Source organism: Chiloscyllium punctatum, chromosome 3, assembly GCF_047496795.1.
Source record: "Chiloscyllium punctatum isolate Juve2018m chromosome 3, sChiPun1.3, whole genome shotgun sequence".
NCBI classification, from domain to species: Eukaryota; Metazoa; Chordata; class Chondrichthyes; order Orectolobiformes; family Hemiscylliidae; genus Chiloscyllium; species Chiloscyllium punctatum.
In genome coordinates, this window is record NC_092741.1 from 152773205 (window position 1) to 152845293 (window position 72089).

The 72089-nt window shown below is 40.3% G+C and overlaps 1 protein-coding gene across 1 annotated transcript; it reads left to right on the plus strand.

Annotated features, from left to right (window-relative positions):
* Positions 1-1580: 1580 nt before the first annotated feature.
* LOC140466829 (uncharacterized) lies at positions 1581-56801 on the plus strand. The gene is made up of 6 exons (XM_072562525.1): positions 1581-1638; positions 6907-7186; positions 45424-45529; positions 48698-49155; positions 51756-51966; positions 53765-56801. Exons 2-6 carry the CDS (start codon positions 7124-7126, stop codon positions 53932-53934), a joined length of 1008 nt encoding a protein of 335 aa, XP_072418626.1. The 5' UTR covers positions 1581-1638; positions 6907-7123; the 3' UTR covers positions 53935-56801.
* Positions 56802-72089: the final 15288 nt, after the last annotated feature.

The window sequence follows — 72089 nt, forward strand, 5'->3', positions numbered from 1 at the left end:
CAATCCTATTTGTGGGCGGCACGGTGGCACAGTGGTTAGCACTGCTGCCTCACAGCGCCAGAGACACGGGTTCAATTCCCACCTCAGGCGACTGACTGTGTGGAGTTTGCACGTTCTCCCTGTGTCTGCGTGGGTTTCCTCCGGGTGCTCCGGTTTCCTCCCACAGTCCAAAGATTGGTCAGGTGAATTGGCCAGGCTAAATTGCCCGTAGTGTTAGGTGCATTAGTTAGAGGGAAATGGGTCTGGGTAGGTTACTCTTCGGAGGGTTGGTGTGGACTGGTTGGGCCAAAGGGCCTTTTTCCACACTGTAGGGAATCTAATCTTAATATTTTACCGTATAGATGATATTATAAATTCTCAGAACTATGCACTCAATCTGAGCTATGCTAAATTGCCCGTAGTGTTAGGTAAGGAGTAGATGTAGGTGTAGGGGTATGGGTGGGTTGCGCTTCGGCGGGGCGGTGTGGACTTGTTGGGCCAAAGGGCCTGTTTCCACACTGTAAGTAATCTAAAAAAAAAGAACCCAGTCTACTCACTACTGCAGACTTTCAGCACAGTCACACTTAAAACTAGTCACTTATCTGTTTCTGTGCTGTGACCACTCCTAAAAATGTTCCACCAAGATCACTTCTGAATTTCACTGTTTGTTAATTAACAACAAACTTGAGGTTATATTTTATATACAGCCTCAGCAGTATTGTTGTGTTGATGTGTTTCATTCATGGTCATTAATTTCTTCTCAAGCAATCTTTTCCTATTTTTGCAATACAAATTCAATCTACTTCGGTTTCATTAGCTCTTGTTTAAAATTTAAGCATAAACATTTAAACATATTTTCCCCTTTGGCATCAAATAAATTGTTCTTTGCCTGCTTGAACCAGAAGTTGTATTGGGTAATTTTATCAATCCCAATTACAGAAACAATTATGTCCAGTCTTGGTGGGTTTGAAGGTTGATTCATCTATCACTGTGCTGTGACGTTGAAAATCTGCAAACACATCCAAAACGTCATGAAGCTGCTGGGAAACACGTTGTATTTGCAGTAAGCTGCAAAGGAAAGACAAGATTCATTCATTCCACTTCAGGCAGAATGGATTAATTCATCCAAATATCTCTGGTGATTCAGAGACTTAATCATGGTGGCTCACAGCACCAGGGACCTGGGTTTGATTCCAGCCTCAGGGGACTGTCTGTGTGGAGTTTGCATTTTCTCCCCGTGTCTGCGTGGGTTTCCTCCGGGTGCTCCAGTTTCCTCCCACACTCCAAAGATGTGCAGGTTAGGTGAATTGGCCATGCTAAATTGCCCATAGTGTTAGGTGCATTAGTTAGAGGGAAATGGGTCTGGGTAGGTTACTCTTCGGAGGGTCGGTGTGGACTGGTTGGGCCAAAGGGCCTGTTTCCACACTGTAGGGAATCTAAACTTAATATTTTACCGTATAGATGATATTATAAATTCTCAGAACTATGCACTCAATCTGAGCTATGCAGTTTAATCTGCTGATTAAAAAGGGGCATAGCAATGATCTTGGACATAATTATTTCATCGACCCCTCTTTCTTTCAGACATAGCCATTTCAGAGGGCAGTTATGAGTCAACAGCTTTGCTATGGATCTAGACTCACATGTTCGCCAGATCAGGTACGTTGCCCACCATAAAGGAGATTTGTGAACCAGATGGTTTTTAGTCATAACTGATGATAGTTTCATGGCCAACCTTACTGAAAATGGCATTCAATTCCAGGTCTTTGTGATTCTATTGCCGGTTATTTTGATCATCGGAAGTCAGATGCTCGACTAATGTATGACATTTCATCCAGACCACAAGCACTACATTGCTCTTAGCTTAACCCTGGAAATAACTGCACAGAGGCAAGTATCTTGTCACCAAATCACCCTTTATTTACATATGTACAGTTCATGGGCTCTGACCAGCCAGCTCAAAGCCAGTACCTCATCTGAAGAGACTCTCTGAACCTCCTATTTATATCTGTCAGTCTGGGTTTCCTGATTGGAAGGAGGAAGTGAGGACAGCAGGTGCCGGAAGTCAGAGTCAAAAAGTGTGTTGCTGGAAAAGCACAGCAGTTCAGGCAGCATCCGAGGAGCAGGAGAATTGACGTTTCGAGCATAAACTCTTCATCAGGAATGAGGAGCTTATGCTCGAAACGTTGACTCTCCTGCTCCTCAGATGCTGCCTGACTAGCTGTGGTTTTTTTTCCGCACCACTTAAGGCTTCCTGATTGGCCAAGGTTAACAACCCCAATCAAGTATTGCATCGTCAATGAGATCCATCTGGCCACAATTCCAACCACAACAAAACCAAAGTCAACTCGTGGGTTTTTTTGCACAAGAAAGCAATCAAGAATATGGTGAACTTGATGAAACCTAGTGATCAAATAATATTTATTCATAACCTTTCCATCAGAGATTATAAAAATAGGTTAAATATACAAGTGGTTTCTGGAAGGAACAGGCTCGATGGATTGAATGACCTTCACCAATTGCTGTTTCCTTTTTATTTAAAAATATTATTAATTGCACCTCCCTATTTCTATGGATTAAACCTGAATTAGGGGTTCAAGGTTCTGGGCATTTGTTTACCTGAACCTTGGAATAAAAGAGCATTGCTGTCTGCAAAGTGCTTACAACTTCTGCAGTTAACTGTTTGGAGACACCATCAAAACATAGTTTTATAATGAATTTTGCCTGCACTGGTCAAATTAATTATCTTTAATATTTAAATAGGACAAACAAAAAGTTCAGTGGGTGGCAGATTTGTAGGAGAGTTTATGATGCATGTTATTCCAGAATGTTTAATCTGTCTGCAAGGCAATACAATTCACATGTAATATTGTATGGCCTGTGGAATTATGAAGTAGAATGCATGTGTGGTATTATAATTAATAAGTTATCTCCACGGTTACAGATTTAAGTCGCATAATTACTTACCTTGATATGTCTTTCTGTCTCAAACATCAACATGAATCATAATATAGTTAATACCAAATGCCATAATGGATATAACATATTCTACTCCCTTTGTCTTTCAGTGGATGGGCATGGTGTGATGGAGGACAGTGTCATTGAAAGTGAAATTAGTAAAAGAATTAATGCATGGTTGATTATTTTTCTGCAGCAATTATTTGCTGTGACTAAATTGTTGTGGAAAGAAAGCTGCCACATGTGATACTCTCAAGAAATTCACTAAAGATCCTCAGGCAGCACCTTCCAAACCCACAACCACTTCCAGGGCACCGCCACCTCCAATTGCCATTCCAAACCACTCACTGTTCTGACTTGGAAATATATCACCGTTCCTTCACTGTTGCTGGATCAAAATCCTGGAATTCCCTCCCTAATGGCATTGTGGGTCAACCCACAGCAGGTGGACTGCAGCAGTTCAAGAAGGCAGCTCACCACCACCTTCTCAAGGGGCAACTAGGGACGGGCAATTAATGCTGGCCGGCCAGCAATGCCCACATCCCACAAAATGATGTTTTTTTTGGAAGTCCTTAGATTCCCAGAAAATTGGAAAATGCCAATGTAATGTCCTTATTCAAAAAGAAAGAAGTACAGAACAGGTAACTACAGACCAATTAGCTTAATATCTGTCATTAGGAAAAAGTTAGAGCTTACTCTAAAGGATGTAACAGAAGAACATTTAGGAATGCAAAATATAATCAAAGCAGAGTAAGCATGGCTTTACAAGGGGGAGATCATGCATGACAAATTTATTAGAATTCTTTGAGGAATTAGCAAATAGAATGGATAAAGGGGAGCAAGTAGGTATAATATATTTGGATTTCCAAAAGGCATTTGTTAAGGTGTTGTGGAGAGGGAAAGGGACATGGTGTCAGTGGAATATATTAGTATGCACGGATGATTGGTTATAGAAGACAAAGAGTAAATGGAGGCATTTTCAGGATAGCAAGTAATCAATAGAGTGTCATAGGGAACTACAACTATTCATAATATATTAATGACTTGAATGATGAAAGTGAATGTATTTTAGCCAAGTTTGCAGATGACATAAAAATATGAGGGTGACACAGTCTACAGAGAGATGTAATGTAGAGGTGCTGGTGTTGGACAAAATCAGAAGTCACACGACAGCAGTTACAGTCCAACAGGTTTATTTGAAATCACAAGCTTGCAGAGTGCAGTCCCTTCATCAGGTCATTGCTCCTGATAAAGGAACAGCGCTCCAAAAGCTTGTGATTTCAAATAAACCTGTTGGACTGTAACACACCCCCACCAAACTGGTATACTGTGAATTCTGACTTTACAGAGAGATATAGTCGGATTAAGTACATGAACAAAAACTTGACAGAATACAATATGAGAAAATCTGAAATTATACAGTTTGGAAGAAAAAATAGAGGAGGTGATTGTTTTTTTAAATGGAGAAATATTGCAGAAAGCTGAAGCACAGAGAGATTTGGGAATCCCTGTGCATAAATCACAAAGGACTAGTAAACAAGTTCCACAGCTAATCAGGAAGGCAAATGGAGTATTGAACTTTATTTCAAAGGAAATGAAATATAAAAGTAGGGAAGTGCTGCCAAAACTTTACAAGGCACCAATAGAATACTATAAACAGTTTTGGACTCTTTCTCGAAGGGAAAATGTATTGTCATTGGAGGCAGTTCAGGGAACGTTGATTAGGGTGATCCTGGGATTGGTGGATTGCTTTATGAGGAGAAAGTTAAAAACCACATAGCACCAGGTTATAGTCCAACAGGTTTATTTGGAAGTACAAGCTTTCAGAGCGCTGCTCCTTTGTCAGGTAACGAATGGGACTGGATCATCGGACACAGAATTTATACTAAAAGATCAATGGGCCATACAACTGATGTATTGAACAAACCTAGATTGCTGGATTAGTGGTGCTGGAAGAGCATAGCAGTTCAGGCAGCATCCGAGGAGCAGTAAAATCGACGTTTCAGGCAAAAGCCCTTCATCAGGAATACAGGCAGAGAGCCTGAAGGGTGGAGAGATAAGTGAGAGGAGGATGGGGGTGGGGAGAAAGTAGCATAGAGTACAATAGGTGAGTGGGGGAGGGGATGAAGGTGATAGGTCAGAGAAGAGTGGATAGGTGGAAAAGAAGATAGGCAGGTAGGACAAGTCATGGGGATAGTGCTGAGCTGGAAGCTTGGAACTAGGGTGAGGTGGGGGAAGGGGAAGTGAGGAAACTGTTGAAGTCCACATTGATGCCCTGGAGTTGAAGTGTTCCGAGGCAGAAGATGAGGCGTTCTTCCTCCAGGCGTCGGGTGGTGAGGGAGCGGCGGTGAAGGAGGCCCAGGACCTCCATGTCCTCGGCAGAGTAGGAGGGGGAGTTGAAATGTTGGGCCACAGGGTGGTGTGGTTGATTGGTGTGGGTGTCCCGGAGATGTTCCCTTCCCCACCTCACCCCAGTTCCAACCTTCCAGCTCAGCACTGTCCCCATGACTTGTCCGGACTTGTCCTACCTGCCTATCTTCTTTTCCACCTAACCACTCCACCCCCCCCCGACCTATCACCTTCATCCCCTCCCCCACTCACCAATTGTACTCTATGCTACTTTCTCCCCACCCCCACCCTCCTCTCACTTATCTCTCCACCCTTCAGGCTCTCTGCCTGTATTCCTGATGAAGGGCTTTTGCCCAAAACGTCGATTTTACTGCTCCTTGGATGCTGCCTGAACTGCTGTGCTCTTCCAGCACCACTAATCCAGAATTTGGTTTCCAGCATCTGCAGTCATTGTTTTTACCTCGTTGATTTAAATCTAGATTGCTGTTATGTCTTTGATCACTTAGAGTGGGTTGCAAGTTTCGATTGATTAATATGTAAATCCCAGAATTTCTTTCATCATAGTTCCAAGAAAACTTAAGGTTTTATATAAAAAAAGATGACATCTCAGCTCAGACAATGTATTAAAGGTGTGAGGTTAGAGTCTGTCTGTATCCAACCTTGAGTCAGACTGGTTCTATTTTCAAAGTATAAATTTATAACATGTCATATTGACTGACTGCCTACAGATTGTGTGCTTTTTGAACAAAATAGAACGTATTTGCAAATACAAATGTAAATTCACCCCATAGACTTAACTGTGTGTGTGAGGAAGAGGGAAAGCGTATGTGTGTGAGGAAGAGGGAAAGCATATATGTGTGAGTCTGTGTGTCAGGGAGGGAGAGTGTGTGTGTGTATGAGAGAGGGTCTGTGTGAGTGTGACCATGTGCGTGTGTGAGAGAGTGTATACTATAGTGGGGATACCTGTAGTGTGACATGAACCCAAGGTCCTGATTGAGGCCATCCTCATGGGTACCTTGGCTTTCAGCCTCTGCTTGGCCACTCTGCGTTGTTATGTATCCCGAAGTCTGCCTTGGTGGATGGTCACCCGAAGATCCAAGGCTGAATTTCCTTGTCCGCTGAAGTGTTCCCCCACTTTATGAGGAGAGTAGGTTGGGCTTAATGTGTAGAAGAATGAGAGGTGATTTTATAGAAACATACAAGGTTCCTAGGGTGATTCAGTGTAGATATTTGAGAGAGTCTAGAACCAGTGATAATACCACTAGGCCATTGCTTCCCTTTTATTCCGTGATATGATTTCTGAGTCTACAGCTAAATATAGCAATAAAAAAGGCACCACACTGCTTACCTCTGATCAACAATCAAATGTTGTCTTTGAACTTCATTTCCACAAAGTTACAGTGACTTTACCAGAGTTAACTGCACAATTTTTCTGAAAGATACAACCAAAATTAAGGCGCTCCTAATAAAACAAAATTCAAAAAAAAGCTAAAGCAGATTTGAATGATAACACTAGCAGTATACATGCAAAAGATGACTTTGTTATTTGTTTAAAGCAATGCAAATTGCTAGGTAGAATTTAACACAAAAGGAATGAACAATTTTAACTTCCTCCTCCAGGTGACGAATATACACTCTGCCAGGTTTGCTGGAGGCTAGAGCAGTACAGAACTTGTCTCCTTCTGTGTGGTGTGGGCGGTAAAGTGTTGGCTCGGCAGTGACGCTAGAAGCTGGGAACTACATTAGTCGGGAGTTCTGTGAGATTCACTCAGTTAGAGGCGGCTTCACAAATTGTCAAAGAGGCTTTCATTTGCGGGGAGTAAAAGATAAAGGCAAAATGAAGACGCCAAGTTTCAGTCTGAAGTTTCTTTTGGCGATGGGATTGCCTTTTGCCCTCTTGGTAAGTGAAATTCTGTATTCAGACACTTGTAGAAAAAATGTCATTAAAGTCGAATGTGATTAGTAGATACTTGAATACTTTTCCCTCTAGATCGATTATAAAAATGGTGGATGATAGTATTTAACTCGCCAAAAGGAATGTTTATTTGAGTAGGCTTTCACGAGATAAAAGAGGATTAGGTTCCGTGCTCAGTTCACTTCGAGTCTGTACAGGATTGTGCCTGAGCCTGTTCTCTCAGCTCTGTCTGAGGATCGCGGAGCTGCAGTTGGCTATAGTTACCTGGATATCACAGGTTCGAAAGAGTGCGCTGGACAGCTTAGTTCATACAGCAACAGAAACATACAGTCAGCCAGAGCAGACCCCTAAACAGAGGCACACAGCCCAAGGAATACTGTACATAGAACACAACTCGAAACAACCACGACCTATAACCGCAGACACACGCAGTAAAGACAGACTTGTGAATTCAGTGATTTGGTGTTAAAGATGGACAGAACATGCTCAATTATCAGAATGATAAATCCCAGATTCCATCTCATAAGTGATTCCATTTTACAAGAGTTCCGTCTGCAATGAGAACACACTTTGCTTTCCAATTGGGTTCCTGCTGCCATATCAATATTCACTTGGTGGGCTACACTGATCTACATCACTTTGGGCGACTCTAAACTCCACATTCGGTGAAAGCATACGCCGTATAGCCTATGTGAGACATGAGTGGAGATTTTACCTGGGATATGATTCAAATCTTAATCTGAGTGGGACTCAGAGTGGGAGGTGTCAGGTAGACAATTAATATTGAAAGCTGTGCTGTCTAAATAGGAACAAATAAAAGAATTTCAACTTGTTTCTATTTGCTAACAGTTTAAGAATTCACAATGTTACTGTCGTGTCAGACAGTTCTGTCAGAAATGCGGGAATGCGATTACAAGAACATAAATGATATTAAAGTGTTTAACTATATACTGTACTCTGACGAGATCACCATTCTCAAAGGCGAATTCAACAAGACGTCACATTAATAAGCTTCAAGAGTTAAGCTGAAGGAAATTGGCACTATCTGCATTCTTTCAAAAGACCTCTGAATCCAAGCAGCATTTATTGAAGTGTTTTCTGATTTCAAAATGCTAACAATGTATTATCTCTTTTCAGCTGCTCTAAGTTGCCAGATCAATGTGGGTGTGGAGTGTGCAGGTATCAATTAGCCACCCACTATATGTCTAGTTTACTCCACCAATGTGAACACCACTGTACATATATGTTCATATATACCACTGTACATATAGGGGCTATACATGGGCTAGGGTTGCATATAGAAAGCAGAATTTGGTTTGCCAGACTGAGCAGAGAACGTGTGAGGGGGAGGAGGAGCGATCGGCCACAAGTTTTAGCCACTTGGTGGGAAGGAGAAAGAGCTGGGAAATAGGAAATGCTGGAATACCTGGTCTGAAGGCTGCACCTGGATGGGGCCAGAGAAGCAAGAGATTCTAATGGTTAAAACAGAGCTGAATCCTCCAATGCCACATTGACTGGCTTTGGAATGTGGTGCTGGTGGTGTGCACAGAGGCAGAGTGTTTGGTTTTGAATGTCATTGACCTCTCAGGCTCTGACACTTTGTACAGCTATGTTTGGATAGCACACACTGCCCAGCCCTGCCTGCACATGCAGGAGCATTGCAAGTTCTGGAAAAAGCCAGAGTATTATTTTATGAGATCATATACCTGTAATGAGAGTATACGTGTCCTAACCTTTCAAAGTATAGAACGTTCAGACGTGTCTTACTGTACAGAATGTTTTAATTTGTTTTGAGGACGTGCCAAATATTTTATCCTCAGATTACTGTTTCTAAGTGTTATATTAAATTAGCTAAACCATCCAAATTGATATTATTGGATATGATATGGGAGGTTACTAAAAATATGTACTTATGTTATAGGATTGGGTTCTGTAGTTTGAAACATTTCTCGCTATCTCTGACTATTCATTAATATTTTCGTATCTTATGTTCTGTGCAAGGACTATCATTGAAAATGAACAACCTAAAATCAGTTAATTGGCTTAATTATTAACTTGAGCTGGCCATAGATTATAGTGGATCAATACAGAGTGGATATATTTCAGAAATCCCGAAGGAAAAGTATGAGGGAAAGGACGTGAAATGCTGTTCAATGTCAAAGGTGGCTGATAGAACGGTTAGGTGGTGTTTTCTCCTTTGTCACAGTGTGGAGTATTCTTAAACCAAATAATCGGCTATGGACTGTCCAGAATCTAATGCTCCTGTTTGTGTGGTATCTTGGTGTCCTTTTTGAATGTTGAGTGTTTAAATGAATCTGCACGAGAGTTTGTTGGACAGTACCTGTTGTGGCAACAATGTTTTAACCTTGAAATCTGGAAATGGAAGGAAGTAGAACTACCTGTTCCGAAGGATTGAAGTTGTCCCCAGTCAGTTCCACATGGGACAACTAAACTACTGACATGAATAAGACATTACAAGTCATCTGTCTAGTCCCAAATATTGAGCTATTGAAAATACATTAAAATTACTTTTTGTAGATAAATTTTTCATTTTTCTAATTAAAATGTGCGATATCATTTAGTTTATAAAATATATCAAGCATGTTCCACATTTTTATAGCAACAACTTTGAAGTAAAATGATTCTGAATACACTTGGAGCTGTCACAGCAATGTGAAGCAAATTACCACTAATTTTACAGTGTGAATTCCATCTAAGACTGCACTCAGCTCCATAAATTGTGCTGCACCAGCTATAGATCTGTAGTATAATCACACACTTGGCATCTGGTGCTCACTAAACTTGGGAATATGAACTAGAAAGTTGTCATTGAGTCATAGAGCTGCATAGTATGGAAACAGATCATTCGGTCCACTAAATTAATTATGGAGCATTTCTGTCTTTCTTATAAAAGTCCAAATACTGTAACAAACTCAGAGCCTAACAACAGTTCACTTCAGTTGCTAGGTCTCTGCTTACTTTACTTTTCAGATTATCACTCTTGTAATATTTTACTGCAGTGGTGTTATATTTCCATGCTAATGTTATTGATCAATTTGCAATTGTTATTTTCAAACACATCATTTAATCCAATTCTAAAAAGTTTAAGATTGCTGACTTGGGGGGAAGAAATTGAAACATATAGGTGGTTTGAATCAATTTTACAGTATGCATGTTTAAAGAGAGGAGAAGCAATAACCTCATTAGAGTCACTTATGTGATTCTGACTGAGTATCTGTGGGAAAATAACAAATGCTTTTGTAAATCTACCACTAGGTGGCAAGCCTTATGATAATGATCAACATGTTGTCATAATTTTGAAGCCAGGTGTGGGTGGGTGGTTGGGTGTCTGTGTGTTTTTTGATGGGAAAGAAACATATTTTTTCACTTACTTTGAACCCCAGTACTTCCTGGTGCTAATTATTTTCAGTGAGATTTGGTATCTATTACATCACAATACTAAACTAATTCCAAATTGCTCCTAATGCTCTTTCATCTGCTAATGTAGATTATTGTAGGCTGAGAGTATTAATCGGCTTTTCTAGTAAATCTTTCTCACAAGTGAAAAACAAATTCATGCACATTCAACTCGATCTTAAACAGTTGAATCTGCTCATTTATTCAGCAGCATTGATAAGTGAAACAATTTAGGTGAATGCTGATCTTTCAAACTGTTTCTTGTTAGTGATGGCTGACAGCAACTTTTATTCTTTCATACGTCAGTCTTTTCTAAGGGTGTGGTGCTTAATCCACATAAAAACTATTCTCCAATCAAGAAAGTATTTGGTTTATTGCTATAAGTAAAATGAAAATCCTGATTGGTTGATTTAAGAATGGTGAAAAGAAAAAGTAAATTTGAATAAAAGAAAACCAAATTAGATTAATCTAAACTTGTCTCAGAATCACTAATCTTCACTGGCATACTCTATTTGAATATGTCAATAATATGTGGCCATTTATGCTTTGTATACCCAGTTGACAGTTTAAATACAAGTTTAGGGAAGGGACATATTAGCTATGATCTGAAAGGACAATTTACTATGGTTCTGAATTATTTTCTTTTCTCTTGTCTTTCATATAAAAGTTCCATGTTTTATCAAACTTTCTATTCAAGCTGGCAAAACTTATTCAAGGGGATGAAGTGTCCTCAGAATGGGGTTTTCCAAATTAACAGGCCTTGCAGAGCACCTTGCTTGAAAGGAAATCAAATCAAACGACTTAGATTAACAGCCAGTTCAACTTAATTTCAGATTCTGGGCTTTTAACAATATTAACAGTACTATGAGTTGTTTGCTACTTGTTGTTAGGGTCACAAATAGGGGAGGTGATGGCCTAATGGTGTTGTTGTTGGACATTAGGCCAGAGCTCCAGGTAATCTTCTGTGAACCCAGGATTAAATCCTGCCACAGCAGATGGTGGCATTTGAATTTAATAAAAATCTGGAATTAAGAGTCTAATGATGCGGGGAAAACCCATCTGGTTCATTTATGCCCTTAAGGGAAGGAAACTGCCGTCATGTGACTCCAGACCCACAACAATATGATTCAATGCCCTTGGGAAATTAGGAATGGGCATTACCTGAATGCTGACCTAACCAGTAATGTCCTCATTCTGTGAATGAATAGAGGGGAAAAAAAGCAACTTAATAACTCAAGTTTTAGAGTCAAACAGCACAGAAACAGACATGGGTCCGACTTCAAGCCAGCTAAGTTTCCCAAACTAAACCTGGGCCATTTCCCTCTAAATCTTTCCTGTTCATGTACTGTCTAAATATCTTTTACATGTTGTAATGGTACCTGTATCTACCACTTTTCCTGGCAGCTCATTCCATATATGAACCACCCTCCTTTGTGAATAAGTGGCCCCTCAGGTCCTTTTTAAATCTTTCGCCTCTCACTTAAAAATGTGCCCCTTAGTTTTAAACTCACCAACTGTATCCACCTTTTCTATGCCCCTCATGATTTTATAAACCTCTATAAAGTCATCTCTCAACCTCCTATGTTCCAGTGAAAAATGTTCCAGCCGATTCAATCTATTTTTATAATTCCAACCCTCCATTCCCAAAAACATCAAGGTAAGCCTTTTATGAACCTTCTCCAGTTTAATAATATCCTTCCTATAACAGGGCAATCAGAACTGCACACAAACCTCCATAAGAGGCCTCATCAACATCCTGTACAACTTCAACATGACATCCCAACTCCTATACTCAATGGTGTGAGCAATGAAGGCAAGTGTGCTAAACACCTTCTTAAGCACCCTGTCTACCTGTGATGGAACTTTCAAAGAATTATGAATCTGAACTCCTAGGTCTCTCTGTTCAACAACATTACCCAGGGTCCTACCATTAACTGTAAGAGTCCTGCCCTTACTTTTTTTTTAACCAAAGTGCAATATCTCACGTGTATCCAACTTAAACTCCATCTGCCACTCCTCAGCCTATTGACCCAATTAATCAAGATGACCAACAAGGTTTTTGGCACAAACCATTCTTTAAGGGGCCTCCAAGTCAAGTTGCCGAGAAATTCACACAAGACATTTTCTGTTTGGCCTAACGTTGAGTATTTAGCCATTCCTAAATTACTTGAGGTCAATAATTTCAAAAGCTAAGGGTTGGGGCCACCCAATAATGAGTGAGAGTAAAGCTAGAATTCACCCAGTTAAAAAAAAAACTTACAAATTATTCATTACTGAACTATTCATTACTGAATTCATTGCCATTACTTGTTCAGGATTAGTGGTGCTGGAAGAGCACAGCAGTTCAGGCAGCATCCAACGAGCAGCGAAATCGACGTTTCGGGCAAAGTGCTCTTCCAGCACCACTAATCCAGTATTTGGTTTTCAGCATCTGCAGTCATTGTTTTTACCTCATTACTTGTTCAGAACTAGTTCACTCATTGTGATATTGATTTGCAAAAGCTATCCAATGCTTTGTGATTAGCTCTGAGCTGTGTTGACCAGGTCATTCCAAGTATTATCAATGAACAGGTTAGCTGGTCAACAATCCAATGTCTGAAGTTCCTTAGACTTGGTTGTGTCAGGCAATGGCACGCTGAATGGATCACGCAGGATTCATTTCAACTTAAATTTTCCATTGAGAATTTTATCATACTTGAGTCAACTCAACACTCTCAAGAACCTTACTTTTCTATTGTTACTCATATCTGCAAGTTTGCCTTTGCATGCAGAACTCCATACAACGGATGGATGTTCTTCACATGAGAAAACCTGAGAGTGTTAATCAATATAATTCCAGATAGAACAATTTAAACATTTTAATATTTTCTTCAGCAGTTTGCATTAAGCCTTCTACATTTGAGCAGCTGTGTTATCAGTCACACTCATATTAAAGAATGAAACTGTAGAAATATTTACGTAATCTTGTTGTTTGCTCAACCTGGGTAGAATTCATATTTTTATGGAGTCCATCCAATTTATTTCAAGAGAGTGAATAATTGTAGGTGAAACCATTTCCTTTCCATACCCCATTTCTAAAAATACTCAAGCAAAATCTCAGCATATTATTGATGTGAAATCCAAATCTTCAGTACAGTCTTCAAAATTGATCAGAAAAGATTCCCTATTGACTGAGAACCACTAATTACCACAGACTGTGTAGCATCTTTAAACTTAACGATTGATTTGGATCTTTGTCACTTTAATTTGAAAGGGCTGTTTATGTTTAAAAGCTACAGGGCAGCATCTAAAATTTGGGCAGGATTCAGCGTAACTTCAACCGACTGTTAAATTGTTTATTCATATTTTCTAGGAACTGAGCACATTTTGAGCAATTAGTTTTGGGCTAACGTGTACAAAAAGCTGCTGATCCAAAAAACAATCTTGAAATGCTGTTTTTTTATCTGTAGCAATATAGATTAGTGTCTTAAGTGTGTCCATAATTGAACCAGAACTCTGTGAACTGTCAAATGTTTTCGGCAACAGAAGAATATTATCCCTAAGTGCTGACAGTAGGCCCTGCAGCTCAGATTTTGCAAGTTTTCCACTTTAACAAAATACATGAGGTCCTATCCATTCCTTCTTTCTGCTCATTGTATTGGATTATGTTTGTTCTATGCAGTGTTTGCCAGGAAATTTCCCAGTATTAATGAACTCTCGTGATTTTCTGTTATATTCCCTCACAGGTACTTCTTATATCTTGAAGTTATGATAGTTTGTATTTTTTTGTCTGCTGTGATTTTATTTTAGAAATGTCATGCAGTCTCCAAGTCATGCAGCATGGAAAGTAGACCTTCAGTACAACTTGTCCATGCCAACCAGTTATCTCAATCTGACCTAGTTCCAGTTGACAGAATTTGGCCCATATCCCTCTAAATCCTTCATATACCCATCTAGATGCCTTGTAAATATTGTAAATGTACCCACCTCCACCACTTCCCCTGGAAGCTTATTCCATACAAGCACCGCGGTCTACCTGAAAATGTTACTCCTTCGGTCCTTTTTAAATCTTTCCCCTTTCACCTCTTGTTTTGGACTCCCCTCACTATGGGAAAAAGACATTGGCTATTCACCCAATCCCTGCCCCTCGTGATTTTAAACCAGCCTCTGACTCTCCAGAGAAAGAAGTCCCAGCCTATTCAGCCTCTCCTTGTAGCACAAACCCTCCAGTCCCAGCAACATCCTTGTAAATCTTTTCTGCACCCTTTCAATTTTCACAACATTCTTCCTGTGGTAGGGATACTAGAATTGTATGCAGTATTGTGAAAGTGGCTTCACCAATGTCTAGTACTGCTGCCTCACAGCACCAGAGACCCAGGTTCCCGCCTCAGGCAACTGTCTGTGTGGAGTTTGCACATTCTCCCCGTGTCTGCGTGGGTTTTCTCCGGGTGCTCAGGTTTCCTCCCACAGTCCAAAAATGTGCAGTTTAGGTGAATTGGCCATGCTACATTGTCCGTAGAGTTAGGTGGAGTGGTAAATGTCGGGGAATGGGTCTGGGTGGGTTGCTCTTTGGAGGGTCGGTGAGGACTTGTTGTGCCGAAGGGCCTGTTTCCACACTGTAAGAAATCTAATCCCAACTCCTATACTCAATGTCTTCGATATATAATGACTTTAGTTCTTTATGGATAGTGATTATTAAAAGCAACCAAACTAAAATTAGTATCATCTCACTTGTGTCTGTGAGATTATTTTCATTGGTCATTGTTATAAATCAGGAGTAATATAGTGACACTGTAATCCAGTTAGAAGCAAAGATGGTGGTAGTGTTCCACACTCTAATCTGGGAGGCCAGGGTTCAAGGCCCACCTGTTTCAGAAGTGTGTCACGACATCTATGAACTGGTTGATTAGAAATGCCTATTAATTCAGTTGCCTGTGTGAGGTGGCCAGAAAAAAAAATCATTGATGCCAGCTTGGAAAGGAATGATGATGGAATTTTATCAAAGTGGAATAGGAGGAAAGAAAAATAGTGATATTTTTCACTGTAAAATAGTGATATTTAAACAGTGTCCTGATTGCTTTAGGTATAAAATATAAGGGTTTTAGCACCTAGCAATTTTGAATTAGAGCAAGGGATGAGTTTTCTTAACCATCATTGAGAACGTGTGATTTAGATTGATCTATTAGTTGTGAACCATCACTATCTCCTTGTTGAAGGGTAAATCTTAACTTCATGTATATAATGGCATGGAAATTGCAGTGGTAATGATGGCAAATCTGTCAGTGTTAGCTGGTATGTTGACTGAAACTGAACATGTGTGAAATATAATGTAGAACTTCAGAAGCTGCTGTTAGTGATTCTACACTTCTCCAGAGAATATTTTATTGAAACACCCCAAGGCTGAAAAAAATTGGAAAATCTTATGATCTGACAAGAACTTTCAATTTTGCCCTAATAATCTCCCTGCAAAAAAAAACCCTTGAAAAGATTACATCTTGTTGATTGAAATGTGACTGAGCTCTTAAAAGCATATTAAGTTAATAATTACCGCTAACAACTCTCACTGATCATGAGAAGCTAATTATTTCTTTGTTGAATGTCAGGTTCAGTGTTGTGCTGGTGGAAATGATAAATGGGCAGGGTAAGCTGATTGAATACTCAATGTGATTCAATCTTTGCCAGTTTTTTTTCTGCTATCGCAGTTGCTGCTTATCAAAAATATTGCCTTTACTGACTGCAAGTTCAAACTGATATCAGAGAAAGGGAAAACCATGCTACAGTGGGCAGTTCTCCTCCAGGTCTGCAGAGATGCACTTAGAGTCATAGAGATGTACAGCATGGAAACAGACCCTATACTTGTTACACTTGTTTTTTTTTAATGCTAATGATTTGAAATAAAAACCAAAAGTGTTGTGGAAACGCAACAGGACTGGCAGCATCTATGGAGAGAGAAACAGTGTAAAAGAGAGTTAATGAGCCCAACAAAACTTCTTTGGAACCAGGTCAATGTTAACTCGGTTTTGTTTTCCACAGATGCTGCCACATCTGTTGATTTTATCCAACACTTTCTGTTTTAAGTCTTTCTCAACTTACTTGTCTGACTTTGAGGAAATTTTTCAGATCAATCTATATTGCCAGCATTTAGAAATGATCTTCTTTCACTAAATATATTTTTTTCAGTTTTGTTTTGTCCCCTTTTACTTTTTCAACATTTAGTTCTACCAACATTGCTCCCTAGAACTCATTTCTCATGTCTAAACCTTGGTAAGAGTTTGTAAGCAATTCAGTTATGGTAAGAATCACAACTCAGATGTTCCCTACAAATGGGGGCATTCACTTTCACTTTTCAGGCTTTGTTATGATTAGATGGCAAGCTCTGGCTCTTTTCTTTGTTCTTCAGATTCATGATACTCGAGGTCAATCATATCCCAAACGATGGTGCTGACTCAAAATCAATGAACTGTGTGCAAACCTTCAGTATCATGAATGATATTCTTTCATAGTAGAGTATTTGGTATTGTAAAAGTGAGGCATATTGTACTACATTGCCTAAGTTAATTTTTAAAAATGCTTTTAAGACTTCTTCTTTATATCAAGTTAAAAATCACACAAGGCCAGGTTATAATCAACAGGTTTATTTGGAAGCACTAGCTTTCAAATATGAGATTGTATGAGATTGTATGACACAGAATTTGTCTCCTGTTCTAAAGTGGCTGCATCAACCCTGAGTCAGTTTGCTTCTTGCATATATTGGCTACTGTAGAGGCAAGATCATTTTGTCAGCAATCATTTGGCAGGTTGTTTTTTTGCAGTTCTTTTTCTTGACCTTATCTTTATCCTCATTTTTGAAGATAGGAGCATTGGACCAATGTGAATGAACAGGTCATTCAGCTCTTTGAGCCTGCAAAACATTCAATGAGATCTTGATTTATCTGGCTGGGTCTCAATTCTACTTTTTTGTTAACCACCCTTCAGTACTGATGTCCTTATAGAAGATGTTGGGATTTCCTTTTATTTAACAAGACTGGACCAAGCAAGAGCAAGCAGATTTGGAGGTGCTGGTGTTGGACTGGGGTGGACAAAGTTAAAAATCACGCAACACCATGCTATAGTCCAACAGGTTTATTTGGAAGCACTAGCTTTCAGACCGCTGCTCCGCAACCGTGGGTGGCACGGTGGCACAGTGGTTAGCACTGCTGCCTCACAGCATCAGAGACCCGGGTTCAATTCCCGCCTCAGGCGACTCTCTGTGTGGAGTTTGCACATTCTCCCCGTGTCTGCGTGGGTTTCCTCTGGGTGCTCCGGTTTCCTCCCACACTCCAAAGATGTGCAGGTCAGGTGAATTGGCCATGCTAAATTGCCCGTAGTGTTAGGTAAGGGGTAGATGTAGGGGTATGGGTGGGTTACGCTTCGGCGGGTCAGTGTGGACTTGTTGGGCCGAAGGGCCTGTTTCCACACTGTAAGTAATCTAATCTAATCAACCACCTGATGGAGTGGCACTCCGAAAGCTAGCGTTTCCAATTAAACCTGTTGGACTATAACCTGATGTTGTGTGATTTTTAACTTTGTACTCAGACCAGCAGTTTCTGTAAAACAAGTGCAACTTTAACAATTAGAAATGATTGAATTAAAATTAAGCTTTATAGTGGGCGGTTTAAAAAAAATACAGTTGTGAATTCTAGGCGATGAAGTGATTTTTGAGGAGGAATAAAATGCAAGAAACCTCATCACTGTGGTGAATAATTGCTTATTAATTAATTGCTCTCTTGAGCCAACTTCCCTTCTCTACTTTGAGGTGTTTGTGTATGTGGACAGGAGAAGGAAGAAGTGATGTGTGAAGGTTGCTGGATAGGTGGGTGAAGAAGGAATAGTCCCAGGAGTTTTGATACACACTGCTTAATTGCATTATTTGCCAATAATACATATCAAATTGTTACTGGGATCACAGTACATTCAGCAGGTTGGTATCCATGGAACATGCAGAGACGAAGATGAAGTTGGGTGAATGCCTGGAGGAACAAGATGAGCTGTTGCCAATTAATTGCACTGACTATCATGATAGGAAAGGCTCCATCTAGTTTCTTGGGAAAGAACTGGAGAATTAGAAGTGAGATATGGAAGTTGTGAGTTGGGCTAATGATGGAAAGCAATGCATTAAAGTAAGCTAATAATGGGATTCTGAAGTCACTGTGTAAAACTCAAAACAAAAAAATTGGAAAACAGTTTCTCGGCATTGAGAATTCAATGTTTTCATTCTGTCATATTTTGCCAATTGTCTCGCTGCTGCCCCACTGATCAAGAACAGAAAATTCCACCCAATACTTTTCACTTCCATAAGGGAGCCAGCTGTGATTTGAAACAAAATGTTTGATCTTACATGATTTAAGCATGTCAGTCTAATGGAATCAGGTCAACCTAAATGAGCTGATAGATTATGTGGATGAATAAAGGCAGATACTCAAACTTAAAACGTAAAATCAGTCCTAGTAAGTGAAACACAATTATCCATTGTTCACATTTTATTATGAACAGTTGAAGAGCACTTAATTAAATGCTTTTTGTATTCAGAATTGATTGAAGGGTGACATAGAATCATGGAATCCCTACAGTGTGTAAACGGGCCATTCAACCCATCAAGTCCACATCAACCCTCCAAAGAGCGTCTCACCCAGTCCCACACCCCTACCCTATCCCTGTAACCCTGCACTTCCCATGGCTAATCCACCTAGCCTGCACATCCCTGGACACTACAGGAGATTTACCCTGGCCAATCCACCTAACCTGCACATCCCTGACCACTACATGTGATTTACCATGACCAATCCACTTAATATCTTTATACCGCAGATTCACAGAACAGCTGTGTTGCCTCAATTTTTTTTTATTTAACTTATTTTTCTAATTAACCTGTTTAGCGATATTATTAGACACCTCTGGAGTAGAGGGGACTTGAATCTGGGTCTCTCAATCTTGGGGTAGGGACACTACCACTACAGCACAAGAGGGGCCCTACATGTTGCCTCAAAGGCTCCTAATACAGATAATTTGAACTGTTGAATAATACAATTTATATTAAAATGCGACATCAATAATTCAACAGTGCTGAAGTGAAACCCTGATGTTGTGGTTCTCTTCCTAGAAGGAAATGTGCACATTTTTGTGATTTTGCAATTACCAATCTCTGGCTAGAGCACAAACTCTTAACAGCTAACTGATTGCTGAGCTTTTCCCCTTATCTCAACGAAAGACTATAATAAAGTATTTAAGATGTACAATGTTCAGATTTATTAAAAGCATGTGCTTATATACTTTTGACTTGTGAACCTTGGTCATAATTTTTGGACTTTTAGAAAATCAAGAATTTTGGCTATGGGAAAGCAATAGCAAATAGATAATTAATACATTTTGCACTGTTCCAATAGATGAAGGCAATCATTTATGAGACATAAGCTGACAATAGTGTTTTAATTTTATAGTTATAAAGTTCAAATCTGTTTGCAACACAGAGGAAGCCTTTGGTAATTGTATCTATCCTGGCTTTATTAAAGAATAGTTCAGCTTGTCTTTCTCTCCCTGCCAAACCTTTTCCCTGTAGCCTAGTAAATCTCTCCTCTTCGGGTAATTATCTAATTCCCTTTTGAAAATCACAGTTGAACTTGTTTTCACCACATTGTCTGTGGGAACAATTTATCCCTGTCTACTCCGACTGGAATACTTTTGATTTTGGATAGCTTTATCAAATCTCCTCTTTTCTCAGGTAAACAGCTCCAGTTTATTCACATAACTGAAGTTCTCACCCTGGAACAGTAAATCTTTTCTGCACCCTCTCACTAATTTTAGTTTTGTACTCCTTGACTCTATTTATGAAGCTTAGGAATCTGTATGTCTTAGTAGCTGCTTTCTCAACCTGTCCAACCACCTTCAATGATATTTCCACTCATCCCTCTGTTCGTGAACTCCCTTCAGAATCGTAATCTTAATTTTATATTCCCTTCTTTGTAATTTCTACCAAAACGTACCACTTCGTACTTTCCTGCATGAAGTTTCATGGTTGCTTATATTCCATCGGCCTATCTATATACTCATGAAGTTAATCACTACCCTTGTTACAATTCATAATCTTTCCAAGTTTTGTGTCACCTGCAATTTTCGAAATTCTGTCTGTCATGCCTAATTCTAAGTTCTTAATTATATATCAAGAAATGCAGGTGTCCTAATAATGAGCCCCAGTGTATCCCTTCCCATAATCTGAAAAACAATGCAACTAGTCCCTGTTTCCTGTTATTTAGGCAACTTCCTATCAGTGCTGCTTTTCTTCACTTTATTCCATGGAGCTGAACTTTTCTGAAAGATCTGTTAGATTGCTTTGTCTCAAATGTCTATTGGAAGTCCATGTCCACCACATCACCCCCACTTTCATTTGTTACCTCATCAAAAACAATCAAGTTAGTCAAACATGATTTGCTGTTAACATACCTATATTGTTTTTCCTTAATTCATTTATATTTGTACAGTGACTTTTAAATTTGTCCCAGATTATTGCTATCGAAGCTTTCCCAACACTAAGATTGTATTTGTTGGACCTATTCTTAAAACGTTTTTCGAACACATACGGAACATTGATCATACCTCAAGATTCTGGCTCCACAACAGTTTCTGAGGAATAGTTTAAGATCACAATCTGGGCTTCTGCAGTTTTCACCCTTAATTTCCTCAATATCCCTGAATGCATCTCATCGACTTTATATGCAACTCGCCTATCTGGCACTATTTAGCCCATCCTGTGTCACATATGTATCAAAGTAAAATCCTAAGAGTATCAATATATTTGATTGTATTATTGTATTCATAACTGCTAAAGTGATTTTTGAAATTAAAAATGTGATCTTGATTGGATCAGTTTTCTCAAATGTAAAAGCAGAAAAGGCTGGTATTTTGTTGGGCAGGTTTAATAATGTGTGGCCATTCTAGTTTTCTTTCATTCACTTGGAGTTGAAAATTAATCACTTTTTTTATTTAGGTGGCAGATCCTTAGATGTCAGTTTTTTTGTGTGGGTTCAGCAGATGTGATTATTCTAGGAGACACATTCTAAATTTTTTTGGAATTAGCAGGAATTGCATTTAGTCCATTTAATTCCCTTGCAGGGTGGATGGTCACAGTGTACTCCCATATCATGTAACTTTGTGCTGTTCACCTGCCTGCATGGGGGTTCAAATGTAAACTTCTCAGTTGAGCAAGCGATAAGCGATTATCTTTAAGGGCAATCATTTGGCATCTGCTGTGTTTACATGGTTCCAAGATAACCCACATGATAGAGGAAGCTAGGAACCATTTCAAGCAAATTTGCAGTATTCCTGAACAATGATAAATATTGATCCTCCAGTCAAGCAGAACCTAGAGAGTGAAGGCTGACACTGGGATTGAAACATAGAAACATAGTAGTTGGGAGCAGGAATAGGCAATTTGGTCTCTCGAGTCTGCTCTGTCATTCAATATGATTTTGGATGATCATCAAGCTTACTGCCCTAATCCCATCCTCCCCTCATATCCCTAGATCCCTTTAGCCATAAGGGCTATATCTACCTCCTTCTTGAAAACACAGAATATTTTGGCCTCGACTACTTTCTGTGGTAGTGAATTCCACAGGCTCACCACTCTCTGGGTGAAGAAATGCGTCCTCATCTCAGTCCTAAAAAATTTACCCTTTATCCTTAACACTTGGTTCTGGACTCCCCCACCATTGAGAACATCCTTCCTCTAGCTAACCTGTTTAATCCTGCCTGAATTTTGTAGGTTTCTTTGAGATCTCCCTCTGTCTTCTAAACTCCTGTGAATCCAATCCTAACAGACTCAATCTCGCCTGATATATCAGACCTGCTCTTCCAGGAATCAGTTAGGAACTGGGCTGTTTTCTCATAGCTTTAAGCCAAAGGGTGGATAGATGAGGTCTTTCCTTTGGGAAACCTCCCAATGCTCTGCTCAATCAAGCTGTATGACTCTAGCTGGCTCTCATCCAGCATAAGTTCATAAGATATATGAGCAGCATTAGGCCATTCAGTCCATCAAATCTGTTCCGCCATTCCATCATGGCTGATATGTGCCCCCATTGTCCTGCCTTCTCTCCATATCCCTTCAACCCATTACCAATTAAAAATCTGTCTAATTCTGCCTTAAATTTACTCACTGTCCCAGCATCCACCACACATTGGGGTAGCAAATTCCACTGATGAAAGGATATTTGTATCTCCTCTATCAACCAGGACTTCAGTTTGGCTTGAAGACATTAGATTCTGTCAGTGAAGAGGCAGACCTCATTCATCCAAAGGAAAGACCTCATCCATCCAACCTTTGGCTTAAAGCTATTGAGCCCAAAGAAACTATGCATTGGGTGGGGTCCAGACTCAACAACAGATGATATTAGACCTAAATTCTGTGAAAAGTTTGGGAAAATTCAGGTGAATATCACTTAGGTGTGTTCTTATACCATGCCTAGATTTACCTGATCATTATGCTTAATTCTGTGGACTCAGAATTTCCAGTGAAATCATCTGCCACTTAGCAAACTTAGGCAAGCTGACCTTCAATCCACATTGCATCTTCCAAAACATTCCTGAATTTGTGCCAGGTTTGAATGGGTAAAAGGAATCAAATTCATATTTCTGGTCTGTGGTGCCCATATTCAGAAACTTAAATATATTTCCTATAGATTTGTATCATGACAATGTCAGTGACTTGCATGCAAGATGAAAAAAAACATTACATTTTCTGTAACAAAAACAGAAATTGCTGGAAAAACTCTGCAATTCAGGCATCATCTGTGGAGAAAAAGCAGAGTTAACATTTTGGATCCAGTGACCATTCTTCAGAACTGATGCTAGCTCGGGGAAGGTTGTACTTATGCAGAAGATAGGGTGGAGAGGAAGTGAGAGAAGACACAACTGGTGGAGATAGAGCCCAAAGAGAGAGATAAACAGTTGGGCAGCCTGGGAGAATGAATAGCTGCTAATGAGGACCATTAGTGGCTGACCATGAGTTAATTCCTAGGATGATGATGTCTGCTTGTACAAAGGGGCATAACTGCAAATTGAGGGGTGATAGATTTAAGACAGATGTCAGAGGCAGGTTCTTCACTCAGAGAGTGGTAAAGGTTTAGATTAGATTAGATTAGATTACTTACAGTGTGGAAACAGGCCCTTCGGCCCAACAAGTCCAACAAGGTGTGGAATGTCCTGCCTGCCAACGTAGTTAACTCAGCCACATTAGGGGCATTTAAAGAGGCCTTGGATTAGCATATGGATGACTATGGGATAGTGCAGGGAGATGGTCTTAGATTAGTTCACAGATCGGCACAACATTGAGGGCCGAAGGGCCTGTTCTGCACTCTATTGTTCTATGTTCTATGCTGTGGTAGCAGCCCATATGATGACAAGACCTGGTGTGTGGGGCTTGGGGTAAAAGAACTGGGTGGGGTTGGAGGGGTAGGGAGGGCAGTGTTAAAGCTCTAAAATTGTTGAACTTACATTGAAAGTTGCAAACATTTCTGGACCTGTTGTGTATAATTGATAATTTGATTGATTTAGACTTCAGTTTTCATGCATAATGTGGGGCATGATGAAGGAATATGACATAGATTTGGCACTTTCTTTGGACATCGTATATTCACAATGATTTCCACTTGATTTGTGCCAGGTTTTTTTTTTCATGTACTGTCATGTACCCAGGTGGTTTTCATGACATTTTGACTTGCAGACACAAGTGGCTTGCTGAGTTAGGTATTATCACAAAATATGGGGCTGCAGTGTAGATTTCCAACAGTTTGAATTAGTTGTTCTGTTTAAACATGCTTTGAGTTATGTTTCCATGTAAGGCAGCTGACCAAAGAGAAATGTGAACAGCGCAAGAAAGTGTTTCTTTGTCAAGCAATCATTAAAGGTTACATTCTGAGTCATACCTTAAATCATCTTGTCTCTCTCATAATTTTAGGATTATTTCAACTGCACCCAGCAGTGAATTCCCAGTCTAAAAATATCTTAGTTAAGGCAACCTTTATTAAAACCAAAACACATTGTTTAGTTACTGAATAGATTTTACATTTTGTAATTTGATATTAGATTGTAAAGCATGCAAATGCCATCACAAGGAATTAATGTTCATCCAAAGCTATTGACCTTTTGAAATGGCGGCACCTGAAGCAGTTGTGTTGGCAAAACATCACTTTCATGTATCATTTTAGTTGCATGTTGCAATGGAAAAAGTTATTTTAATCCGTTTGTGAAAAGCTGATGAACTGAAAGGAGCCATTTAACTCAACAAACATTTAAGCGGTTACTTGCTGCATTTGGGCCACCTAATCTAATGCTGCGTGCAAATGATTTGCCTTTTCGAATAACAACCTTTTCCTTTCTTTGAAAAAATCCTTGGCTCTGCTTTGACGTTATTTTTATTCTTTCATTGGACATGGGTGCCACTGGAAGGTCTGTAGACCATCCCCAACTGCCCTTGAACTGAGGGGATTGCTGGGGCATTTCAGAGGGCAGTTGAAAGTCAACCCCTTCACTGTGGGTCTGGAGTCACGTGTGGGACAGAGCAGGTATGTAGGGCAGCTTATAATAAAGTAAAAAACTGCAGACGCTGGAAGTCTGAAACAAAAACAAAATTTGTTAGAGAACCTCAGCAGGTCTGACAGCATCTGCAGGATGAAAACAGAATTAACGTTTCAGATCCAGCTAACCCTTGGTCAGAATTGATAGTAGCCAGGATAAGGTGCCACGTAAGCTGAAGACAGGGGTTGGGGAGGGGCAGTGGGTGAAAAGGTAAGCAGATAGGTGGAGATTGAGCCCAGAGAGAGAGGGAATGATGGTTAGGCAGTCAAAAGGAAGGATGATTGTCAGCCTGTGGGAAAGAAAAGCTGATAACGGGGACCGTGAGTGGGTGAAAATGGGTTGGTTGTGCTGAAAGGACCAGGAGTGTGGATGTGAGTAACAGACATTGAAGAAAGTGTTCAGGCTCTCAAATTATTGAACTGGGGTGGCACAGTGGCTCAATGGTTAGAACTGCTGCTTTGCAACACCAGGGACCTGGGTTTGATTCCAGCCTCGGCGACCGTATGGAGTTTGTACATTCTCCCTGTGTCTGTGTGGGTTTCCTCCCACTGTCCAAAGATGTACAGGGTGTGGGGTCACAGGGATAGGGTAAGGGAGTACGTCTGGGTGGGATGCTCTTTGGAGGAGTGGTATGGGCTAATGGCCTGCTTCCACTCTGAAGCGATTTTATGATTATACTGAGGGCTGCAGGGTCCCCGAACGGAAAATAGGATGCTGTTCTTGAGATAGATTTCCATGTCTGTAGGGCATTAGAAATGTACAGATTTTTGCCATAAGCTATTTACCCAGCCTTTTTTGTGATGATTAACTTGAATCCCCGTTTTCCTTTGAATAGTAATTCAGAAAAAATGCAGTGTTTAGGTCTTATAAATGTTAAGCTTTCATAGAGTTAAGAACCCTGGTCTCAATGACTGAAGTACGGACAGGAAGTGATTCAAGTATATTCAAGCTTTAGCAAGTCGGAACATGGGTTTTTGAACCATTGGGTGGTGGCAGCTGGAGTGTTATTGTGAAACAGAAATGGATCATTGCAGGTTATTAAGTACTGTGACAACAATCCTTAGTTGTTTGACGATCAAAATGTTAGTCAGCAGTGAGATTTACATATTACTAATGTTGCTAGGCATCCTGAACAACAGAAGATATTGCGACAGGCCCTGGCTTGTGAATGTAGGTGTAGTTTTGTACTAAGGGCAGGTGCATTTAGGGTACAAATGCAATGCATTTACAGGAGGATCAGGTAACTGTTTGTAGAGCCTTATACACTTGTAGCTGCATGCCCTGAATTTCTGTGGTAGACTGTAATCATGTATACATGTAGCATAATTCTTTCTTGAATCTTTGCAATGGAAAATGTAACTAGGATTATATCCTGCAATGATATGGCTGAATGAAATCTTCAGATGACCACTGCTGTCACCATCATATGGTGCTGTGGTCATTGGTCAGAACTATTTGGGATACCTTTGATTGATTCACCAGTCCTTCTGGGTTTAGTCTGAGTTACCAAAACCAAATGAGGAAGAATGAGCTCACAAGGTCTTCAGCAGAAGATAGACTCCGGAGAAAGTGAGTACGGCAGATGCTGGAGATCAGAGTCGAGAGTGTGATGCTGGAAAAGCACAGCAGGTCAGGCAGCATCCAAGGAGCAGGAGAATCGATGGTTCTGGTGTAAGCCCTTCATCTGCCCAACAAACAGTCTCTTGATTCGTGATGAAGGGCTTATGCCAGAAACGGCGATTCTCCTGTTCCTTGGCTGCTGCCTGACCTGCTATGCTTTTCCAGTGCCACACTCTCAACAGAAGATAGACTCAGTCCTGATGAACAGAACTATTTTATTACATACTAATTAATAGCTAGTTGCATTACACCTGAGGTGGTCTCACAAGACATCAGGCTCAATTTAAGAGTAAGTACACATTCCTGCTATGGAACATTAAAACTTGGAGACATCTGAACAGCAACAATTCTGGTTAGCTATGCACATGGACAGTCCTTTATATCTGATAGGTTAAATGTAAAGTCACCATAATCCTACTGGACCATTAAAGAGAGATGCCGGATGGTCACCACATTTCTCTGTCAAGTAGAGTGTTTGAGCAGCAGACTTCTTCATATTATCCTCAGGCAAAGTGAGAATTGAACCCACACTGTTGGCCTTATTTTACATTGCAAACCAGACACTTAAGCTAACAGACCAATTCAGCTCACAATATCTGTTAACCCTTTCGGGTACTAACTGACATACACAACAGTATGACCATGAAGCTACTGGACTTGACAATTTCAAAAATCATCCTAAAACACTTTGGAGAGCACATGGTCTCCAATTATTTTAGCAAATAGTCATCAGTGAAGTTCTGGTTCATCTCTCTTACAAATGTACAGCTGTCATTGCAATGGGCTTCCCTATATAAGTGTAATTTAGTTCATGATAACATCTAATTACAACCCCACCTCATCAACTCAAAATGTAAGGCAACAAAAGCAGAGAACTATATTCGATTGAAAAGGATCAAGTATGGCAATAAGTTTATCTGAATTTAGGAAAAATGCATTCTATAGACAATGGAGGGAGGGAGCATTAAAGGTGCCATTCAAGCCGACCATTTTATTCTGGATAATTTAGAGCTTCTTGCTCATTGTTAGAGTAGCTCTCTGTCATAGACGAGCAGAGTATCCTGTCATACCCCTGACTTGTAGAAGGTGAAGAAACTATGAGGAATCAGGAGATTGGTTGCTTGCTGTAGAAATCCAGCCTTGGATCTTTCTTTTATTTCAAAATTGAAGGCAAGCAATAGATAAACATATGAGAGAGAATAGAATAGAATAAAATAATATGTTAATATTGTGAGATGAACTAAAATGCTAGGAGGAGTCTTGTGTTGGGCATAAACACTGTCACAGACCTGTTACAATAGACAAACTATTTCTGTGCTGTAAATTCTACATAATTTAAAATACTCTTTAATTTGAGAATGGCAGACTAATGTTTTAATTAGGGTGTAACATTCAACAACAACAACCTGTAATTATGTGGTGCCTTTTAATAGTGAAATATCCCAGGTTATTGCACCATGAACAAAAGATGGATATTCAGCCATGGGAAAATAAGGAGAAATAAATCAAAGTGGTGAGTTTTAAAAGGGTGGAAAAACTAGGGAAGGGAATTCCAGAATCAAGAGCCCAATGGCTGAAGGCGATGGGTAAGATGGCAAACCAGAGAACCTGAGAGTTTGAGGCACCTGGATGATAAAGGCCAGGAATGTAAAGAGTTTGGTATTAAATGTAGTAAATCTCCATGAAATTCCTTGATTATGTTCTGTTGCTCAGGTGTCTAAATGAAATAATTTGTATACTACTGGTTAACTTAAGCAGTAAATACACTTTTTGAAAGTACATGTTATACTTGGATAACCGTGACACTGGCTGACAATTTTGCATTTTCCTCCTGAATTCTTCTAAGTTTATTTTGGTAGTTTTCAAGCAGACATCTGCTCAGTAAGAAGAATGCTAACATGGCTAGTCTCACAGAATCTTTTTAACATTGATCCTCCCCTGACAAAAAGAATTTACCACTGAGTGGCACTGATTTAATGAGAGGACTGTGAAGTTGCATGATTAACTTGAAAGAAAATGAAGTATAATGTGAATGGGAGGGTACATTTGAAACTTTTTGATAAGTGGAGACGATGGTCTAGTGTTGTTATTGCTAGGCTCTTTATCTAGAGACCCAGGTAATGTTCATGGCTGATGGTGGAATTTGAATTCCAGAAAAATATGGAAATACAAGTCCACTGATGAACATGAAACCATTGTTCATTGTCAGAAAATCTGTTGGGTTTACTATTGTCCTTTACGGATGGAAACATTAATCCATACCTGGTCTGACCTACACATGACTCCAGATCAACAGAAATGTGGTTGATTCTTATCTGCCCTCTGGGTAATTAAGGATAGCGATAATTGCTGGTCTTGCTAGCAATGTCCATTTGCTGAAACAATTTTTAAAAACAACTCACACGGTTGGTTTGTATCACATGGATCTGTAATTTTCCTGCTTAGAGCAGTGTTTTTCAAACAGAGGGATGAATAAAGTTCCTACATTGTGGAAGCAAGCCTTTTGACCCATTGAGACCACACCTACCTTCCAACGAGCATCCCACTCAGACCCTACATTTCCCATGACTAATCCACCTAACATACACATCTTTGGACTATGGGAGGAAACCAGAGGACCTGGTGGAAGCTCATGCAACTCAGGGAGAATGTGCAAACTTCACACAGGCAGTCACTCGAGGCTGGAATCAAACCCAGGTCCCTGGTGCTGTGAGGCAGCAGTGCTAACCACTGAACCACAATGTCGCCCTGTGCGGGTTATAAAGGTCATCACCCAGGTGGGACCCCAAGAATTGACGTGCTTGCCTAAGAACTGCAAAGCACAGGCTTCTCACTAATAACTGAATCTTTTCTTTATATTTTACACTAAAACTTATTTGTAGAAAGATAATTATAATTTTTAAGACTCTTAAAACTTCCCATTAATCATTAATGCAATGCTAAAATGAATGTAAATGTAAAATAAATTCCTTGGTAAAAGTGGAGTTATATTTTAATCAGAGTGGGACCAGGGCTTTTCAACAAAACCATCAGTGGCATGTCAGATGTGAAAGGTTGAGAGCTGCTGATGTAGAGTATTGAAGAACCAGATGTTGAACTAACACAGTTTCTGCTACAGAATTATATTGTTTCAAAGTCTGAGTTCGTGCTTCAAAGCCTTTTTTGGATACAAGTTTGAGAATCTAGAGCAAGCTGACGCTTTCAAAGGAGTGCTAAATGCGACAAGCCTAGACTTATTTAGTGTGTTCTAACTATGCCCCATCATCAGTGACATAAATTTCCTTGCCGAGATTTCTTCCTTGCCTTCCATATTAGATTGGCACTCTGTCCTGGATTAATTCCAAGAAAGCTTTATAATATGCACTGGAACAGGGTGAGGAGGGATGGAATGAAAGAAACTGATATCCAATCATAATGCAGATAGCCATGTTAACAGCTGGGTCATTGTTGTGGTTCTGTTCGCCGAGCTGGGAATTTGTCTTGCAAACGTTTCGTCCCCTGTCTAGGTGACATCCTCAGTGCTTGGGAGCCTCCTGTGAAGCGCTTCTGTGCTGTTTCCTCCGGCATTTATAGTGGCCTGTCTCTGCCGCTTCTGGTTGTCAGTTCGAGCCGTCCACTGTAGTGGCCGGTATATTGGGTCCAGGTCAATGTGTTTGTTGACAATGGCACTCATACACAGACTCTATCAACAAACACATCCACCTGGACCCAATATACCGGCCACTACAGCGGACAGCTCGAACTGACAACCGGAAGTGGCAGAGACAGGCCACTATAAATGCCGGAGGAAACAGCACAGAAGCGCTTCACAGGAGGCTCCCAAGCACTGACAATGTCACCTAGACAGGGGACGAAGCGTTTGCAAGACAAATTCTCAGCTCGGCGAACAGAACCACAACAACGAGCACACGAGCTACAAATCTTCTACCAAACTTTGAAGCTGGGTCATTTTTGGAACAGCTACTGTTCAGTTGTAGTTGAATATGACTTCATTCCATGGTGAGATAGGATTACACTAGGAGTGAACATTGTTATGGCCAGGTAAATGTGGGTGATCAACCCCCTTATTTTACACCCCTCTCAGTCAGCATAAATATTTTGATTTCATTTCTAGCTTGGAACCAACACATTTCAATTAAATGGTCATTAACTCAATCAAACAAATGAGCCAAATTATAAGGTTTTCTTGAGTGAAAGAAAAGGCAAGTTTATTACTAATTATACCGAAAAAGAGAGCCAATGTGGGCAGTAAGTTTAAAGTGGGGGAGGTGTCTAATACTAACAGGATGTTAAAAGCAATTACATTTCAAAGTTTATCATTATTTAAATGGTGAAATATCACAGCACGCTGCTGTGCAGAGGGACCTGGGCATCCTTGTGCATGAATCACAAAAAAGTTAGCTTGCAGATGCAGCAGGTAATTATGAAGGCAAATGGAATATTGTCCTTCATTGTTAGAGGGATGGAGTTTAAAAACAGGGAGGTTATGTTGCAGCTGTGTAGGGTGCTGGTGAGGTCACACCTGGAGTACTGTGTGCGGTCTTGGTCTCCTTACTTCAGCAAGGATGTACCGGCACTGGAGGGAGTGCAGAGGAGGTTCACTAGGTTGATTCCAGAGTTGAGAAGGTTGATTTATGAGGTCAGATTGAGTAGACTGGGACTGTACTCATTAGAATTTAGAAGAATGAGGACGATCTTATAAAAGCATATAAAATTATGAAGGGAATAGATAAAATTGAAGCAGGGAGGTTGTATCCACTAGGGGCTGAATCTCGACCTGGGGTTTCGATAGCATCAATAAGGGGGAGCAGATTTAGGACTGAGTTGAGGAGGAAACTTCTTCACCCAAAGGATTGTGAATCTGTGGAATTCCCTGCCCAGGGAAGCAGCTGAGGCTTCCTCATTGAATGTTTTTAAGGTGAAGATAGATAGATTGCTGAACAGTAACGGAATGAAGGGTTATGGTGAGTGGGTGGGTAGGTGGAGCTGAATCCATGAAACAATCAGCCAGGATCTTATTGAATGGCAGAGTAGGCTCAAGGGGCCAGATGGCCTACTCCTGCTCCTGTTTCCTGGGTTCTTATGTTACCAACTCATATTTCTTTTTCACTCTCCCTCACTGCTCAAAGCAGCTGTTGCAGTGAATCCTTTTGTGTATTCTTAAGTGTGTTCTATTGACCTTCCAAATAGACAGTCATGGGTAACTCTTTGATGTCCAATGTGTGCAACGTATCATACAGTGTGGATTAGACAGGGGATGCACTTTTTTTAATGCTAGCCCGGTTGGCTGGTTTTACTTTCTAGATATCGTGATAATATTAGTGTAGCTTGTTTTGTTTGTTTCACTTGGGCCCCCAGGACTTGGCTCAGTTTGTGGCCAAATGATCACAGCTGCCATTTTAGGTCAGTGTTTGTCCTCTTTAAAGATCATTTTAGTTCATGAAGGTCTCAGCTATTAAAACCATATGATTGAAGTTGAATATTAATAGTCTACTATAAATCATTCCATTTCCCCACTGTTCTTGTTCATTACAAAAGGGATAAGTAAATGTTGTGCATATGCCTCCATACCTTCCATACTATTTCTTCCAACTGAAAGCTTGAGCCCCCAGTGGATCTATGCAGCCTAACTGAGCAGACCAAGTGCCGTCAATAATGCATCTTCCTATAGAAGGTATAGAACTAAGAAGCATTCTAAGGTCCATTGGAAATGTAAAGAAAACAAACATGGAGCTAGAGGAAGAAAGATTAAGAGCTGTGACCAAAGGTTTGATCAAAATAATGGCTGTTAAAGTGAGTGAGAAACTGAATGAGGACTAAAGATGCTGAAAGGTCAGAGTGAATAGAGTGTGGATCTGGAAAAAGCACAGTAGGTCAAGCAGCATCTGAGGAGCAGGAGAGTCAATGTTTTGGGCAGGATCCTTTGAGGATGCCCACCTTGAAGGAGTTTTCCTCCTCCCTCTGCAAAGATCTCAGTTGGTTTGCCTCCTACTGCAACCCCCGTCATCCCCTCCACTCTGAAGCTCTTCGACCACCCAGTCCTGTTGAAGGGTCCTGCTGAAACGTTGACTCTCCTGCTCCTCAGATGTTGCTTGACCTACTGTGCTTTTTCCAGCTCCACACTTTATTGACTAAAACAGAGTATGAATTTGGGTAGGAAATTCAAGATGAAATTAGATGACAAATTTCACACGTGCTGACAATTGGGTGAAAGTATAGAAACAGCGACACAAGGATAGATGTTTGTACTGGTATAAAATATCAGAGATTATTCAGATGATTTATTTATTAACTAGCTTAGACAAAATGAAAACTGAGAATTAGGCCAGTAAATTAGTTTTTTTTTGGATCAGTTGAAACATATGGCATAAACTAATATCTGTGGGTTTCTTTGCAGTATTGGTCACTGCATATCAGACCACTTCCTAAAATAATACAACGCAGAAGGAGCTCAGTTGGCCCATTCTGCTTACATTCACTCTTTGAAAAAACTGTCCAATTAGTTCCCAAGAGCTTTGTAAATATTTTCACTTTTAAGTATATATTTAATTTCCTTTTGAAAGTTGCTATGGAAGTTGACCACCCTTTCAGGCAATGCATTCCAGATTACGAAACCTCACATAAGAAATTCTCCTCATCTGTAATCCATCAGGCAGCTTGGCTGACAGTAATGGATGGATCTTAACATCCTGCAGCTAAACTATTGAGAAGATCAAAGCTGTTGTCTTTGATTCCTTCTATTGACTGACTCCAGTCTCCTTCTTCAGCAACTTGCTTATGCCATAGCAAGCTGTTCATGAGTTCAGCATCCATTTCAGTCCTAACATGAATATGGTTGAATATTAGTGGCACATTAGTTGACACCACAAATACCAATGAAAGTAATCAGCCAGAACAATTGTGCAAAGTGACATTATGTTGCAGGTATATTCTCCTTCAAGCACTATTGACCTTGTGGTCAGACTGTACTCGCTGACTTTGAATCTTGTGAAAACATGGCTCAATTAATTGTTCAGGCCTGGACAAATGAGATATTAAATTTAAATTTCTGCATATTATCTGCGAGTCTGTTGGGATTAGCAGAGTTAGTGCAAAAGACCAAGGGCCAAATCTTCTGGAAACAGCAATGACTGGGTCACATAGTTATTGGGGAGATTGGTAGATCGAAAGGGTGGTAAGTGGGTGTTGTATAATGTATTGGTTCCGAAAGAGTTAGTATTGAGGCTGCCTTAAATACTACCCAATCTGATGACGCCACAAGTTTTTGAATGGAGAAGAAGGAGTCCACTGTGAGGTCCAGTAGATATATCATTTGTTTTTCATAATCTTTTGTAATTGTGCCGAAACAATCAGATTTATTTGATATTGTCACTTGTACCCAGGCAGATAATGTAGATAATGTCGCCATTTTCCGGCACCCATCTTGGATTGCAGAGTAAATTACTGAATAAACTGTACAAATGACTAAAAAAAATTGAATAAATTAATATTAAATTGATATTACTTAGGCGGAAACTGCTTCAAAGGTTCAAGCAATAGAACCTGTAGCTATTGCTATCATACAATTAACTATAATGAAAACAGAAGTTGCTGGAGAAATTTGGCAGGTCTAGCAGCATCTGTACAGAGAAAGCAGAGTTAACATTTTGAGTCCAGTAACCCTTCTTCAAACTGATGGAAGCTAGGAAAAGGTGGTAGACAAGATGAAGTCAAGGAAGTGATGGTAGTGGGAGGGGAGGTGCTGGGTAAGAATGAGAGATAGTTGGAGATGGAGCCCTAGAGAGAGAGAATGACAGTTCAGGAGACAAGGGAAAGGATGACAGTAAACCAGAGAAAAAAAATAAAAAGCTGATAATGGACATCACAAGTAGGTGAAAATGGGTTGGCTGTGCTGGAAGGTGCCTAGGGCCTGGATTTTGGGGGTGGAAAGGACATGGAAGGAGTTGTTCAGGTTCTAAAATTATTGAACTCAATATTGAATCCTAAAGGCTGTCAGGTCTCCAAGCAGAAAATGAGATGCTGTTCTTCCAGCTTGCATTGAGTTTCACTGGAGCACTGCAGCAAGCCCCAGACAGTGATGTTGGCCAGGGAATACATGGTGTGTTGAAGTGGTAGGCAGCTACATTGAAGTATATCTTCTCATGTAAGACAAGTGCCTCTGTTCATTAAATTCAAGTGTAACTTAACCCTCACTATTGCTAACTGAAAATGCAATTTGGTTCAGTACACAAGTATCCCCAGTTTCTCGAACATTTGCTTTACACAATTTCGCTTTTACAAAAAAGCTACATTAATACCTGTTTTTGCAAATTCGAAGAGGATTTCTGCTTTTACGGAAAATGGCGATACATTTTCCCATATAAATCACGCACCTTCGCTTTATGTCATTTTTGGCATATGAAAGGTTTCAGATAGTGGGAATTACCTGTATAAAGGAGAAATGTTGGATAAAATGACCATGAGCAGGTCCAGGAGAAAGTGAGGACTGCAGATGCTGGAGAGTTAGAGTTGAAAGGTGTGGCACTGGATAAGCACAACAGGTCAGGCATCTTCAAACTGATGGTAGCTCGGAAAAGGAGTTAGAAAAGATAAAGACAGGAAGTGGTGAAGAGCTTATGTCCGAAACGTCAACATTTCTGCTGCTTGGATGCTGCCTGACCTGCTGTACTATTCGGCATTAGTAGGTCCAGGCAGCCAGCAGTGGAGGGAGTCATAGTGCCTAACTCTCAGCTCCTCTTTTGCAGTTATGTCCATGCTCAGGTGTGCCCTGGCAATGATAGAGAATTTGAGAAGCAATGGGCCACAAAGGGATTGGGATGCATCATCATCCCAGACAACATTATGTTGGTGCGGTGGTAATGCCATTGGGCTCTACTTGCCATTGAGGGAGTGCAGCAGGGATTCACTATGCTGATGCCAGGGAAATCAGGAGTACTCCATGAGGAGACACTGGTTTGACTGAACCTGCATTCAGTAGAACTTGGAATGATGAGAGTGGACCTGATTGAAACATATAAAAGTTACGGGCTAGACAAACTAGATGTAGGGAGGATGTTTACCCTGGCTGGGGATGTCCAGAACGAGGAGTCACTGTCTCAAGGTATGGGGCAGACCATTTAGGACTGAGGTAGGAAAGGTAATGAAAAGATAATGAGCCTGTTGAATACTGTACCACAGAAGACTGCGGAGGCTAAGTCAGTGAATATATTCAAGAAAAAGATTTTAAAGTCATAAAGAAGTATGGAGTGAAAGTGGGAATATAGCATTGAGGTAGAGAATCATCCATGCTCCTACTGAATTGTAGAGCATATTCAAATTGATGATTGGTCTGCTCCTAGTTTCTCAGTTTCCCCTCCGAGCTGCACACTAGCCTGACTTCTAACTATATCACTGTTCCTTCATTGTCATTGGGTTAATGATCTAAAGCTCCCTAACTAACAGTGCTGCAGACTACAACTAGACCACATGGACTGCAGTGATTCAATAAGTACCTAACATCACCTTTTAAGGACAGTTAGGGATCGGCACCAAATGGTATTCTTCCCAACAACACATGGATCTTGAACAAACAGCAAAACATTCAATTCACTGGTTACTAATCACTGTATATGAGCGTGACAGGTTGTGAATTTGTAATGGAACTAAGTTGTAATGTAGTTGATCAGTTTGACAATAAAGCATGTAGCTCTATTTTAGATGGCAACTGAGCATGCTTAAGTTTTGATATTTATTGACTCCACTTTGGTAATGCCTTAGGGGAGCTGGAGTTACATTTGAATAATTTGCAAAATGCTTTAAAACCAACTGTTTTATGAAGCTTTAACAGTTTTTGTTTCAATAATATCAACTTGAATCAACTAAAGATTCCAGAAACTGAAGTATATCTTCCTGTTTCTTTACCTAGCAAATAGGAGGTTCAATTCATGTATAATTTATTCAGCAGAGTTTCTAAACCTGAACTTTGCGATAAATAGCAGAGCAGTGAAAAATAGGGACGAAGGTGTAAATTGTCGTTTGGTTGGATCGCATAACTTTTCTGCAAAACATTTCGCTGCTTTTTAATTTGTGCTTGTAGTTCACAATTATTGAAACATTCCAAGCCTTCAATAATGCAGTAACCTGGTAATCCAGGAAATAATAGCATACTTCTATTGTGCCATTAGTAGGTGGTGTCAGTTTAGTGATAATGTTACTGGACTGTTAATCCAGAACCTCAGGCTCATTGCGCTGGAGATTTGAATAGATTTGAATCCCACAATGGCAGATGATGAAATTTGAATTCAATAATAAAAAGCCTGGAATTAAATTTTGCCCCACGGTGACCAGGTGTTCATTGTGGAAAAGACCCCTCTCTTCGTTAATGGCATTTAGGGAAGGAAATCTGTTGTCCTCATCTGTTCTGGCCTAATGTGACTCAAGACCAAAAGCAATATGGTTGATTTTTGTTCACATTTACATTCTATGAATAAATTTTTAAAAATGCAGCATGTCAGTGAACAGAAGTTCTAAAGTTACGGCACCAACCTTCATTTGTCTACTGTCCATCTCTTACATTGACTAACTAATTTAAACCCCGAATTTATATTTCAAATGCTTATGTACTTCATTTTTATCTTTTATAGTGTAATTTACTTCTGCTTTACGCTGGCCACAATTTTTACTGTTTTTTTCGGTAGTTGGGGAATTGTTTTGAGGGGTTGCAGAATCTATTGCCCTCTGAATGTCATTTACTTAATTTGTGGCTCACTGAGCATGTTGATCTTGCAAATAACTGCGATTAATCCATGAAGGTGAATTTAGATTGCAGCTTTTGTTTAAATTTGGTAATGGTGATAGATCGGAGAGAAGGGTGGAGCGGATAGGTGGGAAGGAAGATAGACAGGTCAGGCAGGTCACGAGGGCAGTGCTGAGCTGGAAGGTTGGATCTGGGATAAGGTGGGGGAGGTGAAATGAGGAAACTGGTAAAATCCACATTAATCCTTTTGGTTGGAGGATCCCAAGGTGAAAGATGAGGTGTTCAATGCAATTAGGGAGGGAATTCCAGAATTTTGACTCCGCAACAGAGAAGGAATTGTGCTTTATTTCCAAGCCAGGAAGATGAGTGGTTCAGAGGGGAACATGTATCCGTTTCTCAATATGTAAAGAAGGCAGTCTACATTATCAGAAGTCACGCGACACCAGGTTATAGTCCAAAAGGTTTATTTGAAATCACAAGCTTTTGGAGCACTGCTCCTACATCAGGTGAAGTGACCACCCCAGTGCAACACTGGCATCTCCATATTCAGAACAAGAGCAATCATTGGCTGAGGGGGTCGCAACAATTCTCCAATCCCTCCTCCTTTATTTACCTCATGCCGGGACCCGAGACTCATGTGAGCATTATTCTGTTGGACCTTCTTTTATTTTAAACAGGAGGCTGCTGGATACGGTCTCTCTCTCTCTCTCTCTCTTTCTCTCAAAAAGGCCTTTGCAAACCTTGATGGAGTATGGCCTTGGGATGTGCCCTTCTTTCTTTTCATGACCCTGACCCCAGGCTAGGTCCTTCCTGACTGGAACTGTAGAGGGTAATAATTCTGACAGAGTTAATGTTGGAGATTGTATTAAGCTTCATTTAATCTGATGATGTGTCATGGTCATGATGTGGAGAATCAAACTGTCTAGCATGAGGTTACACTAGAGACAGACGCATCATCTCTGGTTACTGATAATCTTTGCATCCAATGGATGACCTCTTGTATAAATGCTTCTGCTCATTAAGCTTTAATAGTAGTTTATTGTCTATTACTGATAATTAGGTATGCACTTGAACCCAGCAGAGAATTTTAGTTACAACAAACTGAAGTATCAAATAATTTAACAAGGGCCATTCTGACACAATAGTAATGTCCCCACCTCTTAGCCAGGGTGCCTTGGTTCAAGTTTGTCCTGCTCCAGAGGTGTGTTATAACATCACTTACAAGTTAATGAAAAATATCTAGAATGTTAATTTATTCATCATTTCAGCTTGTTGTATTTAATAAGGGCATTTGTGGTAAAATGATAGTGCACCTCTCTCTGGACCAGGCGGCCTGGGTTCAAGTCCCTCACAGTGTGAAATAACACCTGTGAATAAGTTGATTAAGCATTACTATAAATTGAGAGATTAGTGTCAGTTATAAGATGATCTTGAGGTGCAGTGGTAGTGTCTCTGTCTTTGGGCTAGGAGGCCTGGTTTCAAGTCCCACTTGCTTCAGAGGTATTCATTACATCTCTGAATAGTTTAAGACCCTGATAAATAGGAACAAGTGTAGGCCATTCAGCTTCTCAAGCCTGCACCGCCATTCAATGGGGCCATGGCTGATCCAACGATCCTCATGCCAACTTCACTGTCCTTTCCCACAACTTCACTGTCCTCTTCCACAACTAATCAAGAACCGATCCATCTCAGTCTTAAATGTAGAGAAGGACTCTGTCCCTATAGCTGTCTGTGGCAAAGAGTTCCAAAGATTCACAACTTTCTGAGAATATGGGGTTACACAGTGGCTCAGTAGTTAGCATTGCTGCCTCACAGCGCCAGAGACCTGGTTCAATTCCAGCCTTGGGTGTCTGTGTGGAGTTTGCACATTCTCCCTGTGTCTGAGTGAGTTTTCTTTGGGTAGTCTGGTTTCCTCCCACAGACTGAAGACGTGCAGGTTAGGTAAATTGGCCATGCTAAATTGTCCCATAGTATCCACGGTTGTGCAGGTGGACTAGACATGGGAAATGCTGGTATGATGGTTGGCGGGTGTGTGAACCCCCTTCAGATGGTTGATGCAGTCTTGATTGGCTGGATGACCTCTATCTGCATAATAGGGATTCTATGAAAAATTCCTCTTCATCACAGTCTTAAATTGGTATCCCTTTATTTTGAGATTATGCCCTATGGTCTAGACTCTCCCAGGAAAGGAACCCATATCACAACATCTACCCTGTCAAGCCCTTAAGATTCCTATATGTTTCAATGAGATTGCTGTCCAATCTTCTAAATTCCAGTGAGTAGGTTCCAACCTGTTGAAGCTTTACTCATAGGACAACTTCTCCATTCCAGGGATCATCATAGTGAACCTTCCCTGAACTGCCTCCAATGAAATGATGTTGTTCCATAATTAAGAGACTAAAACTGCTCACTGTACTCCAGATGTGATCTCTCCAGCCTCATGTACAGTTGTAGTAAGACTTCCCTACTCTTGTACTCCAAACCCCTTGAAATAAAGACCAACATTCCATTCGCCTTCCTGATTTCCTGCTGCACCTGTGTGCTGGCTTTCTGTGTTTTTGTGTTGCAGCTTTCTGCAGCTTCTCTCCATTTAAATAAATACACTGTTCTTTTGTTCTCCTTTCCAAAATGAACAACTTCATATTTTCCAATGTCATACTTCACTTAACAATTACTTGTCCACTTACATAATCTATCATCATCTCTCTATAAACTGTTTGAATCCTTTTTACAAACTGCCTTTCTACCTGTTTTTGTGCAATCTTCAAAATTGTTTTTGTTTTGAGATTAGATTATATTCCCTACAGTGTGGGGCTCAACCAGACCACACCGACCCTCCGAAGAGTAACCTATCCTGACTAATGCACCTAACACTATGGGCATTTTAGCATGGCCAATTCACCTGACCTGCACATCTTTGGACTGTGGGAGGAAACCAGAGCATCCAGAGGAAACCCACACAGACACAGGGAGAACGTGCAAACTTCACACAGACTGTCGCCCGAGACTGGATTCGAACCTGGGGCCCTGGTGCTGTAAGGCAGCAGTACTAATCACTGAGACACCTTTATGAATGGGGAATGGTTTTCAGTCAATCAATTTGAATGTTAGGAGTTATAGTTAAGTTGGCTGAAGGAGAATCTGCAGGTTAATGTATTTGTTGCAGTACATTCACTTCCTTCCTCTAAGTCATCAATATGTATTGTTAACAGTTGTGGGCCCAGCACTGATCCCTGTGGAGGCCACTGGTTGCAAGTTGCCAACCTGCTAAAGAATCCCTTCTCCCCATTCACTGTCTCCTACCCATTAGCCAATTCTCTATCCATGCCATTGTACTATCTCTAATACCATGGGCTCTTATCTAATGACTTAATGTTTTGTGCACTGCCTTGTCTATTGTTGCCAGGAAGTCTAAATACAACATGTCTACTCGTTCCCCTCTATCCATTCTGTTCAGAAGTCAAGATGACTCTTCATCAGAGCTCTGAGTCATCCAGACTCTAAGCGTTAGCTTGCTCTCTCTCCATGGATGCAGTCTGACCTCCTGTGATCTCGAGTATTTCCTTATGTAGCTACGTGTAAGTTTTGTTTGCTTACACTGCTGTGAAGTGGATATTATGTCACACTAAAGGTTGTTATATAAATACAAATTAATGTTGTACACACATAATTGAAATTCTGTGATGGGCTGATAACGGAACATGTGTTAGAATAAATAGGTATCCTTAAGCATTGTCCATTCATCTCTAGAACTCAATTTTGGATTACTGAAATTCAGCTTGTTTGTATTGGCTGCTAACTTTGGCCAGATGTTTTTAATGTGAGGGAGTTTTATAATCCAAATTTACATGTGTCCTTGTGTCTGCAGGTAGACGCAGAAATTTTGTATGTTAAGTGTACTAAAGTATGGTGCTAGAAATGTTTGTAAGAAATTAATTCCTTCCCTTTCTGTACAGAAATTAATAATTTGATATTATCTCATTATTAATGTGTGGCTTTTTAAACTTTGATGTTATGTAACTTATTATGAGGCACGCCAATATTTTGGTTTCCAAATCCATCAGCCACGATTAGGTTATTAAATTCTGTAGCCATTTTGTGGTCACATTTTGAAATCTAATTAAAGATGCTGAGTGCTACCTTAAGAATATGCCAGATTTTTATCAGTCATTTTATTCCAGAAGCTAAAATGTTGATTTTAGAGTGGTGCTCAAACTGGCTTTTAAAAGAATGATTGCATACTCTGAAAAGAGATTCCACAATCATTGGCATAGTGACTTTGAGGTAACATTTCAGCATTGTAGCCTTAATTTTCACTTGTGGAGATGGCCTCATGGTATTGTTGCTAGGCTGTTAGTCCCGAGGTTGAGATGATATTCTGCAGAGCTGGATTCAAATCCTGTCCATGGTAGGTGGTGGAATATGAATTCAATGCACATCTGGAGTTAAGAGTATAATGATGACTATGACTAGGTTGTCAGGGAAAGCTCATCTGGTTTACTAATATCTATTAGGGAGGGGAACTGCCATCCTTACCTAGTCTGGTCTATATGTGACTCTAGATCCACAGTAAAGTGGCTGACTCTTAACAATTAGCAATGGGCAATAAATTCTGACCTAGCTAGCAATGCCCTCATCCTGTGAATGATTTAAAAAAATCAGATACTCTTATTGTGTTCTAGATAGAGAAATGGAAGTTTGTAGGAGGAAAATAGTTTCTTCAAAAGGTACGTCGCAATTAAATAAATTAATCTTTGGCTGCATTTTGCTAATTTTCCTGTATGACCTTACATCAGTAACCTTTACACAGATCCAATTTTCTGAAGCCTTATTGAGGTATCGTTTAATTGTTAGTCTGAAGTCCATTGCCACTCCTTGCTTGGCACAATGTATTTACCATTAAACTGTTTCTGATAGTGTTTGCAAAAAGAGAATGTTTGAAGTACAAAGTTTATTTACTGTTAATGGTATATATTAACACTATGTATTTCAATTTAACCTTTCCAGAGAATTTGGGTTGTAGTCTTTTACTGTAGACTTACAACTTCAACTTCCATGAATTTTTTATACGTTTCACAATTTTGGAATTCTGTGGTTCCGTGTTGAGTCTTCTGAAGAACCAACATCATTAAAAATGCTAATTTTCTGAACATTGCCTCTTTAATGTTCATAGGACCTTGTGGTTAACGTTGGTTACTGCATTTCCTACATTAAAACAGCAAGAATGTTTCAAAATAATTAACTGACTGCTAAGCATTTTGGGACCTCCCATGTTCTAAAAAGATGCTGAACAATTTTAAGTCTTTTCTTCATAAAACCTGCAAAGTAGTTTACTGGGTTTGTGTTGTACTAACATGAATGTGTTTGGGAACTGACAGTGCACAGAAAATTTAAATCCTAAAACCCCATGTTCAGAGTTAGTTTTTAAAGTTTTAGCTCTTTAAATTCTGTTTTTAACAAAAGCAGCCTAAGCCTTGCCTGGTATTAGTCTGTGATGGCTTGCCCTCCGAACATAATAACCCAGTGCATAAAACTTTTTTGATATTTAGTGCTGCCAAAATATGTGTGCTGCTTTATAATTGCAAAGTTTTGCCAAATATTCATAACTCCCTCTCCAGGATAGTATTTGTGTGCAATACTTTATCTATGCCATGCAAAATGCAGATATGCAAATGAGATGGCAATAAGATGCTTCAAAGTCCCTATAATACTGCCTGCAATCTGATCATCATATTGATGTTGATGCTTTAAATACATTTATTAATCTGAGCTTCTGTTTCTTGAATGGGTGGCACAGTGATTAACACTGTTGCCTCATAGCATCAGGGACCCATGGGTGACTGTCTGTGTGGAGTTTGCACATTCTCTCCATGTCTGCATAGTTTTCGCTGGGTGCTCTGGTTTCCTCCCACAGTCCAAAGATGTGCAGGTTAGGTGGACTGACCATGCTAAATTGCCTCAAAGTGTCCAGAGCGAGGCAGGCTAGGTGGATTAGCTGTGGGAGATGCAGGGTTATAGGGTTCATGTGGAGGAGCCGGTGTTGGACTGGGGTGGACAAAGTTACAAATCACACAACACCAGGTTATAGTCCAACAGGTTTATTTGGAGGCACTAACTTTCAAAGCACTGCTCCTTCATCAGGTGGTTGTCACCTAATCCTTTCATAACCCCTCTGAAAGCTAGTGCTTCCAAATAAGCCTGTTGGACCATGACGTGGTATTGTGTGGATTATAGGGTATGATACTCTTCAGAGGGTCAGTGTGGACTCTGTGGGCTGAATGGCCTGTTTCCACACTGTAGGGATTCTATGATTTAGCAGACAAGTGTCTTGATTCTGGAAGTGGGCTTCACAGATTAGAAAACTGCTAAGTTCAGGATCTGCTTGTGTTGGGTTAACTATAACAATGATGCTTTAGTTGACCTGATACACAAAGTTACCTCAGCCACTATACCCAGCAGAAAATATGTGTATGTCTGCAGTTTTGTGACAAGGCATCTAGACACAGTATTGGACATGATCTAGATGAGATGAAGATCATTAGTTTCCTATCTCTACTATTATTTAGGAAGTGAATAGGTAGCAGCAATAAACAAGATGTTAATTCCAATAATATTTTTCTAGCAGAAATAGAAACCTCTTAAACTATAGTCAGACAATTTTAATTTTTGTCACACATTAGAACAGAGAAGTGTCCTGTGAATTAAGCTATTTTAAATAGAGTTGAAGAGATTTGTTCTGAAGCTTTAGGTGAAGGCACCAAAATATTATGAAACACTCAAACTGGCAGCCAGATGCTTGTATACACTGACGAATTCTGAAGGAGTACATTACTGTAGCTTACTGTGTGTACAGTGCTCTCTGTACAAGTGGGTCAAAGTTATTTTAAGTCTAAAATAAATAAAAGACAATTTTAAAGCTAAAGGCTGTTTTGTAAGCATATTGCAAACAATTTAACATTTTCTCAAAACTTTCTTAAAGGATGATTGGTTAAAATGTTGTGCAGGGAGTGAAAAATACAAGGATACTGAGTGTTACAACTAAAGAAGATGCTGCAGCAGTCTGAAGCTGTATACAACATCTGGCCGGTTGTATTTGACTTGGAATAGCTTGATACTTGTGTCTTATGGCAAAAATAAAGTTTGGTCCATTCCCTCCTACTAGTGGCCCTTTGGAAGACCTAGCCCCTTAGTCCACTTCCCAATCCCCGCGATCTTATTATAAATACTTACTCACTTCTTTTGTAAGAGTAGATGAATCTACGCCGAAGAATTGTACATCAAACTAAAAACTAACCAATATCAGACTTTATTCCCTCCCTTTTTCCCTGAAAAAACCCCATAAAAGTGATTAGCTGATGTAGCATCTTGTGTGTTTTGGAGGCAGAAGGGAAAACGACTCAGTAAACAGGAAGAGATGCTAGTTTTGAAGTGAAACCACATATATTGCATGATTAGTCAGTATGATTTTAATTACCAGTACTTTGTCTGAAATGGTTTATTTAATGTCTGCAACTGAGCTGTGGTAAGTACTGTGGAACAGATTAGCTTATTGTATTTCATTTAGGCTTGTTCCGATGTAGAACCACAAAAAAAGATTTAACCACTTCAAGTCCCTTATCTCACTGAAATGGAGATTTTCGGTAACAATCTCCCATTCAAAAATGATTTAACCCTCTTTATTCATTGCTGCATAATGCTTTAATAATAAGACATAACAAGGTGTTTTGGGCAACTTTTCCTTTGTTACATCCAGGCCTGAGTGTAGGTATAAAGATTGTAAACACTGTGAAACTAAGGTTCAATTGGGAAGATTAAAAATTCCTTTATTTTTAATTTCACAATATTAATATAATATTCTTTGAAATAGGCAATGTCTTCAACAAAGGTGCCAGAAAGCCTAGTTGACTATGAAATAGATGGATCTGGCTTGGAGTCTGAAGATGATGATATCTATTCTGGCTCTGGCTCTGGTGGTAAGTGATTTTTTTTGTTTCAAATAATGTTCCTGGATGTTTGACTTAAAGTTTTAAATTTAGATGCAGATAAAGTTCAGCCATAATCAATTCTTTTAAAAAAAAGATCAGGAGTGACACAATGTAGGATTGGATGCTATAATCCATAAAGAATTGTTTTTATCACCTTTTACACATTCTTGCCCTCTACACCCATCACCATCTCTAAAGCAACACAAATACTTAAAACCTTTTCAAAATGTAATTATTTCTGTTCGGAAGGAGGGAAAATTGAGGACTGTTCAGCCAACTATTACGATGTGCATTGTGCTGTTTGTATACCTCTTTGACTGAGCCTCCAATATTTGGGATACCAAGAAAAATGTGCTGTTATGAGTCATTGAATGCTTATGATGTGGAAGCAGGCCATTCTGCCCATCTAATCCCTCTAAAGAGCATCCCACCTATCCCAGTAACTCAGTATTTCCACGTCTAATCCACCTAGCCTGCACATCATTTAGCATGGCCAATCCACCTAACCTGCATATCTTTAGCCTGTGGGAGGAAACCAGAGCACCTGGGCAAAATCTGCACAGACACAGGGAGAATGTGCAAACTCCACACAGGCAATCTCCCAAGGCTGGAATCGAACCCGCGTCCCTGATGCTGTAAGGCAGCAGAGCGAGCCACTATTGCCACCCCTAAATTTAGTGAGTGTTTTGTAAGCAATAACAAAGAAACAGAAAACAAATAATTGCAAGAAAAGGATTTCCCAACTTCTTGTGGGATCTTCCCATTCTGTGACATCTGGTTACAAATCCCTGGACATCCACAAAGATTTCTAAGGTATATAATCACCCCAGGTCATGTGATGTCATTACCCTGATCATGATGCAATGTGTAAAGAAACCAATGTACAACATTCATTCCCATTCTCAGTGAGGAACAAAACTTCATTGATGACGCTCCTGTCTGACCTCCTCCCCACCTCTATCCACCTATCGCACTCTCAGCTAGGTTTCCCCCAGCCCCACCCCTTCCCGTTATCTCTCCAAACCCTTAGCCTCATTCCTGATGAAGGGCTTTTGTCGATTTTCCTGCTCTTGGATGCTGCCTGACCTGCTATGCTTTTCCAGTGCCACACTTTTGACCCTGATTGTATGATAATGCTGAGCAACAGCAACCAAAACCAAAACAACCAAATTGTCAGTCAAGAGTAATTTATGTTCTGATCCAGATAGGTATCCAATCACCAAATCAGAATGAGTTGTCAAATCTCCAAAACATTGTGGAGTCATACAGGCATGCAGCACATAATCTGGCCCTTTGGCCCAACATGTCTATGCTGCCCAACAAACAATAAACTACACTAATCCCATTTACCTAAACTTGGCCCTGCCATTTTAAGTGCTTATCCAGATGCTTCTTAAATGCTACAAGAGTGCCTGCCTCCATGACCCTCTCAGATAGCACGTTCCAGAGTCTACCACCCTCTGAGTGAAAAGCTCTTTCCTCAGATCCCCTTTAAACCACTTACTCGTCACCTTAAAAATTTATGCTCTCTGGTCTTGAATACTCCTGCTAGGGGGAAAAGATTCTCACAATTTACTTTGTCTCTACTTCTCATTATTTTGTATATCTCAGCCAGATTCCCCCTACAGCCTCCTGTGCTCCAGAGAAAACAAACCCAGTGTATCAAGTCTTTCTTCATAACAGAGACTGTTCAAACCCAGCTACATCCCGTGCACCCTCTCCAGTGCAACCATGTCCTTCCGATAGTGTGCAACCTGAACTACACACAGTGTTCCATCGGTGGCCTAACCAATGTTTTATAAAGTTGTAACTAGCCCTCGTGGCTGCAACATTCTACCCCTGCCCCACCCCCACCCTCCCAGTTAATGAAAGCGAGCATCCCAGATGCCTTCTTCCCCATCCTGTCCACCTGTGCTGATACCTTCAGGGATCTACGCACTTGTGCACCAAGGTCCCTTTGTTCCTCAGTAGGAACCTAACATTCATTGTGTATGTCCTTCCCTTTTTAGACTCTCAAAATGCATTGCCTCACACATATCAGGATTAAATTCTATCTGCCATTGGTGTATCCAATTTACCAGCTGATTAGACTGTAGCCTGAGACTTTCATTCTCACTATCAACAACACTAATTTTCATGTCATTTGCAAATTTACTAATTGTACCTTTTACGTTCACATCTAAGTTATTAATGTAGATAACAAACAACAGGAATCCCAGCACCACTAGTCATAGGCTTCCAGTCACAAAAATGGACCTCCATCTTTGCCTCCTATTTGCAAGCTAAGTTTGGATCCAGTTTGCCAACTTGCATTGCTAGGGTCATGATTATGATGTCATCATGATAATCATATATAGTTATCGGTCTCCACCTTACTGAGCTCCGTCATCTTGCAGCATGACATGCTACAGTACATCCAAATGGCTTAGATATAACCCAGACATACAAGTATCTGTTATTACAATCTATGCATGTATATATCAGGCACTGTGATGAAAGTTCATTGAGTGATTCAGTACCATATGACTCTCATTTCATCCTTATGTTACAGGAGCTCATGTGTATTACAGCATAATAGTTGCAGATCATCCATCTTTAATGGCCCATCAAGTCAGTTCCTGTAGCATTTATGACAGATAAGAGCTTCTCAGTGCACTAGGCTTCTGAAAGTGTCACTAAATCATTATTTGTGATACAGTTAATTGCAGAAGTATTTTGTCCAAGTAAAAGTCCAAACACTGGGAAACATAGGATATTTTACCATGCATGCTGGATGGCTTTGGTGCATGAATTGTTCATCAAAGTTGATTTGCTGCAGCACAAGTTTAGATGACAATGTAATCCAGTGGTCACAGAATTTATGATTTAGTGCTACCTCTACTCAGCAGTACCCATTTCAATAAACTTCATATGAGTATCAAATGCTGATTTATATAGAACAAATGTTTAGCTACATGATAGTTGAGCAGGATTTCCTGACTTGATCAAAGAGTTAGTTTCTCGTTGTTTTCATTGCTTTTCAACTCTGGCATGATAGCAATGCCTTGATAGAAGGTGAAATTCTTTCAGAGACACTAATTTAATATCGAATATGAGTTTAGAATATTGCAACAGAAATAGATGTTCCTCTAAGTGTTCCATTTTTTTCCCCTGTAGATGGCTTTATGCTGAGAAATTTTGATGTGGAGCATACAACGACTTATCGCACACTTCCTTCAACAGCTTCAAGTAATTTCCATTCATCAAGCCAAGTAGCCATGACAAGTGATATGATCACAGAAGCAGATGTGAATATTTTACTGGTGCATCATGACTTACCAGTGGTTGATACAACTATTGGAGCCACAGTGACGAGTAGTAAATCTACAACTTTTATTCCACAAGACACTGATATTCATCTTGTTCCTAAAAACGACACTAAAAGTTTTCTGGCGCGTGGAGTTGGATCCAAACATGATGTTACTGAAGTGAGCAGTGCCAAGCCTACTGTTTATGCCACGTTACCAGAGAATGCAGTTACTGCTGTCGATGATGAGTCCTTAGCTGTCTCAAAGATGTTTGCAGTAAATGAAGTGACAACCATGATGGGTCAAACTTCTGAACAATCTGAAAAGGTGAGTTTGAAAATAAAATCCAATTTGTACTGTGAAGTTAGTTCTCAGATCAAGCAATACATGCAAGTTCAGCTTTGTTAAAGGAATAGATTAAATAAAAATGACCACTCACATATTAATCATCACAGAATGAAATTTCAAGACCAATTATATTTTATAAAAATTAAACATCAGGCACTCAGTGCCTTGATAGGTTTCCCTTAAATTCTTTGAAATTTTAATTGAATTTTTAATCTGAAAGCATTAAAAAGTGCAAATCGGCTAAGTTTCAAGTGTACTTTTAAGGCCATTACTGCATCAAACATTGTGATGTCAAAAGATCCTAACTGGGTTTTGTCTGGCAAGGTAAAATGTGAAGTGTTTTTAATTTTCACCTCCACACAAAGTATAACTTAAGTGTTGCTCGATCTCATAGAGTCATATATGTTTACACCATGGAAACAGGCCCTTCGGCCCAACTTGTCCATGCCACCCAGTTTTCTCAATTAAACTAGTCCCATTTGCCTGCATTTGGTCCATATCCCTGCATTCCCATTCACATAACTGTCCAAATTTATTTCTTAAATAACAAAATTGTACTCACGTCCACCACTACCCTCGGCAGCCTGTTCCAGACATTCACCACCATCTGTGTGAAAACATTCCCCTGTGGACCCTTTTGTATCTCTCTCCTATCATTCTAAACCTATTCCCTCTAGCTTTAGACTTCCCTACCATTTCTGGTGTATGAGCCAAACAATCACTTGATGTGTCAGCATGTGGTTGAAGGTATCAGAATTAGATTTGATACTGCCTACAAGTACATTCTTTGGCATGCGTTAATTAGGACAAACGGCTTTTTTCCCCGACCAACTGAAGTGTCTTATTGCTGCCTTGCTGAAATCATGCTGAACATCTTCCAGGGCTACACACCTGTATATCCCAATGTGAATTTATCCATTCAGTAATCTTCTTCAATTTGCAGAGTGAAATCCAACTTTGGTCTACAGGGGTGGATGTGCCACAATGGTAATACAATGAACCAGTAATCCACAGGCCCAAGCTTGTGGACTTGTTGGGCCGAAGGGCCTGTTTCCACACTGTAGAGAATCTAATCAAATCTAATCTAAGTGGAGAGTGAGATAGTTGATGAAATGCAAAAGAACAATGCAAATGAGATTGATATATACTTCACAGATTTAAAAGAAAGTAAAACTGTTCTAAATTAGTGCTCAACACATCAAGCAGCATCTGTGAAGAGAAATCAGAGTTACTGTTTCAGGTCTGGTGACTCTTCCTCAGAATAGTTGTGAGGAAGGGTCACTGGACCCACAATATTAACTCTGATTTCTCTTCACAGGTGCTGCCAAAATATTGGCCTTATCAGTGATGGTCACAACCCAAGAAAATAATTTTAATAAGTATGTACATTTACAAAAACAGGTGGTTTTACTGCTTTAAATGATTCGTGCACAAATTGGGCCCATTTTAGCAAAGATGTTTTTCCTCCAAGTGTCAACTCCCAGTCATTTGCAATTAATCAGATACAAAATCTGTCATGAATCAGTACAACGTGATTTAATTGTAATTTTAAATGTACTTTAGAAAAGGTTTTACACATTTAAGTGCGATACCTTGCCAAAGTTTGAAACAACTGAAAAATGCATTTTTATTAAGTTAGAGTTATTTTCTAATAAAAACATAAAATACTGGAGATGCAGAAAATCTAAAATGAAATAAAAATTGATGGAGAATTTGATCAGGTCTGACAGCTTCTTTGGAGAGAGAAGCAGAGTTAACATTTTGAGTCTGGAATGACCTCTTCAGAACTGATGCTGGCTGGAAAGTTATGGGCTTCTTTGCTGCTGACCCTCACCATCTGCTGCACTTGGTCCTCCTTCTCCTTTGTCAACAGCATAAAGTTCATTATTTTCCCCGAGAAAGATTGATTCTGGTCTCAAAACATTAACTCTATTTTTCCTCCCTGCAGATGTTGCCACACCCGCTGAGATTCTCTTGCGCTTTTGTTCTTATAAAATTTAGTTTCTAGCTAAATTGGAAAACAGTCATCTATACCTGAGTTTAAAAAAAAAATTAAATGTTTAACTTTGTGATTTTGCGCCCAAAAGATCCTGTTTAATTTTTAAAATCTTCACGAACATGTGAACAAACAGTTAATGGAAATTCCTAGCGGTGATAAATTCATCCTGGAGTAGTGGTCCATTTTATGGGAAGTGTCTGTTTTGAGTGTGATGTGTTTAAAACTAACTCAAAAGAACACAGGCACCTTACTTTAGCATCAGTTACATAGATCTTGACTGAATTGTATCATAAATAAACACAATTATGCTGAAACTTAAGGCTTTACAATTTTCACATAAAGGGATTCTTTGTTTGTTGATGTAGGGGTACATGCACCGAAAAACACTGCTACCTATACTCAAAAATTGTAGATCAGGAAGATAATTTTCACTTTCAGTAAATATTGATACACATTACAAATACCGTACTAAAAAGCCTTTGTGGAATCTTTTGTTTTGAAGTATCTGTGTACTATTTGCAATAACTTGAATTTAATAAAACTTTGATCATTCCTAAACTTTTTGACTGGTTCCTTTTAGGAAGTGAAGAACGAGATGGTTGATGATTTACAACTGAACAATGTATTCAATGAGAGTGATATATACTTCACAGATATAATAGAAAGTAGAACTGTTCAGAATCAAAACCACATTCCAGATTCAAAAACATCTATTGAGCCACCGCAGGAGAGATACTCTCATGAAGCCAGTGCATCTGGGAGCTTTCTGGAACGAAGGGAATTATTGGCAGGTACGCATGTTACATTTTTTTTGCGCAGCCATTGTTTCTCACGCAATGCACGCATACAGAAACTGCTGCAAATACATTAGTACGTGTAAAGGGAAAAGATACTTTTGCACTTTCAGATGTAACGTAATGATCTGAGCAAATCTGCCAAGTACTCCACATGACAAACATCAAACTTTTGCTGACAAACCTACTTTGTTTCTGACATTTAATCACAGATTTCACAATATATTTTGGGTGCTGATTGAATGTCTAACATTTCTGTATAACACAATCTTAGTTTAGCAAGCATTTCTGCCAAAGACTGCATTCTACAAAACTAACAATTAAGTAAATTACGCAGACCCTTTTAAAAGGAGTGATAGTACCAAAAAATGCAATATGTATCACTGGAGGGAATTCACTGAATCAAGGAGTGAAATGGGAGGCCCTATTTTGATGGTGCTGGGAACTATGGGCTGCCTTATGTTGGGGGCAGGAAGGCAGTGAGATGGCGAGCCGGACAAAGAGTGGCAGATAAACGTTTAAAGAAGCAATTATTATCTCATTCAACCGAGTTTGCTGGTTTTCTTGAGAATTGAATGTCAGATGCACTGTCAGTTTCCCAAAAATTCAAAAGATGGTGGCATTCTGATGAAGCTTCCCATCCAAAGAGGGAAGTCAGCTATTCAGGAGCTATCTTCCGTTGGTGTGGAAATGTTTCCAAAAGAGGAGGGAAGGCCATCACTGAGACGAGGGGCAGATCAAATGATCTGATGGACAGCTTAAAAATATTGTGGGGGTGGGTCAGCCAATAGTGGTGCTTACCTCGCAGTGAAAGAGGAAGGGACCAACTGACATAGGTGGGATCAGGAAGGCCTGGGTCACATTGGGTAACATCTCCTACAAAGGCAGCAACTGGTAAAGTGGAGAGTGGGATTAAATTATTCCTGAGATTCATTCATTCAGTTCTCCTGGACAGCAAAGCCAAACAGGAGAGATGCAGAGGGAGAATGGACCAGCTACTGGGGGCACCAACGATGGAGATGCAGCAGCAATTAGGGGAGGGCATTAAATGATGATTTAGCCCCCAGGAATGTGTGAAAGAAAAGGATGCTAAAGGAAATAGCAGCAGGAGTGAGTGAGTACCAGGAGAGGGCACATTGCATCTCCAGCGCTTTCAGCTGATCTTTTCATAAGATGACACCTATGCATATCGGTAAATCCCAACATTGCTGATTTCTACTGCTATGTCTGTCCAGGTTTCTTTAATCAGGCTGAAGGTCCTCTTCCTTTCATGGGTGATTTGTGCCTCCTTCTCGTCTTGTGCAGCCTTTAAAGTAAATTGAGATGCTAAAGCACATGGAAGTATTTAAAGGGACAAGAACATGTTGGCATATGGTCCCTTTTTATTTGCTATTTCAGATGGACTCCCCATTTGCGCTAAGATGAACAGTCCTGTTATCAGTACTTTCAAGCGTTCTAATCCCAATTCCCACACTAAATTGTTTGTGTTGTTATTGGTTTTCTGCCTGCCTGGTTTCTTCCTGATGAAACAGATTCTGAGGACCAGTCAAATAAGAAACATTGGGAACATTGACTGTCCAGTGGTATATCTATTAGTATTTAGTATGCACTAAAATACATGTATAGTTGTTGAAACATGATCTCATTGTGTTTCCTTTTGGGGGAAGTGATTGTGTCTTTGCAAGTTCGGAGGGATTTGGGATTTGCAAACTATCTTCTTCCCGATAGAAACCTCTCAGGTGTGAATATTTTATGTTTCTTTCTACATTTGATTTTGTTTCATTTCATATTCCAGCAACTGTTGCTTCAGGATTTGTGGGACTTGTACTTGCTGTTCTACTTGTTGCGGTGCTCGTGTATCGAATGAAGAAAAAGGATGAAGGAAGTTATACGTTGGATGAATCCAAGCAACTACCAAATGGAGGCTACCAGAAACCACAAAAGCAAGAGGAGTTCTATGCATAAATGTATTTCTAAAAATGTTATCTATCAATCTTTTATGCAAAATGAACACTTTTTTTCTCTTGCCTGGACTAGAAAGTGAATCTGAAAGAAAAACCCGCCAGTCTAGCCTCTATTGCCATGCCACAATGATTGTATTTTTGACAGTTCTGATACAGACAGAGGTAGCACGTTTGTCCTGCAATGAGGTGTCTTGCCATTTGGCTTCATGGGTGAGGAGACTTGGTTAAATTTTCACTGCAATTTTTAAGTTGTAGAATACAGCTGCCTTTTGAAATGGTGGGGTAAAATAGCTTGGCTTTAAAAAAAACCACTTAGGAAAAGAAACCCAGCTGGGAATGCACAGTACAATATTGTAAAGCCACAAACTGCCTAAATCTTGTAAATGTCATTATTATAAAAGTATCAGCCAAATGAGAGGGGTAAAAATGACATGGGTTCTTGTACTATTGTGATTTCAAGTTGTATGGAAGTTGACCCTATGTACCTATTGAGGTAGGTTTACATTAGAGATTCCTAGTGAACTTGGTCATGCATTGTTTTTAGTTGTGTGTTGCAGTTCATAGAAAAAGATGCATTTAAATTTTTAAAGAGGTTAACTAAGTTCAGGCATTCCTTCAGTTCAATTGGAATTGAAGGACTAATTGGTAAAATGTAGTCCATTCTAAATACAGTAAACTTTGTGTTATCTGGCACTCTTCCATTCACCATAATTTCTGACAGCTCCATGTTTTAAAAGCTAATCAATGTCCAGGTTATGCATATTAACAACAACAATGGATTGTAAACCTGAAGAAATTGTTCTTCATCTTTACATTGAAATGATTAATGTTTTGCGTCTGTTTTGGTTATTCACCATTTGGAGTAACCGATGGTGAAACTGATTTCTTTACAATAGCTGGTCTGAAAGTCATGCTGTCAGTTGTAGTGATTCCACTATGAGGTACTGCTGTGGCAGTCCCGTAACAGCCACCCTTCATCTGCTGCCTCCTCTCAACTCTTCAAAGACAATTCAGCACTTTGCCCTGAACCTGGAATAATGTAACACCCCATTAACTAACATTTTAGATGAAATGACACCAATCATTCCCCTAGGGTGCCAGATAACCCGCATTTTACTGTTGTTTAATTGATCAAAGTGTGGGGGCGGCGGAGGCGGGGAGTAGTAGTTGAATGTTGCTTTGTGAGTTAAATATACTTTTGGTCCTGAAACTTTCAGTTAATTCCTGCAGTCGATATGCTTTTATACTGTAGCAAGTCATTGGAGCGTCTAAATCCTTTTAAAGAGCTGGGCCTCTGAAATTGAATGAGGGGGTGGGGTGTGCGGGTGGTGTGTTGGGGAGAGAGGTTGGGAGTTCCATGGTTTTACACTGACAGGGTTTGTACATGGGTGTTGGGAGCTCAAACAAGGTAAAGTTGATTTGGCTGCTGCCTACTTGCCTGTCCTGACCTGGCTCCCATTTCCCAGGCGGCAAAGGAGTTGCCAGGCAACCCGCCTGTGCCCGGACCTGATGAATGGCTGGTTAAGTGGCTCATCTCATCTTTGCTGCTATCCCACCGACAGCAGAGGAGGTCCTTGCCAAGTGGATGGCAAGGCAGCTGTTGTAGGGTAAGGATGGGGAAAACTCCTTTGGGGGTCCAATGTCTATTGGATGAACAATCCTCAAGATCATTGCCCTGAATCATCTGCATTGGTTTTACAATCCTCACCCCCACCCTCCTACTGTCACCTCTCTCCCCCATCCCAAGTGGATTCTGCCAGCCAAGCCCTGGATGTACTTGAGGTCTCTTCCATTAGCTCATCTTCCTCACGGACTGCCTGTAGTCCCAAAAGTGGCCATTATTTGGAACTGGCAGTGCCGAGACTGTTTGGGCGATTGGATTGGGCCATCAGCTTTCTCGGGGTGGGCCTTGCTCCCTGGGTTAAGGTGACATCTCACCTTTACCCAATTACCATGATGCTTTGGGGCAGCCAGTATTGGTGGGAATACAAGCTCCATGAAATGTCAGGTGATGTGGCAGGAAATCCCACCATCTCAACCATCCTGCCCTCAGTAATGTACAGTGTTCATCCACACCAATTCTTTTTTTTGCACAGACGAGTATTTTTGTTCTTCTTGATATTCAGTGGTGTTGATCATTTAATTTAAATAATTGAAATTGATCATTTTCAGGCATACCTCTGTTTTCTCCCTGCAAGCATAACGCAATTACTCCATTTAATCTATCCAAAACACTATGTTGAGACACTATAAGGTTCACATATGAAATACAGTCACCAATTATACAGTCAAATACAGAAAAGTGAAATGTCTTGCACCTTTTATACAAATTGTGTAAAAAAAAGAGCTGGGATTTGAACTAGCAGTCGGTGATATGGTTCTTTCTCAGCTGCTGCACAGTTCCTCCTATACGTTTCTGCATTCCTGATTTATATTTCTAACAATGTAACAACTTAACGCGGTTTTAAACTTATGAACAAATGGGTGTATAAAGGAGACAACTGTATATGCCTCTCACTGTTTTTGAATCACTGCCATTTTGAAGAGTTGGGTAAATGGAATTTTGTAAAGTTGAACTGTAATTGCAATTTCATGATTCAGCAGTTGAAGATCTGCATTTTCTAAAGTTAACAAAGAATAAACCAAATATAATTATTTTTGTATGATAGAACTAGTCATTAATCTTTGTTTAGAATCATTTATGACTAGCAAACTGGCTAGATGTCAAAGGATTTGGTTAAATGGTGTTTGTGACTTTGTGACTCTTATCATGACTGTTGAACTTTATTCTGACCTTTTGTTCATGCTTTCTATTTATTAACTGTGTTGTTTCGATATGTATCAGACAATAAAAGAACACAGAAACAATTCATTGTCAATAATTTATGAAAACATTTAACTTAAACCTGAAAATTAAGTTATTTGAGAACTCCTTTAAGGTTAGGTACATATATTGCAGGATTTTCAGTTGTAAGTTTCCAAAAAAGTGCAAAATAAACTATCTTCTGATTCCTGAAGAAGGGCTTATGCCCGAAACGTCGATTCTCCTTCTCCTTTGATGCTGCCTGACCTGCTGCGCTTTTCCAGCAACACATTTTTAAGCTCTGATCTCCAGCATCTGCAGTCCTCACTTTCTCCCAAAATAAACTATCAGACTAAGTAGGTTTCTATTGCTTAGCAAGATTTATTTTACTGGTTAAATGCACAGAGATAAGACACAACAAGTGACTTAACCAAATACAGAAGTATATATCTGTACAGTTGTTTCCTGTAATCTGAGATACAGCAAGAGTTTTAAGTGAAGCAATCAGACCCATCCTGTCTTGGAGACTTCCACATTAAGATGCAGTATGTGCAAAACTGCAATCCAAAAAGTCCTTTGTGCAATATCAGAGCCATCAGGCACATGATATAAACTGTGAACTGTTTTTCCTGCTGTTGCCCATCTTTTAGATTACTTAGATTACTTACAGTGTGGAAACAGGCCCTTCGGCCCAACAAGTCCACACTGCCCCGCCGAAGCGTAACCCACCCATACCCCTACATCTACCCCTTACCTAACACTACGGGCAATTTAGCATGGCCAATTCACCTGACCTGCACATCTTTGGACTGTGGGAGGAAACCGGAGCACCCGGAGGAAACCCACGCAGACACGGGGAGAACGTGCAAACTCCACACAGTCAGTCGCCTGAGGCGGGAATTGAACCCGGGTCTCTGGCGCTGTGAGGTAGCAGTGCTAACCACTGTGCCACCGTGCCGCCCACTATCTCTAATTAAGCTTTAGAGATTATGCAGTGAAGTGTTAATATCCCTGACATGGTTGTTTGTCCCGCATATTTTACTTAACGCCTCACATTGAGAGATTGCAATGATTTATTCCATTTTTTTCTGACAATCTGTATGAACATATCAAACAAGTCATTCTAATTCTCAAGTAATTGTTGACTTTAGTTTCTCAACAAAGCACTCAAAACACGAAGAGTTTAATTTTCAAACATACACTGGCAACACAATGTGATAACTAGGTCAAGCTGCATGTAGCTGAATATCTGAATAATTTGCTTACCACATGAAAGCTCAACTAAAAATGGGATCATATCTTGAACTCTCAACAATCCTGTTTGAAGCTGTTCCTTTCATTGATGCAAATACACGCACACACACACACTCCCTATTTATAGAGTCATAGAGATGTACAGCACGGAAACATACCCTTTGGTCCAATTCATCCATACCGACCAGATATCCCAACCCAACCTGCCAGCACCAGGCCCATATCCTTCCAATCCCTTCCTATTCATATACCCATCCAAATGCCTCTTAAATGTTGCAATTGCACCAGTCTCCACCACTTTCTCTGCATGCTCATTCCATGCATGTACCACCCTCTGAGTGAAAAACTTGCCCCTTTGGTCTCTTTTATATCATTCCCCTCTCACCCTAAACCTCTGCCCTCTAGTTCTGGACTCCCCCACCCAGGGAAAAGACTTTGTCTATTTATCCTATCCACGCCCCTCATGATTTTATAAACCTCTATAAGGTCACCTCTCAGCCTCTGATGCTCCAGGGAAAATAGCCCTAGCCTATTCAACCTTTCCCTATAGCTCAAATCCTCCAACCCTGGCAAGATCCTTGGAAATCTTTTCTGAACCCTTTCAAGTTTCACAACATCTTTCCGATAGGAAGGGGACCAGAATTGCACATAATATTCCAACAGTGGCCTAACCAATGACCTGTACAGCCACAACATGACCTCCCAATTCCTGTACTCAATACTCTAACCAATAAAGGAAAGCATACCAAATGCCTTCTTCACTATCCTATCTACCTGCGACTCCACTTTCAAGGAGCTATGAATCTGCACTCCAAGGTCTTATGAAAATTGCAACTTAAGTAGATGTGGTAGAAATGGAAGAGCACAGTCCTGCTAAAATTGTTGGGCCTAAAGATGCGATAGGTGAACCCATTGTATTAGTTGACGAATTGGAGTTTAGATCTTTTTATATCAGGCATTTCAATGCCCTAGTAGTTAACATTTCTGCTCTTGGAAAAAGACTCCAATTATCCATTCTATTCACACCTCTCATAATTTTGTACACAATATTCCAACAGTGGCCTACAGCGCCTGTACACCCGCAACATGACCTCCCAATTCCAATAGTCAATGCTCTGACTAATAAAGGAAAGTGTACCAAACACCTTCTTCACTATCCTATCTACCTGCGACTCTACTTTCAAGGAGCTATAAGCCTGCATAGGTCTCTTTGTTCAGCAATACTCCCTAGGACCTTACCATTAAGTGTATAAGTTCTACTCAGATTTATTTTCCCAAAATGCAGCACCTTGCATTTATCTAAATTAAACTCCATCTGCCATGCCTCAGCACATTGGCCCATCTGATCAAGATCCTGTTGTAATCTGAGGTAACCTACTTCGCTGCCCACTACACCTCCAATTTTGGTGTCATCTACAAACCTACTAACTATACCTCCATTGGTCACAGGCCTCCAGTCTGAAAAACAACTCTTCACCACCACCCTCTGTCTTCTACCTTTGAGTCAGTTCTGTATCCAAATGGCTAGTTCTCCTTGTATTCCATGAGATCTAACCTTGCTAACCAGTCTCCCTAGCTCAACACCTTACTGAAGTCCATATAGATCACATCCACTCTCTACCCTCATCAATCCTCTTTGTTACTTCTTCAAAGTTTGTGAGACATGATTTCTCACGCACAAAGCTACGTTGACTATCCCTAATCAGTCCTTGCATTTCCAAATACATGTAAATCCTATCCATCAGGATTCCCTCCAACAACTTGTCCACCACCGACATCAGGCTCACCAGTTTATAGTTTGCCCTTACCACCTTACTTAAGTAATGGTTCCACGTTAGCCAACCTCCAGTCGTCTGGGCCCTCACCTGTCACTATCGCTGATGCAAATATCTCAGCAAGGGGTTTAGTAATCACTTCCCTAGCTTCTCAAGAATTTTAGGATGCACTTGATCAGCTGAATTGAATTGAATGGAATTGAAATGAATTTATTGTCACATGTACCGAGGCACAGTGAAAAGCTTTGTCTTGCGAGCAATACAGACAGATCACAGAGATAAGTAGCATAGATAATAAATAATAGGCAAACAGCGGCAAAAGTGAAAATTCAGTTACAGGCAAATGTTAAGAGTTTGTGAGTTCATTCAGTATTCTAAAAACAGTAGGATAGAAACTGATATGAAACCGACTGGTGCGTATGTTCAGGCACCTTTATGTGTTTCAAGACATCCAACCTTTCCTCCTCTGTAATATGAATATTTTTTAAGATGTCACCATCTATTTCCCCATGTTCTATATCTTCCATGTCCTTCTCCACAGTAAACACTGATGCAAAATACTCATTTAGTATCTCCCCATGTCCTGCGGCTCCACACAAAGTTGTTCTTACATTGAATGGGTTTTCTTTTTCCTGCTCTAGGTGTGTGTTGGCAGGCAGGGAGGGGATTGAGTTTGGCAGGATGAGTGCAGATTAGATTATGTCTGGGGCAGGAAGGAGATAGGTTGACTTTTTTTTGCCCCATCTGCAATGGAGGGTCTTCAGTGACAATTAACAGGCCTCCTCCTACTGTGGCTGGTATTCATTCCATTGCAGTTGGAACTGTCACCATATAATATGTCCAACAAGTAAACTGGAGTGGGCAGCTTGACATCACCCTGGGGGTGTAGACAGATTCTTAATGCCAAAGGAGATGCTGGAATGTAGAGTCAAGGTTAAATCACATTAGTCGCAATCTATTCGAATGGAGGGGCTGAGTGGCCTAATGTGTTCCTTGTTTGTATGTTCATTTTAAGTACTTTTCAGAATTCTATTTATTGGATCTCTCTCAGCCAGTATGTTGGAATTCAGGAACAGGTGCTCGACTGAAAAGCCTGGTACAAATGATTGATAATAGCTTTTTTAAATTTCTGACATAAATATATGAAATCAGGTCAAAATTATAATCTGCTGAAGAACATACAGCCTCGATATTGAATCTAATAAGTTCAGAACTCAACTGCATGATGTCTGTCCTCTATTTCTCTTACATTCTCTCCCGCTCCACCCACCACAACTCATCCAGCCTTGTCTTGTTTACTTTGCATTCCTAGAATCCCTACAGTGTGAAATAGGCCATTTGGCCCAACAAATCCATACTGACCCCCTGAAGAGTATCCCGCCCCAAACCATTACCCTATCCTAAATACTCTACATTTCCCCTGACTCATGTACCTAACCCACACATCCCTGGAGACTATGGGGTATTTGGCATGTCCAATTCACCTGACCTGCACATCTTTGGAGTGTGGGAGGAAACCGGAACACCCAAAGGAAACCCACACAGACACGGGGAGAATGTGCAAACTCCACATAGACTGTAGCCCGAGGCTGGAATCAAACTCGGGTCCCTGGCACTGTGAGGCAGCAGTGCTAACCACTGAGCCACCGTGCCACCCTACTCAGTAGGGAAGGTCAATTCCCGCCCTTTCACACTTTAATATACACCCATTTCAATCTTCTATCCTCCACTAGTGACAGTCCCTTTTGTCTTTTATACTAGGCTTCTGTTTCAATGATAAGTCTAAAAATAAGGCAAAAGTGAGGACTGCAGATGCTGGACATCAAAGTCCAGATTAGTGTGGTGCTGGAAAAGCACAGCAGGTCAGGCAGCATCCGAGGAGCAGGAAAATCGACGTTTTGGGCAAAAGACTGATGAAGGGCTTTTGCCTGAAACGTTGATTTTCCAAGTCTAAAAATAGCGTTGTCCAACACCTTTCAGTTCTGAAGGAGAGTCATATCGGATTCTAAACTTTAACACATCATCTCTCTCCACAGATATTGCCAGAGCTGCTGAATTTCTCCTGCACTTCCTGTTTTTATTTCTGATTTCCAATTTTCTCAATTTGCCATCTTTAAACTCAGCTGTCATCAGTTTTGCTTTTTCTCTGTGCTGTGGATCTGTACTTCCAAGGCCAATGTTGGTGGTGAATGCCTATCTCCCAGAGAGTCCAATGTTCTCCCAGGCCCTACAACCCTGCTCCTGATGTATCACCTTTCCCTTCTTTACCATCCTTTACCCTCTGTTGTCAATTAGTTCCACATTGATTCCCTCCATCTATCTACCCCATAGCACCCCCCCAATACACCCCAAGATGTGCATTCCACTGACCTCCAATGCTGACCAAGGCCCATGTCCTAACTGTACCGAGATATATCCCACACCGTGACCAGCTCAAGCAGGACGACAGGCCATACACAGGCCCCAGGGCTGTTAGCAGACGTTAACCTTCTCTGATTGTATTGGGACTCTAACTGGCAGCAACTCCCCCTTGTTTTGACAGAGGCTGACTCTACCTTGGCATTTGAAATGTGGTCGTGTAAAGTGCTGGCAGTTGAGTTTGACTTGCACAGTGCTAGACAGCACATATCCACCCTTAACTCATGAGCGCTGAGTTTAAAGGCAATAGGGGAGTGGGGGGGGGGGGGGGGGGGTGGACAGTGGTGAGAATATCACAATCAGGCCTAGCCTGTTGCTTGCTGTGTCCAGCATTTCTCTCAATGGTCTGCCAATAGCTAAACATCGCCTGCAAATGGAAAATAACTGGGGCCGCATCAAACAGGCACAGTCCATTAATGGGGATTCTTCATGGGGCAATTAGATTAGATTACTTACAATGTGGAAACAGGCCCTTTGGCCCAACAAGTCCACACCGACCCTCCGAAGAGCAATCCACCCAAACCCATTCCCCTACACCATGGGCAATTTAGCAAGGCCAATTCACCTAACCTGCACATCTTTGGACTGTGGGAGGAAACCCACGCAGATACAGGGAGAATGTGCAAACTCCACACAGACAGTAGCCCAAGGCAGGAGTTGAACCCAGGTCTCTGGTGCTGTGGGGCAGCTGTGCTAACCACTGTGCCACTGTGCTGCCCATGCATGTTCACATCATTTGCAATCATGTCATCATGAAAGGCATACAGTGTGTAAGTACCGGACATGGGCAATGTCAATGTGTGCCTTTGGTAATGCAGTTAGACTTCTCTGAAGGATTCACAGAGGCACCACCAGGCTACAATGCACACAGCTAACACAAAGCCATCTCGGGTGCACTGGGGGATGAAACTGGTTCCCTCTCTGCCTGAAATGTGAATACAACACAAGTCACAAAGGCGTCTTACATGGGTGCTGTGGGAGAAAGTGAAGACTACAGATGCTGGATATCAGAGTGGAAAAGTGTGGCACTGGAAAGGCACAGCAGGTTAGGCAGCATCCGAGGACAGTTTGTGGTATTGCTATCTATTTGTCACATGACTGATGGCACATTCATTAAGGTCCAATGTCAAAGCGCCAAGACGAGTCAACACATAGCCTTCCTTCCCAAATGCTCCATCTCTCAGTCTATGGAGGAATATGCTCAATTGACATAAGTTACATGGAGAGATTACACCAATTAGGTTGGTTTTGTCCATTCTTTAGAAGATTAAAAGGTGATCTGATTAAAGTCTTCAAAATATTAACAGGAAAAGACAGGTAAAGATAAAACTATTTCCACTAATGAGGGATTCCAGAACTAAGGGGCATAGTCTGAAAATTAGGGTCAGATCATTCCGGAAAGATATTAGGAAGCAATGCTACACACAAAGGTTGATAGATGTTTGAAACTCTCTTCCAGAAATGACGGGATACTGGATCACTTGTTAATTCTAAACTTAAAATGGATAGTCTTGTTCATCAAAGGTATGAAGGGAGTTGGGCCAAAGGCAGTACAGCCATCTATCAGCCATGATCTCATAGAATGGTGGAACAGGCTCAAGGGGCTGAATGGCCTGCTCCTATTCCTATGGTCCTATTTGTCCTCAATGCTATGAACCTGTTGTGTTCCTAATGTTTCCACCATGGATTTATTGTGAATGAGACTGATGGATCCAGCCAATACAGGGTTACTACTGTGGTTGCAGGGAGATGGAGGCTGAACCAACGTGCCAACCAGCTCTAGGCAAATGCCAACCTGCCATCGAAGGCAAACACACTCCATCACATGAAGAGTTTGCAGTTGAGGGTCCCTTCAGGATATACAGGAGAGTCCAAATCTTTCATCCTTGATACCATTTTCTTGGTGTGTCAGTTGAGGCTGAGGATGTCTCAGGCCAAGTGTGGCTGAACTGTATCAACTATTGGAGCAGGACCTGTGTCCTGAAGGAGTTGGTAGCTATTCTATCCCAGTGTCCATCAGGTGACTGCTACACTGAACTGGGCCAAGTCACACAACTCACCAGTCCTTAGTCACATCCCATCTTTTGGCTCTCTAATTTGAGGTTACTCTTTCCCTAGTGCCCACCGTAATCTCTCGATTGTCCCTCAACAAATGCATTAAGACTGTGACTGATGCGATTTGTGCCTGATGACACCACTTCCTGGTGTTTCGTTGTGACCAAGTGCAGCCTGGGTGGTAGGACTTTGGCAACTCCCCATGGTCAGGACAAGGTCAACTGTATTCACATCGTGCTGAGAGGGTCATATCATTGGTGGTCAGTAGAAAAAGATTCCATTACATCAATGTGCAAGTGATCACTTAGAGTCATAGAATAAAACAGCATGGAAACAGATCCTTCGGCCCAAACTGGTCTGTGCTGACCATGGTGCCCACTCAACTAGTTCCAATTGCCCACATTTGGTCCATCTCCCTCTAAACCCTTCCCATTAATGTACCTACCCAAATATTTTTCAATGTTGTTATTGTACCCACCTCAACCACTTTCTCTGTCAGTCCATGCCATATACACACCACTGTCTGTGTGAAGAAGTTGCCCTTCATACCTGAGGCAGAGTGTATATATGATACATCCCCCTGTTCTCCCAGGATTGTGGTGGAGCAGGTGGTTGGCCTCCTGAAGATGAGTTCTATTGCTGAGACTGCCTCCTGAGTCCCTGGGGTGTACTCTGACACAATCCTTGCATATTGTTCTCACACAACTGGAGCACTTGTTGGAGTCTGATGTTGCTGCACCCTGTTATGTAAAATTGCACAAAGCAGAACATTTAATGCAAGCTGTGTGGCACTTTCCCTGTTTGTCAGTATGGTACAACTTGTGAAATCGCAATTATCTTTCCCAGGTACTTTGTTGCACATGTCTCTATTACAGTAACTGCAGGCAGATAACGCATTGCTGTAAGGAGGCTTTGTGGTTATGCAGCAATGTTCTGTAATGTTTTTCTTTACCTTTTGTTTGGGGAGAATGGCTTCATATGTATTACCACACCATGGTCACACCCACTGAGTGAAACACATGAGAGATCAACAAACAATGATGTAATGCTACTTAGCTCTTAGTCTCTGTGTCTCTAAGAGGAAGTTATTTCTTAATAATAAAATAAACTTTGATTTTGGTAACAAGTGTCATGGACAAGGGAGGGATGGGGTGAAATAAAATGATGCTTGCTTTTCCTCTTAACTCTGAGACATAAATAAACCGACAACAAATCCTTTAAGATCATCGAAGCCATACATTATGGTAGCAGGCCATTTAGCCCATCGAGTTCACACTGACCATCCAAAGGATCCAAATCCAGACCCACTCCATCCCTGCATTTCCTATGGCCAAGCCACCTAATCTGCATATCTTTGGACTGTGGGAAGAAACTGGAACACCCGGAGGAAACCCACACAGACACGGGGAGAATGTGCAAACTCCACACAGAGAGTCATCAGGATGGAATCGAACCTGAGTCCCTGTAAGGTAGCAGTGCTAACCACTGAGCCACCACGTCACCTGATGAAATCAAAGATGTTTGTACTAATAAAGCATTCAAAGTGCAGAGTAATTGCTTCGCTAATCCATCCACACACACACTCGGGAAATTATTATAAACAGGATAGGAAAAGTGATAAGATTTTTCATCCGGTAGATTTTCTACTTGCAGATAAGGTTTGTTTCTCATTCCAGCAAGGAGCTTGGAGACAGTGCTGGAGGATGCACGGTGGGCTACTAAAACTCAGCCTGGATTACTGATCCCAAACCCCATCCCCTAAAGGTCAAAAGCAACTGCCTTGGAATCCAAGAGTTGTATATTTCAGTATCTCAGCAAACTCAGAATTCAGTCATGTGAGAAAGACTGGTATTTCAGGTGCTGTGGGGCAATTGTGGTGGGCGGATTTAAAGAATATGAGGTGAGGAAGAAGGTATAAAAATGTTAAGACTATCATTTTACGGTAGTTGGTCTTGATGCTTTCCTTGGTCAGCTCATCTCTGAGTCTTTTTGTCATCTTTACCTGGAATTCTAGACAATGCAGGGGGTTCGTAAGCTTCTGGAAATGCAATCATGTGATTACTTTGGACATTTTCAGCCCAGCTGATCATTTTTAAAAGAAACAGCATTTAAAGATGAAAGACAAAACAGGTTTTTTTTTGAGATTTTTCTTTGTACTTTGTGGCCACGACATATGCTTTTCCCGAAATTTGTGAACTGGCCCACCACCAGTGGAATATACAAATTTGGCCTGTAATAATTCAACTGGCAACTTCTAAGATTTCACAAGCTTTTATACTGCACAATGCAATGAAGTGGGTGATTTTACCAGTAAATTGATGTCTTCCAGAGGTACAAACAGCTACACATATAACAACATTTTTCACAATGAAGACTCCTGATTGGAAGGTCTCTCCAACAGATTTGTGAGGAGGTTCTTGGACAATTGTATAATATCGTATTGAACTGTTATTTGATGCAACAAGTTCTTTAACTTGTTATGGACCAGACCAGACCAGACACCACCCACCAGAAAATATTTTAAGAAAGTGGCCTAGACCTTAACTGTTTCTTATTTTAAAGGTAGATGTGAAATGTCAGTTCCAGATGTGCTGTGACTGGTCAAACTACTCAATGCTAAGCAAAACACAATTTGTTTAAACATTGTAGCTAAAATAAAAACGAAAGAAAGAGGAATTTAGAATAACAACTATTGGGAAACCTAACGGGATAATAGATACAGCACCTGCTATGTATCAAAATAGTAACGTCCCATAAACACACCCTTTGGCAAAAAGGCAAACTCAGACACAGATACTTGCATGCAGTTCTCCAATCCAGGAGGAAATAACAACAGGAGAGATTTCAGGGGGAAAAAGAAGCAGCTAGCAATCATTCACTGAAGCTTCCAACTCTTCTGAGACCCCAAACAGTTTCTGATGCTCAAGCTAAAAAAAACTCAAAAACCTGGTCTCTGAGAGCTGGCCATACCCATTCACCTCTTCCATTGTTTCAACTTTTTAAAAAATCTAAAGACCTCACACATTGTTTACTTAAACTGCCGTTAGTAGCCAGTTATGCACCTCTGCTTTTACAACCTCAATTCAAAAAAACCCAGGACAAAATAATATTTTAAAGTGACAGCATTGTCATAAACTAAATGTACTGTAGAGATTCGAGACCTTAAAAAAGCAGTTGAATGGACAGAAGTGACCTTGCATCATAAGAACATAGGAATTAAGAGCAGGAGTAGGCAATTCAGCCTTTTGAGCCCACTGTGCCATTTAACATGATCATGGCTGACCTTACACTGGTCTCAACTCTACTTTCCTGCCTGCTCCCCATAGTTCTGGATTAGTGGTGCTGGAAGAGCACAGCAGTTCAGGCAGCATCCAAGGAGCTTCGAAATCGCCATTTCGGGCAAAAGCCCTTCATCAGGAATAACTCCCCATAGTCCTGTATCCTGCTTTTCATCTATCACTGAATTAAGAGTAGGTCCCCTCATGTGAAAGAGGTTATGACACATTTGGAAAATAATGCCTGATATCATTGCAAAGTTATGTTGTCCTAAGTGCTGTTTTTATGGTTGTCAAGAAGGGATCTAGAGATATTCACTAGAAAATAAAACAACGCCCTAATTGCAAAAATGATATATATTATTTTCAGTATTTTTGATTGTGAACTGAAGTGGGGGAAAAAAACTGGTTTAAAGACCAAGACTTGTTGGAGGTTTGGTGCACTTGTTAAAAACTGGTTACCAAAGCCTATAAGAGATAGGAGCAGAAATTAGGCCATTCAGCCCATCGAGTCTGTTTTGCCATTCAGTCATGGCTGATAAGTTACTCAACCCCATTCTCCCACTTCCTCCCTGTAACCCTTGATCCCCTTGATACTCAAGAACCTATCCATTTCAGTCATAAATATACTCAATGAAATACCTGACACTCATTGTAACTACTGTTTACACTGTTGTGTGCTCAAGCTGTGGCAGGTGGAGGTGGAAGGTTTTCCGCAAACTGCACCAGAGGCTAAAAGATATAAGAACAGAATTAAGCCATTTGTCCTAACGAACTTGCTCCACTATTTTATCATTAGTTAAAGGGCATGTACAAATGGAGCTTTGGTCTGCAACACGTAGCTGATTGGTCTGTGCATTAGTGATAAGCCATCAATAATAATTGACAGCTAAACAACTTGACAGCATGGATGTTTGGGAGAAGCCATTGGATCTCCACAAGGACAGGATCTGTCTCTTTTCACTGCAGTAAAAGCCACCTCAAGCCTGAAGAATGCCAACTTACAGTTGCTGTAAACTGTAGCTCCTAGCCAATCACCTGGAGGCTTTATAAGTATGAACCCACCATGCTGTACCTTCAGCAATCAAGTGAAAATATTTGGAGAAGACGAATCAAGGACAGCATGACCTGACAAGCGAAAAGTACAATCTCAATGAACCCTGTGAACTGGGACCATTCCATTACCTTCCCAGACCTTCGTTCTGTCTATGGCACCTGACTTGTTTTCCTGCCAGTGCCTATGGGTTTGAATGTGTAGGGAGAGTCTATAAGGGGGTTAGAGTTTTCACTTGTAGGGTTATATGTTGATGGTTCATGATTAGGAACAAAGGAAAAGGAATAGGCCATTCAGCTCCATGGTCCTGTTCCACCCGTCAATGAGCCCACAGCTGATCTGTGGCCTAACTACCATATATCTGTCTTTGACTCATACATCATAATTCCTTTGCTTAGCAAAAGTGTATCTCTTTCAAGCTTAATATTAGCAACCGATCCAGCATCCACAGCCATTTGTGAAAGAGTGTTCCAAATATCTACCACCTTGTGTGTGTAGAAGTGTTTCTGAACATCTCCCCTGAATGGTCTGGCTCTAATTCTCAGACCATGCCTCTTAGTTCTTAATTGTCCAAATAGTGGAAATAGTTTATCTTCATCTATCTTGGCTTTTACTGTTAATATGTTGAAGACTTTGATCAGATCACCCCTAAACCTTCTAAATTCTAAAGCAGGCCTAATTTGTATAGTCTCTTCTCATAACTTAAAGGTGTCATTCTTGCAAACCCATGTTGTACTTCCTCCAAGGCTAATATGTCCTTCCTAAGGCATAGTGCCTAGATCTGCTCACTGTACTTCAAGTGGGCTCTACCAGTTGATGTTTTGTGTAAGTGCAGCATGACTTCTCTGTCCTTATACTCTAGTCCTCTAGATATAAAGGCACCTGTTTGTGACCTTTTAAAGACTTATGCCCTGAACCCCAACTCTCTTTGGACATCCACTTCCTACCATCTAGAAAGTGCCCTGATCTATCCTTTATTGTTTACCTGTAGTTAGAATCTATTTATTCATAATAAATAACAATTTCTGTTTAGTACAGAAACCTTGTCTATGTTTTCTGTCATTCTGGTTTTACACATCAGGAAGAATTTTGTGTACTTTTAAAAATTGCTGTGAAGACTCTGGTAATAGTGGGACTGGACTTCCAGTACTGCCTTATTGAGGTGCAGCATAATTTGATCCATATCCATAGTTTAGATCCATACATTACCAACTTCAGAATGGACATAGTCTGCTGGAATCACACTGAGAAGGGCCAATGTGCATTTTGGTCTTTCACATCCAATTCAACGACAAGAATCCAACACAAGCCATTGACTTCAAGACGTGCTAAAACTTCTTCTTCACAGTTCGGAACCTAAGCGTGAAAATAAAAGGCTTCCTCCAGCTCCTGTTCAAGCTCTGAAAAGGAAGAATGGGGTGAATTTGTGCCATGAAAAGAGTCAATATGGGACAGTTCTGGTTTATATTATCATGCCACTGCATAATCTCGAGGGATACTCAGTCTGATAACAGGCTGGCCATTCTGCAAAAGTGCCTCAAATGCATTAAAATAATGATGAGTAAAAATAATAAACAATAAGGTAGATGTTGGCCTAGTTGTATTATTGCAAGACTATTAATCCAGATATCTAGGTAATGTTCCAGAAATCTATATTCAAATCCTGCCATGGCAGATGGTGGAATTTAGTTTTAATAAAAACCTGACTCCTAGAATGAGGTGACCCTTGAGACTCCTGTTTATATCTGTCAGCCAGGACTCCTTAATTGGACCCAGTTAAATTCTCCAGTCAGGGAACTCATATTTTATGATATCCACCAGGCTAACCTTGTTGCAATCATTGCATGCACAAGTTGGTGGTGGTGAGGGGAACTTTGGGGAAAGGGAGGGATAAGTGTTGGTAGGAAGCATGATGGGGGTAACCATCCTTCTCCCCTCACAAAACATCGTTATGAGCAGTGGATCCTCCCTTCACATCTGGGCAGACTAAATTGATCCAAAGTTTCACCCTCCTGCCACACTCAGCAGGAAATATTGCTGCTGCATCCTGCCACTATTGTACAGGAGCCAGTCTGGAGCAACGTATATTTGATGTTAGCATCTGTCAAGTCTCATGCTGCAGCTCCTCATAGAGATGGAATAACTTCCTGTTTGTCTTAAAGCCTGTCTTGAAGCACGTCTTGAAGTCAGTGGTTTGTGTTGGATTCTTGTCGTTGGATTGGATGTGAAAGACCAAAATGCACATTGGCCCTTCTCAGTGTGATTCCAGCAGACTATGTCCATTCTGAAGTTGGTAATGTATGGATCTAAAACTATGGATATGGATCAAATTATGCTGCACCTCAATAAGGCAGTACTGGAAGTCCAGTCCCACTATTACCAGAGTCTTCACAGAAATTAAGCATTTTTAAAAGTACACAAAATTCTTCCTGATGTGTAAAACCAGAATGACAGAAAACACAGACAAGGTTTCTGTACTAAACAAGAATTGTTATTTATTATGAATAAATAGATTCTAACTACCGGTAAACAATAAAGGATAGATCAGGGCACTTTCTAGATGGTAGCAAGTGGATGTCCAAAGAGAGTTGGGGTTCAGGGCATAAGATTATGTCTGAGTGAAAAATCTGAGCTGGTATTTTTAATGCAATCATTTAACCTGCAATATTATTATCAAAATTAATATAATTGGGGTACATAAAAATATTCAACACAATACATCAAGAACATAACTCAAACAACCACATATTTGTCACGTGTGACTTCTAGCTACAGATACTTAGCCCTTTGACTTTATCAGACAACATTCTTGACCAAAGCTGTTGCAATGAAAAGTCGAGTTTCTATCTTCTGGAAGGTACAATGCTAATGTTTCAACTGTGTCTTCTTAACTTTGACATAGTTTCTGCTGTGGAACTGAAACATTCAAATTCTTAAAATGTTTCACAACATCTGCCATTGGATTTGGTGAGTAATAAATGTCTACTAATCTTAAAGGTGTATATAATTGCTCTGTTTAATAACTCAGTGGTGAGCAAAGTTCGGAACTAAGATAAGGTGTGCACCATCCTTGCTCGACTTTCTGCTAGGCTGATGTAATTGTTGAAAGTATGAACAATATCCCATTCATTGTGAGCTCTGCTAAGAAATGTTTAACTACTGTACGAATACATTAATTAGTGTGACTTGGGTATATGATGATGTATACCCTATTTAACCTGTTCTCCAATTTGTCAAACCTTTGGCTCAGTGTTACTGATATATTAATCTTGCATATGTGACCAATCATCTTGTTCTCTATTATTTTCCACTAACAGCAGTGAAAGCGAGATGTTAATTTGACCTGGACTTAAAGGACATATGTAAGAATGTTGTGTGAGAACTAAGAAATATGATGACAAAAACCCATAACCGAATCATTTCATTTAGCTCACATAGTTTTCATTGTGATATAATTTTGCAGTATTATAATTTTTCATTAAAATGGTTTTCATTTTAAATTGATGGTTCAAAATAGTTTCC

Excerpts from the sequence above, each read along its gene's own strand:
- LOC140466829 (XM_072562525.1), top strand. The coding sequence starts at position 7,124 with ATGAAGACGCCAAGTTTCAGTCTGAAGTTTCTTTTGGCGATGGGATTG. Across the intron at positions 7,187-45,423 it reads GATTGCCTTTTGCCCTCTTG|GCAATGTCTTCAACAAAGGT; the intron begins GTAAGTGAAATT and ends TCTTTGAAATAG. Across the intron at positions 45,530-48,697 it reads TTCTGGCTCTGGCTCTGGTG|ATGGCTTTATGCTGAGAAAT; the intron begins GTAAGTGATTTT and ends TTTCCCCTGTAG.